The sequence below is a fragment of the Pagrus major genome, chromosome 5 (genome assembly GCF_040436345.1).
Source record: "Pagrus major chromosome 5, Pma_NU_1.0".
NCBI lineage: Eukaryota > Metazoa > Chordata > Actinopteri > Spariformes > Sparidae > Pagrus > Pagrus major.
In genome coordinates, this window is record NC_133219.1 from 29,411,922 (window position 1) to 29,484,010 (window position 72,089).

A 72,089-nucleotide genomic window follows, 5' to 3' on the forward strand; every position below is an offset into this window, starting at 1 on the left:
ACACACATAAAGAAAACACGGCTGTGGCTTATTAATAATGTTGTGCAGCAAGTAATGAGAAGGGAAAGAGAGATTCTTCAGCCCTCTTAACTGACTCCATACTGTCTGTATTTCAGAGTGAACGGGGCCAACGGGGATGGCAGAGGACGTCGTGGACAGGCTCTCCGTGTATTAATAAACCAGGTGGCTGAGGCTATGAGGAGCGATGCAGCTCAGGCTCTGATAAACCAGGTGGCTGAGGCTATGAGGAGCGATGCAGCTCAGGCTCTGGGGAGCGATGCAGCTGGTGTTCTGGTATTCTGGGCGACCAAGGCTCTGGGAGGGTGGATGACCGAGCAACTGAGTCTCTGGCTCTATAGCCTGGTATGTACCTGGCCAGGCAAATATTTTCAAAAGGTGACTGTCAGGGTGGGTTCTCAAGCAGTGCATTGAGGGATCAAGGATTTGAGGGAGACGGGTGTCATGGTAGCTCGCTCAGGACAGGCAGATGGTTAAAAGTTCATGATGATGTTGTAGAATATTAAATACGGTGCCTATAAAAAGTATTCACCCCCTTGGATGCTTTCCCCTTTTATTGCTTTGATAAATTGAATCATGATCAATATAATTTGACTTTTACACCAAAAAAAAAAATCCAAAGTAATGTCAATTAATTGAAAATACATAATGTAAGATAAGTGACTGCATAAGAATTCACCCCCTTCAAGTCAGTATTTAGTAGATGCACCATTGTTCTCAATGAACCCGGGCAACAGTTGTTGTATGCAGGCAGAGAGGCTTTGTCCTCTCTCCCTGTCCTCTCTCCCTGTCCTCTCTCCCTGTCCTGTTAGCCTGGTGCTCTCTCCCTGTCCTCTCTCCCTGTCCTGTTAGCCTGGTGCTCTCTCCCTGTCCTCTCTCCCTGTCCTGTTAGCCTCTTGCTCTCTCCCTGTCCTGTTAGCCTTGTCCTCTCTCCCTGTCCTCTCTCCCTGTCCTGTTAGCCTCGTCCTCTCTCCCTGTCCTCTCTCCCTGTCCTGTTAGCCTTGTCCTCTCTCCCTGTCCTCTCTCCCTGTCCTCTCTTCCTGTCCTGTTAGCCTTGTCCTCTCTCCCTGTCCTCTCTCCCTGTCCTGTTAGCCTTGTCCTCTCTCCCTGTCCTCTCTCCCTGTCCTCTCTTCCTGTCCTGTTAGCCTTGTCCTCTCTCCCTGTCCTCTCTCCATGTCCTGTTAGCCTCGTCCTCTCTCCCTGTCCTCTCTCCCTGTCCTGTTAGCCTCGTCCTCTCTCCCTGTCCTCTCTCCCTGTCCTGTTAGCCTTGTCCTCTCTCCCTGTCCTCTCTCCCTGTCCTCTCTTCCTGTCCTGTTAGCCTCGTCCTCTCTCCCTGTCCTCTCTCCCTGTCCTGTTAGCCTTGTGCTCTATCCCTGTCCCCTCTCCCTGTCCTGTTAGCCTTGTCCTCTCTCCCTGTCCTCTCTCCCTGTCCTCTCTTCCTGTCCTGTTAGCCTCGTCCTCTCTCCCTGTCCTCTCTCCCTGTCCTGTTAGCCTTGTGCTCTATCCCTGTCCCCTCTCCCTGGCCTCTCTCCCTGTCCTCTCTTCCTGTCCTGTTAGCCTCGTCCTCTCTCCCTGTCCTCTCTCCCTGTCCTGTTAGCCTTGTGCTCTATCCCTGTCCCCTCTCCCTGTCCTGGTAGCCTCATGCTCTCTTCCTGTCCTCTCTGCCTGTCCTGTTAGCCTCGTGCTGCCTTCTTCTGTGTCTTTACTCTGAATATACCAGAGAACATTCAGTAATATTATCAGTAAATTAGTGACTATAAAGATGTTCATATAGTCTATATTAAGATTAGACTGTTGTGATGTCATTATTCAGTCTGATTCTGTCATTTTTCCCAATTATTTTTACAACTTAAAAACAGTTTCCGGCAGTTTTATATATTGTTCATAATGGACCAGCAGAAGTGAGAATCATTGTGAAATCAGATAAAACAAGAACAATTCAGACAAAGTCTCACTGCCCAGAATGAAAGCAGGTCTTTCTGCTCCTTCCTTCAGATCTTTGAAACAGGAAAAAAGTTGTTGTATAGTGACACTACAGTTTCAGTTTCAAACACACACACAGTCTAAAGATCTTTGACATTACAAATCTAATATTGAACCATGAAATATTGGTTATTATTTCAATGTCATTAGAATAAAATAAAAGTATTCATCTGCTCTCTGCTTATTGTCATCCCCTTCCTACATCCAGACTGAGAATAATCCCACTGGTTCAGATGGACTTTATGATGATGCAACCAGTACTTACACACTGAGATGAGCATTCACTGTACCTAAAGATGTCCCCTGTTATTTATTTTACAGTTACTCAGAGCAGAGCAGTGTAGCCCAGCCTTTTCAGTTAGTGACGGCTGATAACTGAGAAAAGTCCATTAAAGTGTGTTAAAGCCTTGTAACTGGATGTTTACAGTTCAGTCTAAACTTTGTTAGTTTGTTTCATGTCTGAGTCCTGAAGGAAATGATCAGTAATTCCTCAGAAAAAGAGGGAATAATTAAAGGATTATGTAATTAATATCTAATAACCCCTCTGATTTGTCTTGCTGTCCTCTGTTGTGCTCCTGACCCCAGGATGGGAACCAGCAGCCTGGAGATGAGGCCCCACCTGTCCCCAGGTAATATCAGTGTTAGAGTTGATACTTCACAGTGTAGACATGAGCTCCACAGTACTCAACCCACAGTACCACAGTGTACCCACAGTACAATTTAGTGCACTTTGGTATTTTAGTCCGTTTTATCCCATTAAATGTGAAACTCAGAGTTATATAATTTATACCAGGGGTCAGTCTGACAAAGAGTTCAGACTGGTCTGTGGTGTAGGGCCAGTCTCAGGAGCCACCTGCTGACCAGTGGCACCAAACTACACACATAAAGAAAACACGGCTGTGGCTTATTAATAATGTTGTGCAGCAAGTAATGAGAAGGGAAAGAGAGATTCTTCAGCCCTCTTAACTGACTCCCTACTGTCTGTATTTCAGAGTGAACGGGGCCAACGGGGATGGCAGAGGACGTCGTGGACAGGCTCTCCGTGTATTAATAAACCAGGTGGCTGAGGCTATGAGGAGCGATGCAGCTCAGGCTCTGATAAACCAGGTGGCTGAGGCTATGAGGAGCGATGCAGCTCAGGCTCTGGGGAGCGATGCAGCTGGTGTTCTGGTATTCTGGGCGACCAAGGCTCTGGGAGGGTGGATGACCGAGCAACTGAGTCTCTGGCTCTATAGCCTGGTATGTACCTGGCCAGGCAAATATTTTCAAAAGGTGACTGTCAGGGTGGGTTCTCAAGCAGTGCATTGAGGGATCAAGGATTTGAGGGAGACGGGTGTCATGGTAGCTCGCTCAGGACAGGCAGATGGTTAAAAGTTCATGATGATGTTGTAGAATATTAAATACGGTGCCTATAAAAAGTATTCACCCCCTTGGATGCTTTCCCCTTTTATTGCTTTGATAAATTGAATCATGATCAATATAATTTGACTTTTACACCAAAAAAAAAAATCCAAAGTAATGTCAATTAATTGAAAATACATAATGTAAGATAAGTGACTGCATAAGAATTCACCCCCTTCAAGTCAGTATTTAGTAGATGCACCATTGTTCTCAATGAACCCGGGCAACAGTTGTTGTATGCAGGCAGAGAGGCTTTGTCCTCTCTCCCTGTCCTCTCTCCCTGTCCTCTCTCCCTGTCCTGTTAGCCTGGTGCTCTCTCCCTGTCCTCTCTCCCTGTCCTGTTAGCCTGGTGCTCTCTTCCTGTCCTCTCTCCCTGTCCTGTTAGCCTGGTGCTCTCTCCCTGTCCTCTCTCCCTGTCCTGTTAGCCTGGTGCTCTCTTCCTGTCCTCTCTCCCTGTCCTGTTAGCCTCGTGCTGTCTTCTTCTGCATCTTTACTCTGAATATACCAGAGAACATTCAGTAATATTATCAGTAAATTAGTGACTATAAAGACGTCTATATTAAGATTAGACTGTTGTGTCATTATTCAGGGAGCCAACTTAAAAACCGTTTCCTGCAGTTTTACATATTAAAAGTACATATCTGTGCTTATTGTCATTCCCTTCCTCAGTCCAGAGTGAGAATAATCCCACTGGTTCAGATGGAATGGAAAAGTCCATTAAAGTGTGTTAAAGCCTTGTAACTGGATGTTTACAGTTCAGTCTAAACTTTGTTAGTTTGTTTCATGTCTGAGTCCTGAAGGAAATGATCAGTAATTCCTCAGAAAAAGGGGGAATAATTAAAGGATTATGTAATTAATATCTAATAACCCCTCTGATTTGTCTCGCTGTCCTCTGTTGTGCTCCTGACCCCAGGATGGGAACCAGCAGCCTGGAGATGAGGCCCCACCTGTCCCCAGGTAATATCAGTGTTAGAGTTGATACTTCACAGTGTAGACATGAGCTCCACAGTACTAACAGATAACCCAAAGCAACACATTATCAGCACAGTTCAGTGTATTACGGTCATACGCAGTTTATTAATAAAGTACAATTTAGCGTACTTTGGTATTTTAGTCTGTTTTATCCCATTAAATATGAAACTCAGAGTTATATAATTTATACCAGGGGTCGGTCTGACAAAGAGTTCAGACTGGTCTGTGGTGTAGGGCCAGTCTCAGGAGCCACCTGCTGACCAGTGGCACCAAACTACACACATAAAGAAAACACGGCTGTGGCTTATTAATAATGTTGTGCAGCAAGTAATGAGAAGGGAAAGAGAGATTCTTCAGCCCTCTTAACTGACTCCATACTGTCTGTATTTCAGAGTGAACGGGGCCAACGGGGATGGCAGAGGACGTCGTGGACAGGCTCTCCATGTATTAGTGTCACCAATATGCTGGGTGGTTGAGGATCTGGTGAGCTATGCAGCTCAGGCTCTGATAAACCAGGTGGCTGAGGCTATGAGGAGCGATGCAGCTGGTGTTCTGGTATTCTGGGCGACCAAGGCTCTGGGAGGGTGGATGGCCAAGGCTCTGAGGCTCTGGATCGGCAGACGGCTGAGGCTCTGGCTCTGTAGACTGGTATGTACCTGGCCAGGCAAGTACTTTCAAAAGGTGACTGTCAGGGTGGGTTCTCAAGCAGTGCATTGAGGGATCAAGGATTTGAGGGAGACGGGTGTCATGGTAGCTCGCTCAGGACAGGCAGATGGTTAAAAGTTCATGATGATGTTGTAGAATATTAAATACGGTGCCTATAAAAAGTATTCACCCCCTTCAAGTCAGTATTTAGTAGATGCACCTTTGGCCTCAAAGAACCTGGGAGCAACAGTTGTTGTCTGCAGGCAGAGTCTCTCCCAGCTCAGCTGCTGAAGCTTTTAACTCCTGCAGAGTAGTAGTAATAGTAGTCATGGTTAGGTTTTAAAGGCACTGTGACTGTGTGCAGCCATGCCAGAGTATCTAAGGTGTGCTCAGATACTTAAACAACTAGCACTGCACCTGCCCGCCGAGAGGACGGAGTTAAGCTAGGCTTATCAGCATACCAGTTAGGAATCAAAACATCATAAAAATGCTTCTAAACCACTCAAAATTTGGTCAGCATGTTCATAAAATACACACAAAACAGTTTGGCAAACATATCCCAAAAAATCATGAGCATAAATAATCATTTCTTACCTGAAAAGGGGAAATATCAATAGAGATGCTCGGACACAATGCTTCCTCTCTGGCAGCTTCATTGAGAATCTAGCATTGTGAACTAATCAATCACAAGCGTCATCTCTCACAAGGCACAACAGGTAGATCACAGATTAGCTCATCTGGCAGGTAGATCACAGATTAGCTCATCTGACAGGTAGGTATATTTATAACCTTTTACAGTTTAACAGTTTTTACCTCTTTCACCTCTTTCACAAGACTTAAATGTTTTAATGAATGAATTTGAAATGATGAATTATGAAAGTACTTTTTTACATTTGTAGCTGACCTATTTATGAATGACTTCTCTCATCACTGTATCTGTTTTGAAACTGATTTTAATGACCTTTTACGGTCTTATGAGTTTATATAAAATCAGTCTATCTACTATGGAGCTAAACCAGGGTCAAATGTTTTGTACTTGTAAAAGTAAAATTTGAAACTGAAATTTCAAGCTTTGATCTTTAATTTTGAAAAATACATCAACGTATTCAAAATAAAATTAAATGTAGAAAAAGTTTTTTCAAGTTAAAAATAATTATGATCAACTCTGGTAATTCTTTTGAATAAATCATTTATTTTCATTTTTCACTTTCATATGTTTTGATATTTGGGATCCTATTTCTTTCAGTTGCATGTTTTATCTTTTCAGATTCAGATCTTAGTTTTTTTTCAGTTTCAAATCTTTTTTTCAGTTTCAAATCTTTTTTTTCAGTTTCAGACTTTTGACCCTGATCTAGCGTGGGGGGCGTGGCATCAAGTGAGAGAGGTGTGGCATCATGACAGACAGCTTAACCAAAAGGCTACAGACCTTCGCCTATCATGTTGCCTTCAGGGAACGTAGGATCTAAAACGATTCGGCTACGCCACATGATTGGCAGTGATAAAACTGCTGTCAGTGACAAACTTCCATTTGCACACCATGCACGAATATCCTGCACGGCTAAAACTGTTTTAATTTCCAAGGCTGTTTAGATGTGAGATGTGGAAGCTGTTTTAGACAGTACTGAGGACCAATTGTAGTACAGGAGCGACAAAATCACGCCAGATTGTGCACAGACACCCACACTTTATGTATTGAAATGTCCAATTTCCACGTAGTACTGTGAATGCCTCGCAGTGTCCGCTGGCTAGAGATGGGATTTATGGCTCTTTGAGGGGAGCCGGATCTTGGTGAGCCGTTCCTTTCAAAGAGGCGTTCAAAAAACTGGCTCATTTGACTGATTTTTATATTTATTAAGTTTTAAGAAGCCAGCCTGGTGGTAACTCATTTTATCTTGGAAATAATCACTGGGAGGTTGATGGGGTGAGATTTGGAACAAAATAATACAAAATTAGATATCCCACCAATATCTGAGTTTGAATTATTCTGAAATATTGATTATAACCTCATTTGACATGTGTGGACTAGATTTTAAAGTCTGATCTGGATTCATTGTAAATATTCCACAAGGTTGCACCATATCACTGTCTTCCACAAGAGAAAAGTGCATCCAAATGCTGCTCCGCTTCCTTTGGCTCATTTTGTCCAAACAACGACGTCAGACACAGGACAGACTGACTGTCCTCCTCCTAATTAAGACCGCTGCAGCTGCTCTGCTCTCTGAGGCAGGGGCAGTCACGTGTTTCTGTTTTTGCAAAGGCAGCGTGCACAACTCAGGTGGACTCCTGCTACATTTGCATATCTAATAAGCACCGTGCAGCTGAGCTGCGCTCCTCCACATGTAACTTTTTTCCCTCCTGTTCTCTGTCCCACTCAGGGTGGAGCAAAGGAGGAGCTTGTGTGTGCATCTGCGTGAAACACACAGTGATATATATATATATGTATATATATATATATATATATATATATATATATATATATATATATATATATATATATATATATATATATTAAAAAAAAAGAACGGTTCCCAGCTGCGACTCGGTTCCCATCGTTCATGTTAATGAGCCGTTCAAAAAAAACGGTTCGTCTGGAACGTCACAACACTACCCATGGCGTCCGGTTCTGCTGGCTCACCTGCTGGACCCAGCACACAGGTGAGAAAAGTAAGGTTGGGAAATCGTGATAAATATCAAAATGAGAGGTCGTTTTGTAACAACATTCAATGTTTCTGACATCTTTTAAGTGGTGAATTGTCAAAGCTAGAGGTTAAGCATAGGGCTAACGTTAGCATTGAGTGGCTGCTAACGCAGTTGTAGGCAGTAACGTTAGCCTATGTACTGCGTGAAAAACACAGATAATGCTGTTAATTTGAATAAAGGTAGTGCTGTTTTGTGGTTGCAGGAATGCATGGGGTGCTGAAAAAAACACAAAACGACCTCTCATTTTGATATTTATCACGATTTCCCAACCTTACTTTTCTCACCTGTGTGCTGGGTCCAGTGCTACGTGTCGGACATTTCAGTACTTAAAGTGTGGGTGTCTGTGCACAATCTGGCGTGATTTTGTCGCTCCTGTACTACAATTGGTCCTCAGTACTGTCTAAAACAGCTTCCACATCTCACATCTAAACAGCCTTGGAAATTAAAACAGTTTTAGCCGTGCAGGATATTCGTGCATGGTGTGCAAATGGAAGTTTGTCACTGACAGCAGTTTTATCACTGCCAATCGTGGCGTAGCCGAATCGTTTTAGATCCTACGTTCCCTGAAGGCAACATGATAGGGGAAGGTCTGTAGCCTTTTGGTTAAGCTGTCTGTCATGATTCCACACCCCTCTCAGTTGATGCCACGCCCCCCACGCTAGATCAGGGTCAAAAGTCTGAAACTGAAAAAAAGATTTGAAACTGAAAAAAAAAAAGATCTGAAACTGAAAAAAAAGATTTGAAACTGAAAAAAAACTAAGATCTGAATCTGAAAAGATAAAACATGCAACTGAAAGAAATAGGATCCCAAATATCAAAACATATGAAAGTGAAAAATGAAAATAAATGATTTATTCAAAAGAATTACCAGAGTTGATCATAATTATTTTTAACCTGAAAAAACTTTTTGTACATTTATTTTTATTTTGAATATGTTGATGTATTTTTCAAAATTCAAGATCAAATCTTGAAATTTCAGTTTCAAATTTTACTTTTTCAAGTACAAAACATTTGACCCTGATTTAGCTCCATAATCACACACAGACTCTAACATGTCCCCACAAAATCTCTCATGGGTGTTGAAATGGGTTGAGATTAGGTCAATGCAAAGGCCACAGCATATGATTCACAGAAGTGTCACGCTCATCAAACATGGAAGCATCTGTATGGTTTCTCTAATCATTTATTTAGCCTTTGTCTTTATTTCTTACCTGTCTCTATTAGGGATCGACCGATATGGTTTTTTTAGGACCGATGCCGATTTTTTTCCATCACCCTTAGCCGATGACTGATTATGGACTGCCGATTTTCTTGGGCCGATTTTTGGGGCCGATACTGCTTTTGCTCCCTCAATTTACATTAAAAAAATGACACAATGATAACAGGTCTCAAGTTTAAACAAACATTTATTGAAGAGTAAAATTTAAGCTTAAGCTGTAACATAAATAAAACAACAACTACTGTACACAGTAGGATTCAACAGCTTTGTTCAACTTTACACCACACATACTTTCAAATGAAAAAAAGTGCTTTGGTGGCTCATGTCTTAGGCTACTATGCTGTCAGGTTTGGCAACAACAGAACATAAATCAGCAGGAAAATAAGTGTGATGTCAGAAGCACATTAAGCAACAAATTGTTCAAGTTTAAGTATTAAACGGCATTATCAACTTTAAAAGGAATAAATATTCAACCATGTACAAAACATTTCTCTCATAGTTTCAGTTAAATCTCTCATCGATGAAAAACTCCACCACCGCTGGATTAATAACGGCAGCAAACGGCTCTAAACACGTTTTCACGAAACACTGACACAAATTAGTATTACATATAAAACATTTCTCTCATCATTAAAGTTCTTCTAGTACACGCTAAAGACCTCTGATAGCCCCGCAATGGCTGCTCCACTCTGCTCTGCTGAGGGAGAGAGCGCGCGCGCACACACACACGACACGCATCTCAGCCCGGCGTTCGCTGATTTAAACTCCTACAAGCACCATGGAACTGAATTGACAACTTTGACATTACTACTAATATTACTTCATTACTAATATTTCAACTAAGTTTAACAGTTAGAGGCTAATTGAAAGTTTAAAACTTACCGTTGTTCTGAAGCTCCTCCTGGGCAATGCTGCTTTCACCACTCTTCCAGTGGGGGAGGGGTAACCATGGATGTAGATCCATGGGTGTAACGGTCTGCATCATGGATCTATAATAAGACCATGGTCTGCATGTGCTGCAGGGTCTTCCGGCAACACAGAGCTGCCCGTGGATGCCTGTCTGTAAATCATGCCGCGGAAAAAAACATTGGCGAACCCACGCGCGAATCGGCCGACGCCGATACGCGGAAAAAACGCAAATATCGGCCCGATATATCGGCCGGACGATGTATCAGTCGATCCTTAGTCTCTATATTATAGCACGACAGCTTTAGGTCAGTTACATCACAGCCTCAGTACAGTCTCTCTTATGAGTGCAGGTGTACAGAGAATAGAGGAGCTCACATCTCAAACATCCCATTTCTACACAAAAGTATTATAAGCTCACCTGATACATTTCCTTCTGTTGAAACTGTTGTCACAACCTAACTCATCCCCTTGTTCCTCTCTCTCTTTTGAATACAGGTACATCTGGATTAAACTGAAGAGATGGCTACCCACTGACAGACGTCCACCGTCCATCACTGACACCAGCTGCCACATCTGGCATTAACAAATGGATATGCCAATGAATTTGGACATTTTAAAATGTATATGTAGGTTACCTTAACTTTTAAATAAAAATGACAGTGCGGCTGGTACCTGTGTCTTTTCATTTAAAATGTTTCTTTAATATAAATTACACAAAAGGCAATGAAAAAGTGATCATTTTACCCTTTTCAGCCACACGCAGTCACATTGACCCCACAGTTACATTTCTGTTCTTACAGGTGTACTTCATGTCCACCTGGTTAAATCTAATGCAGTCTAACACAACAGTCACACAAAAGAGTTTATAAAAAAGGTTCTATTAAGTTTTGTTGAAGCTGTTTCAGAGGGGTGCTGTCTCAACAGCCTTTTGGAGGATGTTTGTTGTACTGCTGAACTCACACTGTAACCCACAGCATGTAGGTGTGTGTGTATATTGACTGCCACAGCCTCTCTACACCTCCCCCTGGACTCTGTGTTGTGTTTCTGTAGGTGTTGTGGGGTTGATGTGGACAGAAGGCAGCAGACACTGGGCTCTGGGTTGTGGTTGAGACCTTGGCTGCACTTTAACGCTTCATTGAAACAATCCTTTCAGTAGCTCACAGTCAGCTTCTTGCCCTTACAGGGCATTGATAGGTAAACTGCAAAAAAAACAAGCACAGCAAGAAAACAAAAACAACAAGAACTGCTGAATTATTAAGAGACTGTGCAACATTGCCACCTAGTGACTTATACAGGCCACTGTCTGTCTACATCTATTTTAGACAAGGAAGTGTTGAGGATGAGTTCAGGAGTCTCACAGTCTGAGGAGTGAAGCTGCTCTGTAGTCTGGTGGTACAGCAGCAGATACTTCTGTATCTGTTGTCAGATGGCAGCAGGGTGAACACACTGTGGCTGTTTAGGTCAGATGGTGGAAGGGAGAGAGAGAGAGCCCGTGCCTACCCCCTTTTATTGGTTAGCATCAATCAGTCTGGACTAGTTTCACCTGAGAGGAAAGAAAGACAAGGCATCAGTCAACAGTTGTACACCACAACCAACAAGGGGGGGCATGTAATATTTAACAAACATTCAATATTGTATCTGCCATAAAGGTAGAATGTATTACAAGACTGTCGCATTAGACTTAACTACTACCTGCTAGGTGGGTCAATAAATTGCACATCTAAGACTGGAGACAGTATAATCGCAAGCTATGCAATATATTCATGTGTTACTGTAACACTACTCGCACATTTTCTTTTACTGAAAAACAGTCTCAAAATCATTTCTATTCAATAACCACACTATCAGTGGTGAAGATATCCTCTTCATCACCTGCAGCAAAAACAGTCGTGTGTCTTTTGGTGACAACTCACTGTCTCCAGCTCCTCAGTCTCTGTTCCCACCCATCCATGGTGTCTGTTGTTCTGTGCTTTCAACTCTCCCCTCAGCCGCCCATTGGTCCACGGCAGCCATGCTCTCATCTCTTGCTGGCTGGCCACAATGTCTATCAAAAGTAGGGCGCACCAGGTGCAGGTGATCTGGGATTAATCTGTCACAGTCTCGAGTTGGGGAGTAAAATAACACTCAGATTGAACAATCTAAAAGCATGCATAAAACCATGATCAATAATGAAAACTAAATCATAAATCATGCACATAAATGAAACCCAAAATATAAAAGCATGTAAACATAACAGAACCGCAAAAGTGCATCTGAGGTCTGATGAGTAGCATATCAGTCCAAACAAAGAGAGCACAATGTTCCTAATTCCAGTCATAAAAAAGAAGGATGGCTCTTTATGTCATCAAGTTTGTCTTTGGTGTCAGCTGTATTGAAGTCTATGGGAGGTGCATGGGAAACACTTAAACATTGCATGACTTCTGATGAAGAAATGCCTCTCCAAAATGAAAGAACACATTTCAGAGAGGAGGTCAACGACTGATTTGTTTTCAAATGATTGACGGGGCAGGTAGGTGGGCCCTAGAGTGCTTCAAGGCTGGAAGTTGGTAATTTCAACAAGAAAAAAGACAAAATCTCTCATGATGTTGGAATGTAGCATGAACGTGCCCATTATCTTCAGCATGTTATCAATAACAGGATGTACTGTGAACAACTATTTGCAGTTGTTGATGTTAGTTCCCTGCACAGGTGGAAGAGGTCAACAAAAAGTTGTTTTTATCTTCACATACAGTTCATACTTCTCATATCTCTGTTGTGGTTTGGCCACTGCCAAACATTCACTGCAAACAAAGGCTGCAGTCATTCACGGGAATTTCCATGCTTACTGTAGAACAGACCTGTGACATTAATTACTCAGAACAAGAGAACATACTTGTTGTTGCTGTTGACAGTGTTACAGGTTTTACATAAATGTCCTTACAACAAGAATCAAGAGCCAGAAAGATGTGGAGGAAAGAAATAACAAATGTTTGATGCCACTTTTTGTCCAGTCATCTAGACCTGCTCTGAAGGTGTTCAGACAAGTCGAACCAGTTTGTCAGCATGTTTTTTTTGCAGCCCGGAGAAACCTTTCCAAAGACTCGATCAGACACCTGAAGCAAACACAACATGCTGAAAAATCCTGTCAGAGCCTGAGTTTGTCACACACTTAGTTGGTAAAGCAATAAAGTTTAGCTACCTGCAGAAAACTGTAAGAGGACAACGTTTCTGGACATCTAATCATTATGTCACATATGTAACTACAGGAAAACAGGAGTTATTGTGGTGGTATAACTGTCTCCACTCTTCTGTCAGTGTTCACATGTTACATTGCTAAACATGTCACATTTTAAAAATACAGTAAACAGTAACCAATATAGGATACTTCTTTCACCACAGGGACAAAGTAGTAGTCTACATTGGTTACTGTTTGGTGTATTTGTAAAATTTGACATGTTTAGCGTCAATAAAATGTTTCTTCTTTCATAAATTGAGTGTAAATGGTGAAATCAGTGTAAACAGTGTGTTCAAACAGCTGCTAAATGTTGGCAGGTAAGACTTTAGCACTTTAGACACAGAAGCAGACAGGCTGGTACAAACTGACACTTTTTACAAGGAAACAAACAACTTCATGTTTTCATTTAATGCTGAATTTACAAGAAGGTAGTTTTTGAATTGCTGTAGCAAAGTTTCTTGTCTTTAAATTTCTCCTCACTGAACAACTCTTAAAATCACATGATTTGTTGGGGGAGTCTGGTGATAGTGTTGTTATTTGTTCACATGTTGGATCAGTTGAAACAGACAGTGTGTCCACAAACATCTGCTGCTAACGTTGGAAGCGTTTTTGAGTTAAGAGAGTCCAAACTCCTTTTCTTCTTCTTCGTCTGTCAGAGAGGACATCAGCTGACTAGGTGTTGGTCCAGGACACATGAGCTTACACACTGCTGAAAGCATGCGGCCCAGACCAGCTCCAAATGTGGTTTGAGTGATCAGATTAAAATTGTTTCCTTGAAGCGTCTTGGGAGTGTTCACACCTGTACTCAGAGCTGTTCACTTGTGATGGGATCACTCAGCACGCACGTTGGTACCAAGTGTGAACAGCCTCTTTGCTTCAGGGTCATATTTTATTGGAAATCTGTTTTTTGAGGTCCCCTGGTAATACTAGTCCCTTGCAAGTAGGGCCAGGACACACCAGTTTGCTTTTTGGTTTTGTTGTGCAGAAATGCTCGATGTATTTTGCTTTTCTCTCAAAATTGGATGTTGGGTTACATTTGGTTTCATGTTACAACAACTAATAGGAACTGCATGATAGAATGAGGATATGAGCTGATTTACATTAACTTCCAGTATTTATTGAGATGTGACGTTCTACATGCTCTGCTCACACTTTAAAAACAGACTGCACTTCCTTGTGCTTAAAATTCCAATCTGGTAGATAGAGGGGGACCGCCCATGTAGAGGTAACAAAGGACAAGTGCCAGGAAGAAGATTCATAGCATGACAAGACACACAACAGCAGGATCCTTTTGCTTCTGGCTGGTTTTTCAGCACAAACATGGCATACTATAAAGGTAAGAGTTCAATGTTATTATTCATTTTCACTTTGTTACAGTGTGATTTATATACTCACATATTTTACATAGTGAATTATCAAGATGAAAAACAACTATTCATTTTTGTTCAAGTGATAAAAACGAGAAATTTAAGAGAGACAAAGGACAAAATACGACATGACCTTTAAACTTTTTTATCTATTAGTGTATAATCTATAGTCAGGTGACAAAGAGTTATGAATAGTGTCAATTATTACAATTTGAAATCATGTAGTTACACAGTACAAGGTACATTTATTGTAACTTTTAACAAAATAATATTCTAATATTCTATTCTGCCACATCTTTTTTGGCAATGGAGTGTTCAGGAGTCTCACAGCCTTGGCAATGACTCTGTAGTCTGCTGGTACAGCAGCAGATACTTCTGTGTCTTTTGCCAGATGGCAGGATTACTAATTATTAATTATTAATTATTTTTATTATTATTAATTACATGACAGTGAGGCCTACTTATCCCAGTAACACTTGTGTGAATCAGTTTATTAACTGTCTGTCTGTCTGACTGATCTACAGCAACAGTCTCTGTTCTTTGTGTCTTTCACACATCTTCTGAACATTTCTTTACAAATAATTGAGCCATCAACTGTAGACATGAATCTGTTCATAAGTGACTAGAGTAGCCACTAATGAACTGTTAACACCACATTTAAACAAGTAATATTAACTGTATGAGCTCACTTAGTCTCACATACTCAGTTAGGTTATTAGGAGATATTAAGGGACCTGCTGCTGCTCCACTCTCTGTGGATGTCTCTGAGGCCGAGGCCACGTGGTTCATGATGTGAAGATTTGCTGGGTGAAGGTGATAGATATAATGTTATATAACTTCATAGCTATAATAGTTGTCATTTTCACTGGGGACTATCAGGACATGTCCCTCCAACTTTTTTTTTTTAAAAACATAATTTGTTAAAAAAAAAACAACAACCTTGCACCAAGAAATGTTGCCTAACAAGTGAGACTGAGCTCCACCAGCAGCTGCAGTTGAAAGTGGCTGTAGCAATCTTTGGATGTAGTGACTAGCTGATTTTAGCAGGTTAGTACAGTTAGCCATGCAGCTAAATGGCCCTAGTAGTTGAATGGCTGTGCGCCTGGTCCGCAACGGATCATTGAGGCGTAACTGCTGGCAGAGGAGCTAAGTTCGAAGTGCTCAGCAGCCTCCCAGTGATCACAGCTGGACACCAGACTGGGACCGTACACAGTATCTGAGAGCAACAGATTCTAGTCTGAAGACGGGATACAGTATGGAGGTGGTTTATAGCAGCTCTGACCAGGACTATGGCTATGAGGTGTGCAGAGGGAGAACAGTGTGTAGAGATGGAATATTTTCACATTCTACTCAGTAAATGAGGATTTATTTCAACCAAACCGGTGGTGATTGTGGAAAGACAAACCAAGACTGTTTAGGTGAGTTTTGTTTCTGTCGAGTTTGAATAAAGTGTGTTTTATGATGAGGAGTGTGTTAACAGGTCTTGGGCTACTGCATATGTAAAACAATATTATATTGCAGGAAGCTGCATGTAATCTGATGAATTGCCTCCAGTGGTGTCACTGAGTGGTTCAGTTGCATTGTGGTTAATGTAGTCACCAGATCCTGAAAAAACAGTCCGGTGGTCCTGAAACACTGGACTCATAATGGACAGATCCCAAACAAATGGTCAAAATCAACACAGCACAACCTGAGTTATCACCTTTATATTCCACAGATTCCTTTTTAAAACCTGGTGCCAACATTACCCACAATGCCACTTGGCCACTGAGTTCATTTTATTTATTAGACTAAGAGCTTGTGAAACCGCTGTTTGCATACACCCAGCTGAAGCTACGAGGGCTAAGCTATCAGACTATCACCTCTTGAGTAGGGCTAGCCTTGGAAAGCTAAAGCATTGCTAATTGATCAGCCACAACATTAAAGCCACTGACAGGTGATGTGAATAACATTCATCATCTCTTTACAATGCAATGTTCTGCTGGGAAACCTTGGGTCCTGCATCTACGTGGACGCCACTTGACACACACCACCCATCCAAACACTGTTGTGGACCAAGTACACTTGCTCATGGCAATGGTACTCCTCGACGACAGTGACCCCCTCAGCAGGACAATGCACCCTGACACACCACAAAAACTGCTCAGGAACAGCCTGAGGAAGAGCCTTTCCAAACCTGTTGGATAACATAAAAAACGCCTTGTCATCAAGCTGAACAAAGGCTGTTACATCAGCCTTGAAGCCTGGCTGTTGGCTGGAAGTACATGCTGATATTGTCTCATGAGAGCTGACTCTTATCTTTCATTTTCAAAAATGTAGTTAGCTGAGATATTCCATCTGGAGTGCACACAGTTTGACAGCGTAGCACTGTATGACTGAATGTGTATTTCTCTCCTACACAGATTCAAATGAAAGGAGAATTGTTCTAGTCGGGAAGACCGGAGTGGGGAAGAGCGCAGCAGGAAACACCATCCTGGGCAGAGAAGCATTCGAGTCTGAACTGTCTCCATCTTCCCAGACGTCTGAGTGCCAGAAAGCCAAGGGGGAGGTGGGAGGCCGAAATGTCGCTGTCATTGACACCCCAGGCCTGTTTGACACTAATTTCACCCAAGAAGAAGTCCTGAAGAGAATCAAGATGTGCATCTCTTTCTCTGCTCCTGGTCCTCATGCCTTCCTGGTGGTTCTTCAACTGGGCAGATTTACCCAGGAAGAGAAGGAAACCATCAAGATGATTCAGACCACTTTTGGTGAAGATGCAGGAAAATACACAATGGTGCTGTTCACACATGGAGATCAGCTAAGGAAGCAAACCATTGAAGGCTATATTGCTGAGAGTCCTGATCTGAAAGCCCTCATTCGGACGTGTTATGGTCGATATCATGTCTTTAACAATGAAATCAAAGACCATCAACAAACCGGTCAGCTCCTGGACAAAATTGATAAGATGACAATGGCTAACGGTGGAAGCTACTACACCAACGAAATGTTCCTGAAAGCAGAGGCATTCATAGAGAAGGAGAAGCAGCGACTCCTGAAGGAGTTGGAAGCACAGAGGCAGAAAGAGCTGGATCAGATGAGAGCCAAATATCCAGACAGGGTCTACCACAAGAAGGAGAAGCAGGTGTATATGAGATACGACTATGAGGCTAGAACACGTGCTGAAAGATCAAATGAGTTTGTCTCTGCTCCAGCAATAGCTATAGCTACAGCCTGTGGTGCTGCTGTTGGAGGTGTGCTTGGAGTTGCAGGAGGTCCAATCGGTTTGGTAATTGGAGTAGCAGCTGGAGCAGCTGTTGGAGCTACCATTGGTGCCTTATCAGTGAGAGTCTCAGAGCGCTGCAATGTTCAGTGAGGACAGAACATACAGTTAAAGCTGCTGTACGCGTCGTTTTAACTTCTTGCCTGTTTTACAGTTAGCAGTCCCCTGCCTCCTCTCTACGTCACCACACCTTTTTCGAGGCAGCTCTCTTTGCCTTTTTCTGCAGTATAAAATGTCAGTGCTGGAATTGATAGCTTTCCCTGTACGTAGTGTAGGATCCTGGACTCTGCCTGTTCACTGTGCAGACAGGACCGCCTCTTCATGGCGTTCTCTGTCCTGATTGGATAAAGTGGGCAGGGATACTAAGGAATTAATTTCCTCTTTTACTACATGAGCAGTTGGAGGAGAGACATTGGATACTGACCAAACACTCTGTAACAGTGATTACTGCTGTAATACAGAGCTATTTAACACTTATTTTAATAAGGAAATACAGTTAGAGCAGTTTTAAATGATGATGTTTATATTTGATTGTTTTCAGGAAAAATAAAGTCATTAACTAGTACAGTCTGCTTATTTGCTTCTTTTGTAATTTTTTTGCACAAATCATTTAAATGGAAGATCAGTGTATATTAATATTTAAGATATGGGTTCAAATGTGTACCTGAACTGGAGCTAATCAGCTTGTATTATTCTGCATCTTCAACAATGTTATGACCACATTATATTTGTACAATTTAACCAAAATCATCAGTGTACTTACTATGATAGATTATGATAAATGTGTAGCATCTAAATAAATCATGTTAAACTGATGTAGATTCTGTGGATTCATTTCTTGAGTTGATTTACATATAAAGTATATGAAAGAGAGGAGAAACAATTACTTTTCTCTCTTTTGTTACAGCAGGTGAATTTGTTTTAAAGGAGTATTTGGCTGTGTTACTTGAGATTTTTCTCCAAAAAGACTCCACATGTGAGTCTCTTTCTCCGTACTCTCTGCCTTCCCTTAACTTTCTGTGGCGTTTAGCTCCAGAGCTTTGGTTGCTGCTTCAGACCTCTTGTATTCAATCTACACATCTTTAAGAATGCTGTTAGAGTTCAGCAAAAAGGACCCAGACAGGTTGAAAAAATAAAAACCTACTGACAAACCAACCAACAAATGGACACAGGTGAAGACGTACCTGCTTTTTTTTTTCCATTTCATGCATTTCATCCTTTCACTCAACTACAATTCAGAGGGAATTATTGTACTTTTTAGTTCAATACATTCATCTGTCAGCTGTGGTTGATGGTTAGTTTCAATCATCAGATTGATTAGTAATGACAATAATCATATAACATACTTAAAATGAGCTCTGCCTCAACGATAACAGTACAACAGTAATATGCTGCTTACGCGTCAGGCATCTGGCATTTTGGAGTCTCCTTTCCAACTCGTCAAGTGGTGATGCCTTAAGGATTGTAGGCTGGTCTGTTGCTACTCAATCCGACAAAGTAGGGAAAACCAAAGAGTCAGTATTTGATATTTTGGGAATGACACATAAAAATAAACTTACAAATAGTAACCTTTAATCTCTGCTGCTTGACATTCTTGGACAGACAAAAACTGTCTAATGTTAGAAGACAAGTTTAAACACATGTAAAGTACAAATCTGCATTTAAGTTCAATACTTTGTACAGTGCTAGCAGCAAAAGAACATAGAGCTAACAATAAAGATGTTGTTATGTTTTATCTCAACAGGATCTCGGAAGCAGAAAACGAGTGATGAACTCCGAATTATTTTGTTGGGGAAAACCGGAGCAGGGAAGAGCGCAGCGGGGAACACCATCTTGGGGAGAGAAGCGTTTCAGTCTGAACTGTCTTCCTCCTCCTGGACTTTTCAATGCAAGAGAGCTGAGGGAGAAGTGAGAGGTCGAAAGGTCGCCATCATTGACACTCCAGGACTGTTTGACACAAATTTCACTCAAGAGGAAGTGGTGAAGAGGATCAAAATGTGTATTTCTCTGTCTGCTCCTGGTCCTCATGCCTTCTTGGTGGTTCTGAAGCTGGACAGGTTCACCAAGGAGGAGAAAGACACAGTGAGGATTATCCAGAGTACTTTTGGTGAAGAGGCAGCTAAATACTCAATGGTGTTGTTCACACATGGAGACAAGCTAAAGAAACAAACTATCGAAAGCTTTGTTTCAAAGAGTGAAGAACTCGAAGACTTCATTCAGGTATTTTACGGGAGATATCACGTCTTCAACAACCGAGTGAAGGACCGGGAACAGATCGATCAGCTCCTGGAGAAAATTGACAGAATGACTATGGAGAATGACGGAGGGCACTACAATGCACAAATGTTCACGAGAGCAAAAAAGGCCTCAAAGAAAGAGAAACAAAGGCTTTCAAAGGAGCAGAAGGCCATAGAGAAGCAGCGGAGGAGCGACCTGAAGGCGGAGGTCAAGAAAGAAATGAATGAAGGAGGGCCAGTTAAACAGGATAAATGTCTTCTGCAGTAGAGGATGGAGGTTGTTCAGAAGCTAGAAGAAGAAGCTACCTGTTGTTGGGGATTTTTATGGTCAATATATAATTAATATAAAAAGTACTGCATTAGTTTTGTGGTCAAAGAGTTGATTCTGGGATGTGTATGACGTGAACTAGTAGAAAAATGTGACTAAGCAATTGTAAAAATCTGCATCAAATGATATGATGCCTAGTTTGATAGATAGATGTTTGTCCACATTTAAAGATGCAAAAAATGACGTAGCCGGTAGCTCCTTCAAATTTCCCTACATTTTTGTTTTTTAACTCTTTTTTTTATTAATGAAGCATATGACCTATAATAGAAATGCATTCATCAGCATTGGAAACGTAAAGCACACTTAGAGATGATCACTGCCCACTGCATCTTTACCTTTTAGCTGGACCACCCCGGGGAAAAGAGCCAAGAGAGCGAAGATGGCAGCCATGTTAATTCAGCGTGGATTGGAGGCTGCTCCTGGATAATGTCCAGTTGCAGGAAATTGAAATGGACAAACGGGTCTCAAAGACTGTTGTGCCCACATCTTTACAGAGACCTGTCTCCACAGGTCTTGTGGGGCAGGAAGGAGTTTACAATCTTTCATTTCATTATGCAGCCCCGTCTCTATAATGACAGATGAATCACCTTGAACCTTAGTGGGTCAGGCCTGGAGCAAGACTCTGGATCAGGGCTCTGTGCAGACCAGTCAAGTTCCTCCACACAATAGTGGGCCAAAGCTGGAAGTGGGCCAGTACTCACTATCTTTGGAGTATCATGACTTTTTCTTGGGCTTCAGCACTTCTTATAAGCTGCCGACACTCTTCTGCCCTCTCCATATCAGGTTGAGTGGTAGATTCATAATGGCCCTTACTGCTGTTCCACCTTACCTTTCCTCTCATCTGCAAGCTTTTCTCTGTGGGTGCTTCTTTTGTGTGACACACTTTAACTAGAGAGAAGAGTCAGTATGCAGGGATACACACCAACAGTTAGCCACTCAACTCTGTAGGCCCACATCGATTCATGCCAGTATTTTGCTGGAACATGGTTGAAGTTGGAACATGGTTGAAGTTAACATTCAGGATTGTGTCTCGAGCTCGTCTATGTTAGTGTCATATTACAGCAGTTGTGTTGACTGGGACGTTGATGCATTGTTTATGTAAGTGTTTGTGTGTTGGCTCATTTGGATAAAGATTGTCTTTGTGTTTAAATTCATTAAATGTATGTTGATGTGTTGAGCAGTTTGTTTATTCTCTGATGTTTCTTATGAACTGGCTCATTATGTATTCATTGTTATATCAAGATGGTTGGGGAATATTGTATATAGACAGTCTAGTCACACACACAAGCATGTAATGTTTTGCCTCACTTAGGTATGGAAAGAACACATGTAGTACGCTGCAGTGACAGCAGGGGGCGGTACTGAGCAGCACAGAGAACCAATGTAGTCAGCAAGAAAGTCCTGAGAGGGTGGAGGGTTGGGTCCATGAGTCCAACATACCGGACCAGGGTTCTAGTCCCGTGTCAAGCCAATAGTCACTGTTGAGTGTTTTAAGGAATTATTTTAGACCAAACCCTGATCGTTTCCTGAAGTAGTATGAATACAAGTTGCCTATTGTGCATATTATGTCTAATCCAAAAGGCAGGCACCGACCTTATAATCAGAACTTATGTTAGACATTCCCTCGTGAGCTACAGGAGTTATTTAGACACTGACAGAAAATGTTGTTTAATGTAGATTTGATTTCTGGTATTATACACACACACACACACACACACAAAACTACACAACTAATGAATAAATAATAATCAAGTCACAAAAATAAAACTATTTACGAGTTGATGATGAAGTCAGTCTCTGAGGAGTGATGCTGCTCTGTAGTCTGAGGAGTGAAGCTGCTCTGTAGTCTGGTGGTACAGCAGCAGATACTTCTGTATCTGTTGTCAGATGGCAGCAGGGTGAACAGACTGTGGCTGGGTGGGTGTTGTCTTTTAGTATCTTTGGGCTCTGTGCAGACATCTCACTTCTCTGATGTCACTGATGCTCTGTAGATGGTACCAGTGATATTCTGGTGGTTTGGATCAGCTGCTGTAGAGCCGTCCTGTCCTGGGCTGTGATGAACCAGACAGTTTATGATGTTTCCAGTCAGGATGATTTCTGTTGCTCCTCTGTGGAAGTTGACCAGAATCTGGCACCTGTGTGAATTAATCACTTATATTCTTCCCAAACCCTGTTTCTCCTGATCATGTGGAGCCATGTATGTATTTTATAATGAAAAATAATATTTTGTGTTATATCAGAAAAGTGTAAACGGGTCAGTGACATATACACCAGAAAAAAGTGTTTTTTCAAAAACTTCAAATAACAGGCATAAAAATGATTGACTTATGTTCTACTAACTCTCATCTTTATAGAAACATGTTGTTTTTAGATTTTCAATTGGAATCAGAATTTATCTGACAATTTGTTGTATTAGTGCCTAAAATCGTCATATGGTGTGACATGAAAATAATTGTATATAAAATGAAAATGGATTATACCTTTCTTAAGTTACTCACTTTATCAAAGTCCTTTATCATAACTAAACTGTGATCCATTATAGTTTTGTGAAAATTAATAAAATTTGTGTATTATTTTCTAAAGCATTGCTCAATGTGAGACCTGTCGTCAGTCTTTCAACGTATTTTCTATTTATTGTGACAAACCTTGCTATAAAATTATAAAAATATTTGTGACTCTTGCTCAAACTATTTTCTATGTATTCCATGAACATATTCACGTTTTATCATTAATAAAGGTATGTTATTTTCACAATTTGGAATGTCACACCAAATGATATAGTGTCACACCGTATGATCATGTCGCCATGTGTCAATGCAAAACATGTATTAACCTACCTATCACTGATATGGCAGGAAATATTCAACCACTCATAACTGCTGGAAGGTAATATTCAAATTTTATTAACTGATTTGATACAAGTAAACAAGTAAAACAAACATTTTTTATAACGTATGAATTTTAACAGTTGTGGGCCAACTGGGCCAGCAAAGCTTGTTTGCTGGCCTGGACATCATCAGAAAATACATTTCATTTCAATAAATATGTTTATTATTAATCAATACATCAAATTATTCCCCATAGTCTATTCTCTGCATTTCATAACTGCGTTCCTCTTAGTTGCACTGCCTACAGTGTTCTAGTCCAATGATATTTTAGATATCATGTATTGCCAGAAATCTGCCCCAAGGCCTTTTGAATCAACAATGAAGGCACCCTCTAAAACCCTCCCTCAGACCTTCCTATTGGTCAGCGAATGGAAACAGACAGTTGTCGTTTACTTTTCTTTTCTTTGCCTCAGCAACTCCTCTCTCCTCGCAGGGTGTCATTATTTGCCTCAAGCTGACAAAAGAAAAGGGAATGTATGTTTTAAGACGAAGACAAAACATTGTTTAGACTTAAACAGCATTCTAAGGTTTCTGTGAAGGGGTCTGCTGTGTCTGTCTGATAAACTAGAAATCTGTATCACCGAATAAAACTAAACTAAACTAAACACAATCTGTTGTGGATAATTACAGCTTTTATGTGATGATGGACCCAAACAAATGTTTGAAAGGACAAAACATACATTGGACTTTGTTATTTATTGTTATATCTGCAGGAAATTACAATTCGTATCGTATGGTGTGACAATCAAAATCATGGCGTGACAGGCAGACATAGATCCATGGTCTGGTATCGATAGTACTGAACAACCTTGCTGAAGAAGGACCTCTCATTCCCAAGGATGTCAAAACAGTTGCCCGTTGCAATATCCCAAAATAGTGTCACACCATGTGATTGTGATTTGTGTGACGAAATCTTTTTGATCAGAACTGACTCAAAACATTATGCTTGGACTTTGAAAAGAGTAGGCTCACAAATAGACATCTGTATTATTTTTCTGTACTGTTTTGAGAATTTTTGCATTTATTTTTCTTTTCTATTTATTTGTTCTTACTTTGAGAAACAAGTGCCGGACAGTCACACCATATGAGTTTTGTTATGTTTGGTTGAACATTCTGAAAAAATGAGTGATGAACTGTTTTAATGTTGAGTATGTTTACATAAAGCATACTTTTCTGCACAATACTGAGGTTTTTAACAAATATATTTTTTATTTATAACCTACATGTTTGACTCTGAAGACAACAAAACCGCCATGTCACGTCACACACCGAAACTAGTAAAAACACGTGATTATTGTTATCTGAAACAAAGTGCGCTTACTTCACTGGAGTGTGGGTATTTCATGTTTGAAAATAAAATACAAATAAAATCACCCGGAAAAATAAAGGGCTCTGTGAGCACGTGAGGCTGTCATGTGACGTGTAGAGGGCGTGAGCGCGCCCACAGCAGCGGCGCGCAGCGTGCAGAGAGCCCGTAGAATAGAGTCAGGATGGACCTCAGGGGACTGCTGGTGAATCTGTTATTTCTCTGTTCGTCTCTGAGTTTCTGCTCTTCTCAGACTTATTTCCTGAGCGACACAGACGGTCTGGGGAGAGTGTTTGACGGGATCGGAGGTTTAAGCGGTGGAGGGGTGAGTCCGTTTGAAACTACTTCCTGGTCCGATACTGGTCCTCTGTCTGTCTCCTGTTGGTCTTCAGCTCATGTCAGATTGTTTCTGCTCCTTCCTGTAGGCGACGTCTCGTTTACTGGTGAATTACGCAGAGCCATACCGCAGCCAGATATTAGACTTCCTATTTAAGGTATGACACACGAGTCAATCAGTCAGTCAGTCAGTCAGTCAGTCAGTCCACTGAACAGCAGAACCGAGCTCACTGTTGTGCCTTTTCTGCCGTCTGCAGCCGAACTTTGGAGCCTCTCTGCACATACTGAAGGTGGAGATCGGAGGAGACGCTCAGACTACAGGTGAGTCTGCCTGTGAACTTTACTATTTGACTGCACTGATGTAATTGAGATGATACAGTTTATAGTCACTAATATAACCTGCCTCCTGTACAACGTGTCTGGTAAGGAAATCTATATTAGCAATATGAATATCAGATGATTCATCATTTCTGTGTATGTTTTTTACTGCCTGATGTTGTTACTGTACCTGCAATGAGCAGCATCAGTCAGGCTCTAATGTGTTTGTATGTGGGATTTGAAGTTGCATATATTTAGGAGATTCTTCTGAAAGTGGAAGCACTCACCATGTGGTTTTTGAGAATTGGATATGTTTGAATTGATGCTGAATCATCAACATTCATGATGCAGCTAAGAACTGTTTTTTTCTGGCATGGATAGAAACAGTGAATACACTTTGGATTGATAGTTAATTTAATGAAAGAACAACTTATATAAGACTGTTCTCTTCTTGTAGATGGAACGGAGCCGTCACACATGCACTACGAGAACGATGAGAACTACTTCAGAGGCTACGAGTGGTGGCTGATGAAAGAGGCCAAGAAGAGAAACCCAAACATCACACTGATAGGTGAGAGCGTGTAGTAAAACTTCTATTGCACTTCAAAATGATAATAAAAGAGTTGAGAGGAAATAAAGATCACATGAGACTGTATGACTAAAAAACTGAAATCAGATGAGACAAAAATGTGACTTTATTACTACTGTAAATTGATATCCTGAACCCCTGATTGGACGTACCTTCTACACTATGCTACAACAAAGACTGCAGAAATGGTGTTTATTCTGTAACCTTTAGCAGGGCTGATGGGAAATGTGGTCTTACTGGGCATTCATACTGAAAACAGCACTGCGAGAGGTGATTGTTCGACGCTGATGGTACACTAATGGTGCATATTGCATCTTCTGCCTTACGTGTGTGTGTTGGTATGTGTGTGTTCATGTAGGTTTACCCTGGGCGTTCCCGGGTTGGGTGGGACATGGTAAGAGCTGGCCCTATGTCTTCCCAGACATCACTGCAGCATACGTGGTGAACTGGATCCTTGGTGCCAAGCAGTACCATGACCTGGACATTCAGTATGTTGGGGTGTGTACTCGTTTACTTTGAATCTTATTCCTGTTTAAGCTACGTGCCGTGCACAGTGGGGTTTCTCTTTATACCAGAGCTGCAGAAACCTTCAGCCGTGCACACACTGTCTGTACAAATATATGCACAAATATCTACTCATCTTTGGTTGTGTGACACAGTTTACGTGCAGTCCAAAGGGCTTTTTATTTATTACGTGCTACTTTCTAAACCTGTTGATCTGTTTATGTTTAACATCAGGAGTCTACTTTGCTTATTATAATGCTGTTATATGTTGAGATCAAAGTTAGACCCATATTCTTACAATATCTGTGATAGCGTTGTCCTCACCGGGTTAACAGCTGACACCTCCTCAGCCAGGCTGAAAACAAACTCTGATTATTAGAAGGACTCATTTTGAAGTGAAAACAAAGGTGACCGGTGATTTATTATTTATGTGAATGTGATATCACAAAAATGCTCTGAGGGATTTTCTTCCAATTTGGCACAAATATCCACTGATTAGATTTTGGTGGTCAAAGGTCAAAGGTCAACTTCACTTTGACGTCATAATATTCTGATTAAAATGTTCTGCTCATGGAGGCATGCATTCTGCATGACTTTGCTGTTGCGGTATTCCCAGGTTTCATCACTTAACTAAATGTGATCATAACCAATAGGAATAAAGGCCAGAACTGTGAAAATATAATGAGAATACATTTTATTGCAACTAACCTGGTGACAACCCTTCAGGTGAGTGTGAGGCCTGTTACACAGAGCAACACCGCCAAGGTTCAGTTGCATGTAACTCTTCTGCTTGATAAAGTTGAACATGTAACGCTGGCATCACGAATGAACCTGGACACGTCTAACTAAACTCTCTTCCATCTATTTAGATTTGGAATGAGCGAAACTTTGACAGCAAGTACATCAAGGTAATCCTCACCTCTTCACTCTCACTGTCCTCTCATTTGATTGACTGACTCGTGTGCATTGTGTTTTAGCCTAAACTGTGACTTAAAGGAGAAAAACAGCCACCAACATTGAGTTGTGTCCACATGAGAGAGATGCAGGTTGAAATGATTTGAACTTCTAGCTGGGTTCCTCTGAGAGCATGTTTTGTTGCCAAGGTGCTCCGGGACACGCTGGATAAAGTTGGTCTAACTGACGTTGGCGTCATCGCGGCAGACGGCGATTGGAGCATCGCTAGTTCTATGATCGTTGACCCGTACCTTAATGATTCTGTTGAGGTGGTTGGGTAAGTACAGCTGGCTTTAAATCAAACTCATCTGCGGCACAGAATGAAAAATCTGAACTCATAATCACTCATTTGACCCAATGGCACTGCAATTAAAATGTAAAGGCGTGTGCTGTGGGTTCACTGAAGGGCAATTTGATCCGTGACAACTGATTGACTAAACATGTGATGCACCTGTGGTGAGACGTCCACAGCATTCAGGTGTGTTCACCTAAAACACTTGTTGAGTTGGCCTCTTTTCTATAAATCTACCTGCCTGGTTGGATCAGAGCTGAATGTTTGCGGCTGTTTTTCTGTACTGCCTGTGTGCATGCTCTTACAGAATATAGTATATTCCTATAAAGCATGACACTTATATCACTAAAATTAGGTCACTCATTGGATTTATGTACAGTATATTGCTGCCACCATCTAAAACAACGCTGAAGTTTTTCTTCAGTGGTTTTAAAGCTACACCAATCAATTTTTATTATCATTATTATTATTATTATTGTTATTTTAACAATTCATATTCCTGTGTGTAATGTGAAAGGTGTTGCCTATAGAGACAAACCCACCGAGAATAATCACTGTGTGCAAAACATTGATAATGTGATTGATCTTTTTTCATTTGAATTATTCAGTATTGATTGTTAAAATCACAATATCTAACTAAGCAGCTCGGCTTTCTGTCAGTGAAATGCTTACACGTGTTTCATGGTACATGAAGCTGTGATTACATGTTGTAGGATTGTGGAAATCAAGTTATTTCAATGTGCTGTGATAGGTAGGTCAATAGGTACTGCATTGATCCCAAGAGGAATTTAGCAATAAGTTTTAAAAATGGGACGTAAATATTTACAGTATATGAGCACAATCTAGGTGCTGTATTGTAGGCAACTGGACTTGTTTCAGTTTCTTGAAGACGTTTCACCTCTCATCCAAGAGGCTTCTTCAGTTCTAACTAACTGGAGGAGCTGCAGGCTTTTAAACTCTGTGTGGGAGTGTCCTTACAGAGTTGTTAAGGACACGTGTGAGCTCTGAGTTTCAGAGTTGTTAGGGCCACTTGTGGGTCGTTGACCCAACCGGCCTTCATGTGGGTTGCTAGGGCTAGGTGAGCCCAGGTGTGAGTGGTTGTTAAGCTGTCTGGGGAGAGAACTCAGTACAGCATTGTAGGTGATAAATAATGTCTTAGGCCACCTCCTCTGTTCAAAGACGGTCCAGTTTGACATAGATGGATTCTTTTACTCCTGTTTCAAACCATCTGTCTTCTCTGGACAAGATGTTTACATTGTTGTCCTCAAAGGAATGATGTTTCTCCTTCAGATGTTAGTGGACAGCAGAGTCTTGACCTGAGGAGTTGGCCCTCCTGTGTTGTGCCATTCGTTTATGGAGAGCTTGTTTTGTCTCCCCAATGTACAGATCTGTGCAGTCCTGGCTGCATTGAACAGCATAAACTCCATTACTCTGTTTATGCCTCCTGGGTGTTTTGTCCTTAGGATGGACAAGTTTCTGCCTCAGTGTGTTGGTAGGTCTAAAGCGAACCAGGATATGATGTTTATTAAAGATCCTCCTGAGTTTCTCAGATGTTCCTGCGACATAGGGAACGACGATGTTGTTACGTTCTCTCGTCTCCTCCTCTCTGTCTGCTCTGGATCTTTTAGAGGTTTTGACAAAGGTCCAGTTTTGGTAGCCACAGGTTTTAAGTTCTCCCCTGATGGGCTTCTGTTCCTTCTCTTTCCCCTCTGACTTAGTGGATACAGTGTCAGCCTGATGGTTTAGGGTTCTGATGACACCAGCTTGTGCTCCAGTGGGTGATGAGAGTCAAACAGCAAGTATTGATCTGTGTGTAGTTTTTTCTGTACACCTTAATGTTGAGGCTTCTGTCTTCTTCAATGTGTACTGCACAGTCCAAGAAGGGCAGACTGTGTCCTCTGACATCTTCTCGTGTGAACTTGATGTTATTGTCCACAGCATTTATATGTTCTGTGAAGGCTTCCACTTCCCCTCTGATTTTGACCCCGGTGTCGTCCACATACCTGAACCAGTGGCTCAGAGCAGTTCCTGTGAAGGTAATCAAGGCTCTGCTATCAACCTCTTTCATGTAGAGGTTGAACACTATGAGGGTCCAGTCCAGTTGCCTACGATACAGCACTTAGGATTACCATGACCTGGACGACTGAGAACCTTTATCAACATATATGAGCACATGCAAATGTTAACAGGACTGTCCTACCTCAGGATGGGTGAGCTCTGGCTGTCAGGTGGCAAATGTAGCGATCACATCTTTGACAAAGACCGATCAAGCTTGCACACTGATCTGTGCTCTTGTGTTTGGTGATGAGAGTTTCCCAGTTGTGATCGTTTTTTGTAGTGTTCTGTCTATGTTCTGCATGTGTAAATATCATATCTTGGTTTCAGAGACCTGGATAATGTACTCTGTATTGAGTACAACAGTAGACTAACTGTTCGGTGTAATGGAGCTTCTGATGGTTTAATTCCTTTGCCGGAACAACTTTGTTGCTGCAGAGTCTTTTTTTTCCTCCACGCCGTCAGCTGGTTTTACAACATGATATCAGGTGGATAGAGAGTTGCTGCTGGACAAAGTATTTGTGAATAAAAGCGAGTATTTGCGACAATAAATACAAAGTTGTATTTAAGTTGTATTTGTATCTGGTTGAGACGAGGGTTTGGGAGGTTTCCAGTTATCTGATCTGATGTATTGAGTTTACACCAGTGTGATTTTCTGCAAACACAATGGCCATTTGTCAGGTGTAGGTGGAGAGTGTGATGACAACATGATGCTGAGAGAACACTCATCCATAACAAGTTGGTGCAGGTTATGCTGTCTATGTTTAAGGTATACTATCCAGGGTTTTCATTAAATGGACAGCAGAGGAGTCGCGGTGCTTCGTTTACCTTTCACATGTGTGTTACCAAGGTGTGCATTAGTGAGGAAAGCGGTAGTTACTGGATGTAACTCCTGTTCTATGAGTACGTAGACTATGTTCAGCCCTCTACGTGCATGTTATTGCTGCCACAGTAAAGCGCATTATTTTCAAGACGGTAACACATGTGCAGTAATGACGGTGTCGCAATATTCATGTCGTGGTCAAATGAAACCAGTACACTGCCCACCCAAATTTCAGATCGATCCGCTGTCAACAAATGCAGAAAATGAGCATTGTTTTGCTCTGTAGATGCATTTTTTATGAACGATAGTGGTAAGTGCTAACTCGCTCAACATGCTGCTCATTTCATGTTTATGATTTTATTTCTTTATTCAAGGATCCCCATTAGAAACATGGATGTGTCTTTCTGCATGTCCTGTGACTAGCCTACTTCAAAATAAAAGTCAGCTCTTGTTTTGCCAGTCAATCACTTTAAATGTGTGGGCAAGTGACCAAAACATCAGCTAGTTAGCATCTTTTATAGTGTACGAGTTTTACATGGTCGCAGCAATACTGTAAAGCAACACAAAGTCAAACTGATCAGGGCTGTGAATCCACTTCTTCCTCTGCTCTCTGTCTCTGTGTGTGACTGTGATGTCTGCACCAGCTGCTGCGCTACACTCTGGATAAGAGTGGTCTGGAGCGGGTCAGGATCATAGCCAGTGACAACCTGTGGCAGCCCATTACCCTGTCTCTGCTGCTCGACCCTGAGCTCAGCAGAGCTGTAGACGTGATAGGGTAGGATCCCTCTCTGTGCGGGACATTTGCATGCATGCACCCAGTGGTTGATGTCGTCTTTATCTGCATATGATATGTCCATTACTAAAACAGTAACATGACTTTATGACAGTGTTTCTTTTTGTGTGTGTGCATGAGCATCTGCTTGTGTTCTTACAAGTGTTTGTGGTTTTTAAGTAACAAGAGGAGCAAAACTATTTCCTGATGCTGACAAAGTGTATTAGTGGAACTGTTTCTGTCTGTTTTCTGTGTGTGGAAAAGACTTGACCCCAATTTGTGAAAGTTGATACAGAAACTATATTCAGACAGAAGGATAAAACAAAGACATTCACACATATGCAAGTGTCTAAAAATGTTTCATATAGAACCATTTAAAGGTTCAGTGTGTACGATTTATTGCCATTTAGCAGTGTGGTTACAGACCGCTAGATATCTATAGCTATATAGATTTCTTACAAATAGTGTTAAAATATTGTCTCGTCTCGTGAGCTGAGTGTATTGTCACACCCCTAATATAAAATATACATATATATACATATAAACAACTTATTTGACCTTGTTTGTGGTATGTGTGATATTCAGGGCTCACTACCCAGGCACCGTCACAGTGAAGCAGGCCGTGAAGACGCAGAAGAAGCTGTGGTCATCAGAGGACTACAGCACTTTCAACGATGAGGTGGGAGGAGGCTGCTGGGCCCGCATCCTCAACCAGAACTACGTCAATGGACTCATGACTGCGTAAGTAAATATGCATCAAACAACTTCAAAATAATTAGCATTTCTGAATAAATGTGGTGATGTTGAGTAGCGTAAGCGCAGAAAAGATGCTCGTTGCGCTGTCATGCTGCTGGCATTTGTAGCATAGTGTAAATATGCAGCATATGCAATCAGAGTCACTGACGGCAACAAACAAGTTCCAGACATGAACTGCCTCATTTTGGCCTCCTGTGGATTAAAACCCTGGACCTTTGACTCCGTAGAGAAGGTGAGTTAGAGGGTGACTGACTGACTGCACCACTGGGGAGACATGGAGTCTGCACACCTTCTCACAGGTTGAAGCAATGACAACATGTGCAAAACTGTGGTACTTTTGTCTGTTTAAACTTTAAACAACTACAACAGTTAAAATGTTGTAAAATTCTGGAAAAAAGTCACCCATCACTCTGCTGGTTTCAGGTGTATTGTCAGATATTTTGGTGACATTTGAGGCCAAAGGAATACTAAAAGACAACACCTGTCCCAGACACGGTCTGTTAACCCTGCTGCCATCTGGCAGAAGATACAGAAGCATCTGACTCGGGGCTACAGCTTACATTTTGTTGTACAACCCTGAGTTGTAGAATGAAACTAAATGAACTTGTAAACCTTTAACAACAAAAGAGCATTTAACATCCAGACAGTACAGACTAACTGACTCACTCTGTATAACACACAGACCGAACTTTTACACATTGGCCGTTCAGTCAGCCATATGCGAGGTGTTGACATAGTCTTGTTAACTCAGGTGGGGAAAAGTTCAAACTTTAAATCTGCTTACACACACCATATATTATGGTGAGGTGTAAAAGCGTGGTGAGGTTAGGAGTGACTGTGACTACGCAGGGAAGGCTTGGGATGAGCCCCTGTCTGGTTTCTATCCTTCTTCCAGCACCATCTCCTGGAACCTTGTGGCCAGCTACTATGAAGAGCTGCCATTCGGCAGAGATGGTCTGATGACAGCTGAGGAACCCTGGAGCGGCAACTACGTGGTGGACTCCCCCATCTGGATCACAGGTCTGCATCCTGCACTTACAGCATGTCAGGAGGAAATGTGTGCTCAGTATGAAAGTGAACAGCTTGGCAGCAACTCAACAAGAACATGAAGCGCTCTCATTTTCAATTGTTACACTGAACCGGATCACAGTTTGAACAGAAGCTTGAAGCAGCTCAGTTTTCCTCCCTCCCAGTGTTTCCCTGTGGTGTTACTGTTGGTGCCGCTGCCACAGATCTATCTAGTGTAGATGGCATATCTTTTCTATTTTATCTTATTTATTTGAGTATATTCTTGTTTTATTCTGTTTTATTTCTCTCTCAGTCGACTCTTACCTCGCGCTGCTAATTCTTGTTATTGTGTGCACACTGTTTTTTCCCTTGTGCTGCTGTGTCAACCTGAATTTCTCCTGCGGGGGATCAATAAAGGGACATCTTATCTAATCAAGACCACATTAACAACATGGCTACGGCTAACAGCCTGGCTACTGTACTAAGCAGTAGATAACTGTAAGAATCTCAAAGTCACCTGGAAACCCTGATCCCAAAGTCAGAGTAAAACAGCCGGTTGTATTAATAAGTACGCAGGTTGTGTTACTTAATGAAATTATGCCTTGACTGTGAAACAATATCTGTTTAAGTGCTGTTTTTCAACTCTTTGCTCTCAGCAGATGTGTAACAGATAAATGGTTTTATATAGTTTTGCACTGTGTTGTTTTCATAAAGCCCACACCACACAGTTCACCCAGCCTGGATGGAGCTACCTGCAGACTGTTGGACATCTGGAACAAGGTGGAAGTTACGTAGCCCTGACTGACGGGAGAGGAAACCTCACTGTTGTCATAGAAACCATGGCAAGTTAGGCTTTCCTATTTTGATCTTTACTTTTTGTTGTTTTCATCTTCTGGGTCTGTGATTTGAACTATCTGCAATCTGGTTGAGATGGAGATGGATCACGTCCGACCGTTGACCCTGTTGTCTGCTTGTAAAAAGGATGTTAACCACTAAACAGGAAGTGACCCTGGCTGGAGTGAAGGCTTTGATGGTGTAGCTGTACAGAAGATGAAAACTACACAATGACATTTTTAGGCTTCAGTGTTTTGCACAAAAACACTAAAAGTGCTTTTGATTTAACAATTTTTTTCCACATTACCTTCACAGACTCACGATCATTCAGTGTGCATACGACCTCCACTCCTTCCCTTCAATGTGACATCCCAGAATGCAACTTTCCAGCTGAAGGGATCCTTTGTACGTTGCTTTGAGGTCTTTATTATGCTGCTGAAAGTTACCGAGTGATATTTCTCATATTCACAGTCATTTATTTTTCTCAGGCCTCCATCAAGGAACTCCAAGTATGGCGGTCGCAGTTCAACTTCAAAACCCAAAAACCCTCCTTCTTTGAGAAACTGACCCCGCTGAAGGTAAAACACAACACAACACAACACAACACAACACAACACAACACAACACAACACAACACAACACAACACAGCACAGCAATATCTTCCTACATGTCGGCACCATGCAACAATTTTAACACTGTTGTATTGTTTTACATGTTTCTGATGGTTGCAGCTTTTAGATGGATCGTTCACATTAGATCTAGCTGAAGACGAGGTTTACACACTGACCACAGTTACAACAGGACTGAAAGGAAGTTACCCAGACCCTCCTCGCTCTGCTCGCTTCCCTAAAGTCTACAAGGACGACTTTAATGTTCGTAAGTACAACATGCACAGAACCCAGTTTGGTTTTGATTCTTAAAATATCATACAGTTCTGATAGGTGGACCCAAAACAAGCTCCAACCAAACGTATGTTACACACTGAGTGCAGTCTGTGATGTTTTCATTGCAGAATGAAAAGAAACCAGCTCATTAAATATAAAAATGGTATCAACAAAGGTAGATGATAAGTAATATTAGATTTTTGGGGCTTATAGCGGTTTTAGGGAGCAGAAAATACTGATATTGATATATTGGCCATTTTACACAACACAAATATTGTTTATCACACACTCTTATTATATTTTACATATTTATTATTTTACAGTTTAACAATAAACTTTTCTTTGCCAAAATTACATCAGTGCACTGAAAAGTAAACTTCACTTGAAATTTAATAATCATAAATTTCACCAAACGTATTTTTCTGCGTTATAATCTCTAAACAAAAGTTTCAAATCGGCCGACCGATATATTTCCAGGCTCTGATGCTGAGGAAAGGATTTATTTGTGACAAGTAATTAAATATTAACATACAGGGACATAATGAAACCATGTGATTATGTGTTATATCAAGAAAAATTTGTTTTGCTCCCAAACTAAGAGTTTTCTCAAAGTGCTGGATCCCCTCGTGGATTTCTTGTATTTCCTCTTGAACTCTGACCTGTAATCTCTGTATCCTCCTGTAGGAAACCCTCCCTTCTCTGAGGCTCCAGACTTTGCTGACCAGACTGGGGTGTTTGAATACTACATCAACATGACTGACCCCGGACCTCACGTCTTTACCTTACGACAGGTTCTGACCGAGAGGCCCATCACATGGGCCACTGACGCTGACCAGACCATCAGTGTCATAGGAGACTATCAGTGGTGAGTGGACTTCCATAAGTGTTAGCAGCACTGCCCTCCCAGTAAGAATATAACTTGACCTTAACAACACACTGTTTGTTCCAGGCAGAACCTCACAGTCACTTGTGACGTCTTCATGGAGAGTGTTAAGACCGGCGGTGTGTTCATAGCAGCCAGGGTGGATAAAGGAGGCCAGTCGGTCCGCAGCGCTAACGGAGTGTTTTTCTGGGTGTTTGCAGATGGCACATACAAAGTTACCAATGATCTGGGTCAGTACTGTCACCCTCTGCTTCATTACTCATTTTACAATGAAGAAATATCTCAAAGGAGAAGTGTTCCCACATGTTTGTGCACATTTTAAAGAATAAGGCGGGAAACATTCTGCTTTACTTTCTGTCAACAAAATGAAAGTCTGTCAGTGGTGCCTTAAAAAGGAGGGTCTCCTGGTTCACGAAAGATTTTCTCAAAAAAAAAAAAATCCTGTTTAAATTAATGCGTTCTTGCAGTAGTTATGAATGTTGCATCAGTACTCGCCTTGAAATATACTGTACATCAGTCATTGTTTGAGTGAGAACAGATTTGAAGTCCAGCATTTTTAATTGTTTTTGGTCTTTTCATGGAGTTTGTCCAGTATGACCAGCTTATTTAAAAAAAAACATTGTACCAACCAGCTGAAGTGCAAGGTGGAGTAGCTGTCACAGCTGTGCCTCTTATCGATGTGTGTTTTTCTTCTTCTCTTTGGCCGACAGCTGGAGAGACGGTACTCGCGGAGGGACAGTCTGGTACCAGAGCGTATGTGTGGCACACCTTAACGCTCACTGTGGAGGTTAGTGGAAAACTTCTTAATGTTTAGAAAGGTTTATTCTTTAAAGCCTGGACTAAACCAACTGATGCAAACATTCTGCAGGCCTGTTCCCAGCCTGTTCACAGGTCTTCTGTTCTGGGTCACTGCAGACAGTGGGGAGAAGCTTTAATGGCATTATGGTTGTGTTGTGATGAGACAAATCAAACTCTGCATCTCTGTATTCTTTCTGCTGTGGTTTCATATACATATGTGCTTCTGGTCAAAGTAAAGTCGCAATACATAAAAAACCTTACCAACATAAAGCAGGATCAGTTCCTGACATTGTCTTAAGAATAGAGCTGAAACAATTAATCTATGAATTGATGAGGTGATCGAAACTTTTCAATCATCGATTGAAACAGATTTTTTTTGTATTTTTTGATGATAAAGTCACTGTACATGACTTCACTGCCTGTAGTGAGAGTATTTGTTGGTTTGTTAGTCTGCTATGATTGTCAATGAATATATTTGGGCTTTGGACTGTAGGTTAGACAAAATAAGACATTTGAATGTCATCTTGGGCTCATTTCCTTAACCAAACACTGACAAGAGAAGAGCATCATAAAATGATCAGCTCACAGGTCACACTGCTGAAGGTCCTGATGATAAAGAGTGAGCAGGATTGTAGAGTTAAGTGGACCTGCAGCGCCTGACTGTTAAATGTCGTTCCAGTGTGATCACATGGTCATTGAACCTCATGTGTGCTTGTTCTGCCACAGTCATGTGACTTACTGTCAGCATGAGAGAGCAGAGAGGTACTGTATCTAATAAAGTGGATAAATGTATTTCATAAACTCATTTTCCTGCTCCTTGTCACTGTGATCCGTCTCTCCTGCAGGGCCAGTATGCGTCCGGGCTGCTGAATGGATACCCGCTGTGGAAGAATGCTGTGGCGCTGACACCAAAGAACGGCTGGGCTGCCGTCGGGACACATTCATTTGAACTGGCCCAGTTTGATAACTTTGCTGTGGCGGCAAAATAATGATTGTTTAACTGCGAGTTAATAATTTACACTATGCTGTGAATATTGTGATTAATTTATTGACTTGATCGATGCATTGATTTCACACTTCAGTGTGCAAAGAATAGATCTAATTGTATTTTCTCTTTATGAAGATTTAAAGTGTCTAAGACGACACTGAAGGGATTCAGAGGACACATAATGTAACGTGATGCACTGCAGCCTTGATAATTCCTGTCTGTATTTTGTAAATGAGTTTTGAAATACTTGATTTTTATGGAATAAATGATTTGTTAATCTTTTTGAATGTTTTTGAAAGAACTGCCTGGCTTTAATCTACATTGATGTGTTTAAAATAAATAAAATAAAAATGACTTAAAGTGTCCATTTCTTGTAATTACAGACTTTTAACATCTCTGTTATCCTTATTCAAGACTGTGCTCTTTTAATTTGAGCGTACGACTCACTGATTTCACTTTTACATTTTGTAATGGACTTGTATTTGTACAGCGCTGGTCCAGTCTACAAGTCCAAGTCTTACAACACTTCACATTGACACTCTGATGGAAGAGGCTACCATGGACAGAGTTATCTTCTTATTATCATACCTTGTAATTGCTGTTAAAAAATGAAATATTCCCAGTTTATCATTTTTGTTGTCAGAGAAAGAGGCAGCAACACTTACACATGGTCAATATTCTGTTAACAGCAGAGCATCTTTAGCTGGGTCTGCTGCAGGTTAACATGTTGGCTTGACCAACAGTGATAAAATCTAAATTAAATAAACTTACAGCTGATTAAACATAAACTGTACCTATGACCACTGTGTCATCCAGCAGGAAGGATGTGTCATTTCATGTCTCTGCTGCGACCCTCAGTCCTGCAGCTGTGACAGCAGCAGGTGGACGTGTAGTCAACAGGTGCTCCCACACGAGGACAAACACACGATGACGTCAGATCGTGACAACTTCATTGTAATAAGGTGAAATAATAATAACGTTCACGTCATCTGTAATGAGGAACATAACATCAGCTGCAGTGGACTCCAGCAGCTCAAGCGTTAGTGCGTCTCCAAGATGCCGCGCGAAGACGCCTGCGTCGCTGTGTCTCCATGGCAACGGGACAACATCAGCTGTAGACAACATGGCGGAGCCGAGGATGGCGAGAGGTGCACACACACCTAAAAGAGTTTTCATCAACAACATGGACTCATACGCTTCTCAACACATCGCCAAGGTAAATATGTGTCAGTCTTCATGTGGGTCAGGACCGAGTGTTGGATGTGTTGTTGCCAGAACATTAGATCAGGTCCTTCAGACAGGACTGTGAGACACACTGCTGACAGGACTGAGACACACTGCTGACAGGACTGTGAGACACAGCTGACAGGACTGTGAGACACACAGCTGACAGGACTGTGAGACACACAGCTGACAGGACTGTGAGACACACTGCTGACAGGACTGAGACACACAGCTGACAGGACTGTGAGACACACAGCTGACAGGACTGTGAGACACACAGCTGACAGGACTGTGAGACACACAGCTGACAGGACTGTGAGACACACAGCTGACAGGACTGTGAGACACACTGCAGACAGGACTGAGACACACAGCTGACAGGACTGTGAGACACACTGCAGACAGGACTGTGAGACACACTGGACATTGGTTAGTTAACGTGTTGTTTGCAGTTTCTGTCTGAATGTGAGCTCAGAGCTGGTCCTGCTGGTCCAGAGGGAGAGATGAAGGCTGAGGATGAGGAGGACAGACTGGTTCCAGACCAGAGAGGAGAGAGAGCTTTTCACCTGGTTGGAACAGCCTCTGATAAACCTGAGGAGGACAGACAGTATGTGCTGGAGGAGTACGTTGTGAGTACACACTGACAGTAGTTGTGTCCAGACTGCTGTAAGTGTTATCTGGAGGTCACTGACGTCACTGCTGACGTCACTGCTGACATGTCTGGTTTGTATTGTAGCAACTGAACAAGGATGAGCTGCTCTCAAGACTGATGGACTGTGATGTTGTGATCTACAACGTGACCCAGCATGGTGATCAGGTAGAAGAGGCCTCCTGGGCTGTTTCAGGTAAACACGTGTCTCACTGTCTCTGCTGGCTGTCTGACGGGTTGTTTGGCTGTTCATTGTTGTGTTTTCTTGAAGTTTAAGGTGATGTATTTGTGCTGCCTGACAAACTGAGAATGTCCATACGTTGTAGTTTGAGTTTATTATCCACTTATCAGGAACGAGGAACGGCCTCCTCTCAGAACCAAACATCTGTTGTCAGAACTAATACCAAATCATCAGTCCCATCTGAGTCTAATATTGTACTTGCTGGGCTCTAACTGTGAGTCTGAGAAACCTAAACTGCTGTCACCTTCAGTGTTGGTGCTTTCTGTGGAGGACTTTATGTAGTATAATATCTGATGCCTTCTACTATGATCTGTCGTCAGTCTCTCTGTGTTTGAAAATGATATGTAACTTTTCAACTGTCACTGCGTCTCAGTTCAGGGCTGCAACCTTTAAAGGCTGCACTTGAAGACTGAATGTGTCACAACAAGGCTGCCTCGTTCTGAAGGCTCCTTCAAACACAGCCGACAAATGTGACCTTCTTTTCCCGTGCTGTGAAGGAACAATAACCCAAAACAAAGGAAAGTGTCCCATTAAGTGAGCACATCTAGGTGTCATATTCTGCAGCCACACATGAGAAACCTGTGAGGCACTGAACTGGAAGAAAAATTATTAAAATCCATCCATCCATCGTCTGTAACAGCTTCTCCTGGAGACGATCCCAGCTGACACTGGCCGAGCAGCGGAGACATGATGATGATAATAATATTGTAATGAATGAATCACTCATTAGGATCCTTCTGTGTTGTGTTTTTAGCTCTCCATGATAAAATAAGACATTTTTCTGGACCGAAGATGTTCATCCTCATCTCCACTGTGATGACCTGGGCCTGCAGCAAGTCAGTCGATCCTGTGAGTGGACACGTGGACAGCCTGACATGTCATCTGTTTGTGTAACACAGGTCCCTGTTGTTCCTCATCACACATTATAATATGCACTGGGCTTCACAAGTCTGAGACCACCTGTCAACATACCTGTATTTCTGCATTTTTTTTCAATACAAATGAAAATATCATCTTAACAGTTTGAGTGACAAGTTGAATCCTTGGAAACTGTTGATGAATGTCAGAATATCTTTGTATTTGGTTTGTCCTCATTTTGCTCTAATGACAGCATGCACTCCAGCTGCATGGACTCCACACGTTTGTGCAGTGTCCACAAAGCTTCTTGTGATGTCACAGACTGATAGTCTTTCTCAGTCTTCAAGTAAAACCATAAATGTTGACTGTGGTTGCGGTCAGGTGACTGTGCTGTTGCTGTTTATGAGCACATCAGCACCAAGTATTACAGCCTCAGTGTGTTTATGGGTGAATGTGGCCTTGGTGGGTGAAGCACTTTGAGCAGTCAGTTCATGAGAAAAGTGTTTAAATATAGTCCGTTTGCATGTATAATTTTCTGTCAGTAATATTGGTCATGATTCTTTATTTCAAGTTAAAAACATTTTTTTAACTTCATACATTTTAGTAATATGTAAAAGTAGTTCAATCTCATCAATAATCCAACAATACATGTCATTTTGTTATGACTGTAATCCCAGTTAGTTACTTTACGTGTTAATTCACCAGCTCTGCCCATGTCAGATGAATGTCTTCGGTCTTTTGTCTCTTTGTTGTGTAACAGGAGGATCTGGATCTTCCTTTCACTGATGAGATGTTCAGGAGAAGACGAGCACATCGCAACTTTAAGCAGCACATCGAGCTGGAGAAGAGGGTGGTCAAAATGGGCAAAACTGTCAGTTTCTAATTCCCCAGTAACATCTTGTATTTAACACACGTGTGACTGACACGTCTCGCCCTGACACATGGTTGTTGCTTTCAGAACGAGATGTTCTCGACGTACGTGGTCGCGTCCGGACTTCAGTACGGGATGGGAGAGCAGGTCCTGCACTTCTTTTTCAAGGTAGGATTTTAAGACTAGATTGTCGCTTTGGCTGTCAACAAGATCCATTATTTTATCTGCAGCTCTCACTCTTCACTGGCAGAGTGTCTGGTAGCAGAGTTACAGCACTACTGTTGGTCTCCTCAGAAATCCTTCCTGAGAACATTTCATGTCGCTGTCCCCTCCAAAGTTGATATTAGACTTTAGCCCCTGGCTGCAGGTACAAAGAAGCATCCTGAGCCTGAACAGAAGGACCAACACCACCATCATTAGGCCCAGTCATAAACAGCACCAAGTGTGAATTTGTTTCACAGGAGTAACTAAATAATCTGTGTTGTTAGACATCGTGGCTGGGAGGAGAACAAGAAATACCTGTCTTTGGAGATGGCAAAAACATTGTTCCCATGATTCACATCAAAGACCTGGCAAGGTTGGACACACACACACACACACACACACACACACACACACACACACACACACACACACACACACACCAACAATACATATATTTTTCTCAGTAGCTTCCTTGAACAATTGGTGTCATAGAAATGACTTACTTAATATGAACATGCTGTAAACAATGACAGCTGTGTGTGTTAAAGTGTGATTCAGAACGTGATCGAACTTCAGCCCAAACCATATTACCTGCTAGCTGTGGATGATTCCAACAGTACCATGGAGGACATTGTGAAGGTGTGTTAACCTTCAGGCCTGTTAAAATCATACAGTCACATCTTCAGACTAATACTGTTACAGAAGAACCTGTTTGAACCTGTTGGATGTTGGAGTTACTGATCTAATCAGAACTGTGTTGTGTCAGGTTTTATTACATGTCAGTACACAGTGATACAGTGTACTGACACATGTTTATATTTCTGCTGTTCTGATATACAGAGATGATGATAAAATGATATGAGTTGTTTCTTCACCAGACGATTGCCTCTGTGCTCGGACCAGGGAAGATCCAGAAGAAGCCAATTGAGGAAGCGTTCCACGTGCAGGACTTGAGTGTCAGTACGGTTACTTTACTGCTCTGATACGTCATCATGGATAACACAGAGTTATTCACTATCTGACTTTGTTATTGCAATCTAGGAATTAAAGCTTCTTCTTCCCAGCCCAATTTTTGACAATGCCTTAAAAAGAAGAACATTTTCTTGAGAAGTGCCCTCGTTTGCTTTCTTTCCCAGAGTGAGATGAGAACATGGAGATGTTTGCATGTTAATGAAGCTGGAATAAAAACCCTGGTGTGCTCAGCTCAGCGTGAAGACGAGAAGCAGTTACTTCACACGAGGAGATGAATGCTACCCAAGGGAGAAATCTGTTGGGTTAACTAGAGCTGCTTAGAAAAAGGAGTTTAAACTAGTTTGTAAAGACAGCGGGTCATTGACGATGACAAACCCACCTAACATATAATATAAAAAAGTCACGTGTCCTCTGACATGTTTTTGTCTCTTGGCAGGTGATGGAAATTGATTCCCTGCTGGTCAACCTTCGTATGGAGGCCGTCCATCTCAAGACTCTGTTCTCTATGAACTGGTCGTGTGAGTCTGGGCTGGTGGAGAACATGGCGCTGGTCGTAGAGGAATACCGGCAGACCAGAGGACTGCTGGTAGGTACTCAAACAGAGAGCAGAAATATGTCCCTGTCCAAAGAGTACAACAGTGAAATATGGATGGACAGATGGATTAATGAAATGGCGTACTAACTATATTTTCTGTTCATTTCATTGCAACTTGGTGATGAATTAAAATGGTAGTGTGGTAGACATAGTGTGGCTGCTTTCACATATATCTGAAAGTTGTAGATCAAGTTGTTCTAGATAATCCATGTTCCCTCCAGCCCGTCCGTCTGTGTGTGCTGGGTCCTCCAGCAGTGGGGAAGAGAACAGTGTCCAAACAGATCTGTGAACACTACAAACTCCATCACATCACACTGAAAGAGACCATCTCTGAAACCATCTCTCAGCTGGTGGGTTTCTCCTCAGGCACACCCCCACATATGCAGTAGTGTAAAAAAAACATACATTTCCTGTACATGTCTTTAAAAGCCCTTACAGTTGCATTTTAATCCCCACTTTTAGGAAAAAGCTGTGCAGAATGCTGATCCAGATGCAGGGACTGAGGACTCTGCAGCAGAGGCCCAGGAGCTGCTCAACAGCCTGAAGGACAGTATGGAGAAGAATGGAGGTACACAGGGTTCACCTGCCAGGCCCTCTCACATACACCTCCACAAACACACACTCTGCTGCACTAGCTTAACATTACAGAGCTGCTAATCCTAAAGCCTCTCATCCACAAGCTGTGAAGATTTCCCATGACCGAGAAGGTAAAGCTGGCCACGTTTCCACCGAGCAGTCCAGTTCAGCTCAGTCTGGTTTGTAACACTTTGCATTTCCACTGTAGAAAGTTGAGGATAGTTTGGTACCAAGAGGTCTGTTGGAACAGCCAGAGTCGTCCCGTCCTCTGTGCTCTGATGTAGGATTTTACTTCCTGCTTTTTTGCCACCTGCAGCTGTCTCAAGTAAAACTTTCCTTGTTGTAATAAGTAACCACACGTGGTCGAGTGAGAGAGAGAGAGGTTGTGTGAACATCGCCAATTCTCATTCATATTTCATGTTGCCAAAGGATATGTTCAGTTCACCATGTACGACCATGGCCGTTCTGTAATGTCAACGTTTGTGTCCATTAGGTCTTTTGGACGAGCAGCTGTTGGTGAAGGTGGTGAAGGACAAGCTGATGTCCAACCCGTGCAGGAACCAGGGTTTTGTCCTGGACAGCTTTCCCAAAACATGTGAACAAGCTAAAGAGCTGTTCTATGGTGAGACACTGCCACAGAGCTCCTCCTGCAGCGGGTCAGAATTACATACATGTACATACGCTCAATATAAGATGGACATATACATACACAGCTGTGTGTTTGCTTTGTTTTTTAGCTGAGGAACATGATTCAGAAGATGGAACAAGCCTGACTTCTTCATACAGCAAGAGAATTACTCCAGGTCTTTGTCCTGCACCGTCACTGTTATGATCCATGGTTACACCACAGCAGAGCAAAGACATTTTAATGCCACGCAGGGATTTCTTCATGGAAACAAACTCCAAATATGTCATTTTGAGGAATAGAGAGTTTTCAGGGGATTAATTAATGCCAGGACAGGGACTTAAAAAATGCCTGTAGCTGTCAGAACTACAGTCTGCACTTACATCTTCATGAGCATCGTTGCTGGACAAAATCTGATCGACACAGCTTTAAATCTGAATGTGTTTTGGACCCTGCAGGACGGAGCTCAGTGTCACTTCCTGTGTCCTTTATGTTGCACTTGAGAACACACACTTATTATCCAACAGTGCTTCTTCATCAAGTATAGACAACACCATGTAAATGTAATGTGAATCAAATCACCATGTGAAGTTTAGAACTGTATATTTTAGTTCAAAAACGTCCTGTTTCCTGGTGAATCGTCAGACTTCTCTGCTCCACAGACACGATGTTCAATGAAAACTTAAAATCTCCACAATTTATGAAGATCCTAAGATTGAACTTATTCAATTTAAAGTCGGTTCCTGAGAAAGACTTTATTGAAGTACAATGACTGTTATTGGAGAAAAAAACCCACTTAAATTCAACTTTCCTTTGGGTTTAGCTCATGACACCAAGACGCTAAAATATGCAGACAAACCTTTTACATCTGGGCCAAATGTTCTGTGAGGACTACCTTGGTAGAGGTTTGTCAGGGTGCTATCAAGCCATTTTGCCACACCTATTCCTGATACCCATAAGTATCAGTTGTTTGCTACTTCTAAAGCTTGTTATAGACTTTGTGCACCCAGTACTACAAAAAACTACTTCTCAATAACCACAAATAACCATCTAGAAAATATCGATGCAAAGGCCCGAGCCTGTCACTGTGCTGTGTTGAGGTATCTGATGGTTTTTACTTGTGTGCCACAGAGTTCGTGTTGTGTCTGGACGCGTCAGATTCCTTCCTGAAGGATCGGGTGATGAACCTGCCTGAGAAGCAGGTACAGGAGCACAACTACGAGCAGGAGCACTTCCTACGACAGCTGGCCACATACAGAGAGAGCAACGCGGAGGATGACACTGTTGTCAACTACTTTGAAGAGCTGGACATCAGCCCTCTGTATCTGGGTAACCCATGAAGCATGACTACATCCTGTGTGTGGGCAGGGTTCATTAGTTGACCTATATGTTCAGCATTCAGCACAGATGATGTTTTTATTCACGTTACTTTTGATGCACAAAGATAAAATGTCTTAAAGCCACAAAAAAAAGAGTTGAATATTTTAAATTTGATAATTTCAGCATCAAACCTGACTGTGCTCCGTGTCATCCTCTCATCCCGTCAGAGATCACCAGTAGCAATGAACCTGACGGCCTGCTGCTGATGCAGAAGATCTTCCACACAGTGGGCCAGCCCAGGAACTACGGACCCAACAGCCAGGAGGTGCAGAAAGAGGAGAGGAGGAGGGCTGAGGTGAGGATGAGGAGAGAGGCCATGGAGCAGGCTGAGGAGGAGAAGAGGGAGGCAGAGGAGGCCAGACACAGGGCTGCACACTGGGAGGAGTGGGTAGGTACTGGGAGGAAAGCTGGGATTTGGATGTTGTTTGGAGAAGGATATTTGATGCTTCCACTTCAAATAACTATCAAACACATCTGCTGTGATCACAGAGGTCTATCAGAGATAAAACTCTCTGCCGGTAATGGCCGTCCCCCTGTGCAGTGTAGACAGTAAACTAAAAGAGAAGTGTGAGCTGGATGTAACATTTCATACCACACAGAGCTCGACTACAGCCGGGGGGCATCAGCACGAAATCAAGTTTTACCACTGCTTTTCGCCTTGTGTTGTTCCATTATGTCCCTTATAAATCTCCCAGTACACCAACCATGACTGACCCATGCTAAACTTACAGTACAACACAAGATGCAAGCATTACATGCACGTCAGACTGTAGGAAAAAAGGGCCACTTCTTAGCATTTAACAGTGTTCAGCTGCCTCTGTATTCTCATTTGCTGGAGTTTGCTTACCGAAGGGCGCTGCTTTATTGTCGAACCGTGTTGGTGAGTGTGTGCTATGTTTTGTTTGATTGTTTGACCGAGTGTTGGATTCATGTAAGTTAGAAACAGCACAACATCTACAGAGCACCTCTCGTCCCGCTGTAGTCCTGCGTCGGCTCAGAAGTCCCATTTCTTCCACTTCATTTCTCTGACGACCAGGCGTCAGCCAGAAACAGCCTGCTGTGGGCAGCGAACGTCTCAAAGTCCAATTCTCTTAATCCAGAACCTGAGCTCTCTTCTCCAGTGGATGTATTTCGACCAACTCAGCTGAACTATAATATAATAACATAATAATAAAGTTTGCGGACCAACTTCCTGCTTCAGCTTCGACCGTCTGTACTCACTGTAGAATGGGGGCTTATCATTGACACTTGAAGTGAACTCACTCCAGATAAAGTGGTGACAGTCTGATAACCTGTTGACCTGCTGACCTGTGTGATCATCTGTCTGCATGTTGGTCTCGACCCGTCTGACCTTGTTTTAATGATGTCACTGTGTTTGCAGGTCGTAGCTGTTACTGTGGTGATTACAGTGTTTTTACCAATAGAAATAAAAGCCACCTCATGTTGTACTAAACCAGAATGATCCTGTAGGTGTAAAAGATTGATAGATGATGTAGGTAAGTTTGATCTGTTGTGTGTGTTTCAGACGAAGGGTTTGGAGGAGGAGAGGCAGCAGGAGGAGGAGCTGCTGGAGGTGCAGTCAGTCCCGATGAGGAACTACCTGATGGAGCACGTCATGCCCACGCTGACCCAGGGTCTGATCGAATGCTGCACAGCCAAACCACAGGACCCCGTGGACTTCCTGGTATTTCACTCAGCGACCGTTATTACATAATTCTTCTCATCAGACTTCACTGGGTTTTGATCATGATCATGTCTTTTGGTTTGTCTCCTTCCAGGCAGAGTACTTGATAAAGAACAACTCCAACTTCAACTACTGAAAAGACAGAGAGGTCATTTTTGTGGTTGTACCTGCACAAACTGAAATAAAAGACGTTTTCTCCTCATTTCCCTGAGCTCCTTAGTATGTTAGAGATGTAAGTCAATTACAGGCAGCATTTCTATTAGTAGAAAACCTCCCTGAGTCGTTTAGACTCACAGTATTAGTAGTCACAGTATTTCAGCCAACACAGTTCATGCTGGGATTTTGATTAGGTCTGATGTGTGAGTGGCCCATTCTCCTGTGCCTGTTGTATTTACACACTGCTTTGTTTGGGCTCTTGTGTGCCGGCCATTACTTAAAAGCACCCTAGAAAAGCGGATGAGAGTGCATATGAAGCCAAAAGCTAATTAAGTTGTTAATTTGCGTAATGAACTTGGTAAACTCCAAAGTGGGCATTCTCGGGTCATAATTGCTTTGTTGTGGCTTCTGATATCCAGGAAGGATAAATGTTACAAATGGAAGGTAATTTGTGTCTCTCTCATGTCGCCACTCACATCTCCAAACTCTACATAATTGGTTGCGACTGAATACCAAATTATTTCATTGTACATACTTAATTACCACATGGGGAAATTAGTTGAGTTTATTTGGGAAACATGTTCACACAGAAGACTTCTCAGCCAAGAAGTTCTGCAGCAGCACGTCACAACAAAGGCTGCTGCTTACAACAGCAGCTGTGTTCACTTCATTTGGATCAGAACAAGGAGAAATAAAAGAACATGCATTATTTTCTTTGCGTTCTGCTTCCTGTTGTAGACAGAAGGCATATTACTGATGTTCCAGCTGCTACTGTACGTCTGTGAAAGATATACTGTACAAACCACGACACAAGACTGTACTGCGTACTGTGTGCTGTCACCATCAGCCCTGGTGACACAGTGATGAGTGCATGGCCCCCTGTTACAACATATATGATGGTGAGTCACTGACATGATGTTGTTACTGCTGCAAACAGTTTCTGTGCTGACGACAGAGAGCACTGTGTCACAGTCATGACCCTCGGCTTACAGAACAAACCAAAGTTACTGTTGCACTGCTGTTAATGGTCTTGTGTTGCTCTGTATGTCCAGCAGGGGGCAGTCAAACCACTCATTGGTAATGGATCAAAGTGGTGGAAATCAAGTAAATTTACTCAAGTACTGTACTCGAGTAAATATTTATAGAATGATAAATGGCTGCAAATGGACACACAATACTTACAATGAATTGTAATTACTCGGCCTGTTTGTTAGTGAAATATGTCTCCATGTATACAGTATGTTATTTTAAGCACCAGGCAAAAAAAATAAAAAATAAAAATACATTCTGCAAATAATTTGAAATATGTCATATTTTATATAAATTGTGCTGCATTTTGGATAAGTTTATTAATTTATTACATTTGACACAACAGTATTTTTATATATGTTTTCAGGTATGAGAGACTTAAAGGTGCTGTTTGTAAGAAGAACCGATTTTTGATTTTTCTCTCCCAGCTCATCAAACATTTTGGGATGGCGGCCGAGCTGTCCAACGATACCAAAGCGTCAGTCTTTGGATCGTTGGGAATGAGACTCAACAATCACCGTCTCTTACATATGGCACCTTTATGCTTTGTGAGCATCATACTCAAAGTCAGTGATGACATTTGACCTTTCTGCTAGACTTCAGCACAGCCTCATCTAGGTTACTTGTTTGGATACATCTGGTCTGAAGGCATCTATAAGAGGGAGACAGGCCTCAGTGTCCCAGGTTTTACTACCTGTGTTGTACCACTAGGTGGCAGTGTTAGATCATCTATAGCTGTCAGGAGTGAGTCCGACCATTGAAAAGGTGATGATTATGGGATTTCTGTGTGTTCTTCCATCTGTGATGAAGTGTTTTTATTGCTTTTTATTAACAGCAGCCGTCCACACTGAACGCTGACCGCTGTGAAAGAACTAAAGTCAAATGAAACTTTTGGTATTGTGAATGTTTTTTACAAATTATAAGGTTTCTGTAGGTTCTGCTCTTTGTCTCTTTAGTCGTGAGGACAATCCAGACAACTTATTTCATACATCGTTCCATAGAAACATAAAGTGAAGGGCCTCCAGCAGCTGAGGACAGACCACACGTGTCACATTATGTAGCAACACATATTAGCAACATTTCTTATTCCTTTATCAAAGCTTGAAGTGCTCTGAAATCTGTGCATGGCCCAAAAGATAAACTCTCTCAGGGGCTTCCCCCAGTTTTCCACATATAGTTGTATAGAAGGTCTTCTGTGTCTCTGGAGGAGCTTCGTTAAGTCTCAGAAAATAACCCTGATGATGCCACTAAAAGCCGTCACCTCAGCTTGGACCTTGAGAAAAGACATATAAGAGAAAGCCAGTGTTTGAAAGAGGTGAGTATTTACAGTCTCCAAGATGAAATGTTGGCAGCTAACATTTATGCAAACCACACATAGGTTTACGTTTGTACGTGCCATCAGTTTATTAACCACATCCACATTTCTACCATACCTGTCGTATCACATTCATATTACATGTTTATGACCTGACCTTCACATCGGGAGGAGGAGGGGACGGCGGTGGACTTACAGGTGACACAGCTGCAAGAACATTGCCAACATGTATTCTGGCGTTTGGGTTGCAGCATTTGTGATTTCCTCTAAAAATTAAATTCAGCAGCTTTACTCCTGAACTCAGTTATTACTACAGAACAACTTTGGTTGAATATGGGATTGTGTGGTGGTGTTATGTTTTAATGAACTGACTTGTTGCCTGTATAGTGCGACTGCACTAAATCCCATGGCAGTGACAACCTTTAACATTTGTCATCAGATGATATATGTTCCTCCATCGTCCCTAATACAAGCCATCATCTGCAGTAAGCCATGTATGTCTAGTGTGTGGCAGCATCTGGACTGAATCCACTCTCACTGATGCTGGTCACTGTTTCCTAAAACCCCTTAATCCATGGAGGGATGACACACACACACACACACACACACACACACTTTTCCAGACACACACACACACAGACACAGACACACACACACACACACATAGAGAATCAAGTAGACGCATGCAGTCTCACACATACAGAACTGATAACTGACAGCACATACCGACACAGACTTAAAACTACAATTCGTACCTAAATAGATAAGTACTCACTTAGTGTATAGGAGATGGACAGAATGGCTCACACACTGAACTACTAGTGTAAGTCATCGGGGGACACAAGCACACACACACACACACACACACACACACACACACACACACACACTTCCCCGAAAACCCCACCACCATCCTTGTTCTGAGCACTCGGAGAGGGAAAATGTGTTTTGTTGCTTAGGAACAGTTTGCCTTGCATCTCGGCAGGGGGTCTCCTTTTGAATATCATTATGTCCCCCTCGATCGGAGAGGACGACACATTTTTCTTTTCTGCCAATATTTATCTTGGGCTCCACTCAATCTCCGGAGGCCCACGAAAACGTTTTCATTGATTAAAGGCAGTGGAAGGCAGATTCCGCCGCCAGACACCTCACCTCTTTTAATGTAAATTTATCAAAATGGCTGCACGATGCCATGGCAGGTGTCAAGGTTAGGAGCAGCAGCGCTTTGCTTTTCTTTTGGTAGCAGCCTGAGGACAGGACAAAGATAGTAATTAGGTTAAAATGAGTGTATGGTTATTTGAGAGCCTTCATCTGAAAATACACTGCTGCTACAGTACAGAGCTGGACAGAGACAACATGCCAAAACCTATACATACGTACTCCTTCAGGCCAGGACCAGATCTCCCAACTCTGAGGCCCCAGCTCACGTATGAGCTGTGGATCCCTATGGCAACCCCCAGTCACACACCACACTCTCATTACATTTATCAAATTGGTTCCATTTTAAAGTACAGTTGTGTTCAAAAGTTTCCATCCACTTGTAAAGAACATGTATATCATGGCAGTCTTCACGTCACATGATTTCTACAGCTCTCATGTTTCTGTGATGGAATGAGAGTTACTGTATGTATATTTATGATCCAGCAGATTTGGTCACATTTTCAGAAGACCAATAATAAATTCATTACTGACAAAATTCATGAATGTTTTTGTGACAAAGTAGTTTGTGTTCAATTCACTGAGAAATGAGAGCAGTAGAAATCATTGGGACTGAAGACTGACGTGATGAACGGTCTTTACGATGGAAACTTTTGACCGTGACTGTATGTTGAATTAGCAGTTCCTGTTTGCAGTGTACTCATAAATGTGCAGGCAGCGATCACAGAATTAATTTGATACTAAAGAAAACTTAAACATTATGCTGTATTTAAAATTAGCACCTTTCCCACTCACATGTAGTGCATACAGACACTCTTTGCTTTTGTTCCTTTCACAATAAAAGCCCTAGACATACAGGTATACACTGCAGAACTGCTAACAGGGGACTTAAATACACTTAACCTGACCATTTAATAGGCCACCCAATAAAATTGCTTACAATATCAACATTTATGTATAACTAAAAAATAATAATAATTAGCAGTTTACACAAAATATAGTTTATTCTCATATTTCTTCTTAATAGTTGCTAAAAATACCTATATTTATATTGTTTTTTCAAACTATTTTATTTTTGTAAGTCACCATTTGTGTTTGCTCTAATTGTTTGATTAAACCATATTATTTGCAGTCAAAGTCACATATTTTTGTGGCTCAAATGCACGGACTAGATTATCGGTTATTCTTAAAATTACTACCTTTAATAACATTTTCATTTTTCTTTATTTCATCCTCTGCGCTCTGTTGTCTTCTTCAGCTACCGTAGACAACGTTGTTTTTTTCATTCATCCCTCACCTGTGTTTCTCTGCCTCACTCCACCTGCACCTCATCCCCTCGTTAGTTTGGTTTGTATTTAAGTCCAGTATTTGTCGAGTCATCTGTTGAGTTTTCCTGAGCCTGTCTTTATGTTTCCCAGATGTTTGCCTGTTCCTTGTGTTGCCACGATTGAGAATAAAATTTCATCCATTGCACTCCCTGCCTGCCGTTTACTGCATTTGGCTTCACCTTCCCTGCTTCATCGGTACAGAATGACTCAACCAGCCATGGATCCAGCAGAGACTGGGACCGTGTTCCAGCCTCTCATCTATCCTCAAGACTCTGAAGTCGAATCAATTATCAAGTTTTTCCAGCATGTTCAAGGAGAGGATCCAGCTCTGGCCACAATGCTGATGGCAGTTCGCTGGGAGTCTGAAGTTTCCAGCTACCAGTCCAATCCCAGCTTCCAGACTGCACCTCAACCCCTTTCGATTAGGCTTACGTTTGTGAGCCGCCAGCCTCCCTCTCCTGTGTCAGCTAGCCATCAGCTGGCTATCCCTCGGCCAGGGACTGTTCCTGAGCTAGCTGGCTTTGAGACCAACACCTTTGAGGAGTCGCCTTTCTGGGGGACCTGCCTAGCATAGAAAATAGCCTCCACAAGAAAGCCAGGCTCCAAACAACGTCCAGACTCCCTGTCATCCAGCGCCCCAGTCTCGCTCTAGAGCCACCCACCCTCCAGCCAGTTGAACATTTGGTTAACTCGGAGCCACCCTGTCCTTGTTTTGAGGACAGGCTGCACATTTGACTTGTATACCAGTCCTGTTATTAGTTTAACACTTGTGGAGATTCTGGCTGAGGTTGTTTGAGCGGCTCTTCAAGCTTATCTTTCCAAAAAGGCAATACCAAGGGTCAATCTCACAGAGCATGTAAAAATCTCCCCACTACCTTGTTACATTTCCAACATTTATAAGCCCATTTTAAACAGGTATAGTTGTATAAATGAATATCTATGTACAAACATACTTGTTGTATCCCTTGTAGCCCAGCCTACAGTTGACATGTCGTCCTGTCAAAGGTCTTCCATCTTAACGTTTTTTTTAAACATTTCTTTTTTGTTCAAACCTTTTTCCAAAATGTCTTCACATCCTCCCAGTATATTAGCTCTTGCAGTTATTCATCAGTGTCATATTTCCAGTTATGTCATGTCCTCCAGCTCCGTCACTTCCTGTCAAGACTCTTGAGCTCCTTCATCATTAAACAAACAGACCTGGAGTCTCTCTGTGTGCTCTGACATTTGCTCACATCTCCACATTCAGCAGCAGTTCAACAGCCTTTGTGAATGAGCCAAATTTGGATTTCATTGGGAATATACATGGAGCCTTAACTCGCCTGCTCCCCGCTTCCACTCCTGTCATCTGTTTCTCAAAAGTTGGCACAACCACAAGAGCCCTGCAGAAACGATCCCCTCCTCCTCTTCACTCCCTATTTCCCCAGTAATGAATGGGCATGTGTCATTCCAACAAGCAGGCCAACTCGAGAGAGGAAGAGAAGCAGTCTGCTTCCTCCTCTCCACTAATCAGTACCAACAGCCTCTTGGCTTTTATCAAAGGAGAATGTCTTCAGCAACCAGTCAGTACAGGCTGGGATACATTCATCTTTGTCATTACAACATCATGTATATTCTAAGGCTGCCAGCTGATAGTTGACCAAAACATTTGTCAATTAGAAAAGTCTTCGTCGATCAAGTTTTCATTAGTCTTTGGTCAACAGTTGAAGTCTGTAGCATAGCCCAACTCAAGCTATCATGGCATTGCCACTGTCCAGCTAACAACCAAGACACTCAGTGTCAGATTTATAATTATGGATTTTCAAGGCTGGATTATAAAGCCTATGAAAGGGATATGATCACACCAGTAACATTATCATATGTGACATTGTCTACTCCACAGTTAACTTCTATAGTGTCCATATATTTCTAATCAGGCCTGTTCAACACTTGATGGTGCAGCTTGGTCATCCAGCGATACAATACGCAGTTTATCTTCACATAACTTTATATTGGACAACACATTTATTTTTCAATCGAACAACACGAAACATTTCACTGGCCAGGAAACAGAGTTATTTTTCCCTGGGCAAGCAAGCATGCTAACATACTTAACCAAGTTAGTAAACATGGTAAACAATCTGTAGGCTGTACGTCTTGTTTTTTTTTGGTGACTGATTGCATATTTGTGTCCCTAAGGGGATGAATGCCCCCCCTAAACATTTTTAGCTTTGCTGCTGATAAAGCTGTAACTCCTTGCGGCAGTTCCTGTGTGGTCGGGAAACTTTACTGAGCTATTAATGTGGTTGCATGTTGTTGGCTCCAGTTGAGTTTGCAACAACAACAACAGCAACAAAAAGATTTGTCAGAAACAGAGGAAATGGTAGAACTGATGGTGAAAACATAAAGCTGTAGTATATTTGAATTATCCAGGAGGACTTCCCAGTGCAGCTGAAATACTCCTGAAACCAAGTCTATAGCAAACTCATCACAGTGTTGTTCCATCCAACACTATTGAGGGTATAAATAAGCATTGCGCTCTCTGGGGACTGTTGATGGGGCTTAACAGTTTCAGTCTGGTTGTATTTGACATGGTTAAGCTACCAATGACAACACGTTTACAACATGTAAACCAAACCTAACAAACAAAGCCAAATACACGTACAGGTGTTGTCTCTCTGCAGAATATTAGTAGAAAAGCTTTGATTATGACCAAATGGACCAGTTTCAAAGACCATGTGACACAAACTGAGAATGACGGACTTGGACTGATATTGTTGTCACTTTGACAAACAAAAGATTTAGATTTAGGTTTAAATGTAATTAGTTGTATGTTAATATGTTAAAATTGAGAATGGTCTGTGTAATGTTGATACATAATACACAACTACAGAACAGGGTGTTAGTTTAGTGAACTGTTGTAATAAATCAAAGGCCCTCACTGGTGTCCAAAGACAAATGCATGTGTGTGCAGTGGGAGGGAGACCAGAAGAGAAGCAGAGAGCACCCAGAGGACGCTGCGAGCGGTGGAACGGCCCCCGCCGGGCCCGGGCCTCAGGACGGATGGATGGAGGGATTGTGTTGACAAGGGGGAAAGACGAAGGGGAGGAGGAGGAGGAGAGGCAGCCACACATTCAGCAGGGAGGCTGAGAGCATCGTCCAGAAACTCATCAAACCGAAACACCTCCAACAGCCCAGCAACAGCAGGATGTGCCCGTGTGTGTGTGTCTGTGTGAGGTGGATGCTCATGTTGTAGCGAGCCAGGAGTGCATGTGTGCGGGAGCTTGGAGAAGTGGGGAATGTTTCTGGGTGATGGATGGGAGCACTGAGGGAGGCTTCGTTCAACCATTGTTCATTAGTAAAGTACACAACTGTCCTGCCTAATTGCTCAGCCATAATGTCAGACTGCGATGAATGATTACAACCAGCACTGACCTATTCCCTCCATCAGTGCTGAAGAAAACTTCACCTTATTATCCTCCCAAGGGACAAAGGAGGAGACAACACACTGTGTATGTACTTCAACAGCCTAGTCTGTCATTTTATGCAAAGTTGTAGAAACACTTTCTTATCAGCAAAATATGAATGATTACGTCTTCAATTTGATTCTTATATCATTTTGACAACTCGAGGGGTCATCCATCATGTCATGTCATATGGTGTAAAAGTGAAATAAACAAGTGAATGTGTTGCTGCTGCAGTTTAGTTTGTCTGTCCGTCCAACACCTTGGTTTGCAGTCTCTGTCCATATAGACACAATTCGTATTTTAGACATTCCTGGTTATCACATAGAGATTCCTAATGGTTTTGAGCACAATCAGGCCAAACTTTCTCCGTCACCATGATCAAATAATTGCCTGACTTCCACTAAATTTGTTGTGTACTGATATACTTATGGTCCCTCAGTAAAAATAAAAGCTAACATTTACGGTTAGCCATCAAGTCAAAACTCCCACCAGTACAAATGGAATACACGACTTTATGGGTTGCCATGAAATGTGTATGAGTATATTCATGCTCCCGAGACAATTAATCCTTTTCATTTTGGATCTAAATGGAATTAACTTTGTTGCTGCACTCAGGAGAAACTTTGCACTTGGCACACATTCATAAAAGCACATCAAACAGTCTTGATACTTCTGTATCTGTTGTCAGATGGCAGCAGGGTGAACAGACTGTGGCTGGGTGGGTGTTGTCTTTTAGTATCTTTGGGCTCTGTGCAGACATCTCACTTCACTGATGTCACTGATGCTTTGTAGATGGTACCAGAGATGGCCGATAATGATGATACTTCACTATAGAGTTGTCCTGATGTCTGGGAGTGCAGTCATGGTGTACAGTGTGAACAGCAGGGGGCTGAGCACACAGCCCTGGGGGGCTCCGGTGTTGAGCACTAACGTAGAGGAGGTGTGACTGCCAATCAGAACTCTCTGGGGTCTGCTTGTGAGGAATTCCAATATCCAGTTGCAGAGTGTTGTACTGAAGCCCAGAGTGTTCAGTTTCGGCAACTAAATGGAGGAACTCTAAACTGTCGACAAGTACAAGTACAATTCATCTTGCACATCTCGCAACCGAGCAGTGAACTGGGATGTCTGTTCTGCACAACGTGATTGGTTGACTACTTATGAAACGAAATATTGATGTGTGAATTAAACAAATGGAATAAAGGCCTTTAGAATAAGAAAACTGTCATCATTTTGTCCCCTCCATTGACACTCTAACACTCTGTGAGAAAGAAGCCTCTTGAATAAGTGGTGAAATGTCATTACGTCTACTGTTTCAGTCCAGTCTGTTATTCATTTTGTCTTGACATATTGTGCCTGTGTAAAGGACAATGCAGCCACTGCTTGTGTATTCTTTTATTAAGCTTGCATCACTAATAATATGCAGCGTCAAAAAATAAATTTGAGTGAGCACACGGTCACAGACACTTATATATACATGAGGATACAGGATGCTTGATTCTGCATTGTGTGTGTGTATGTGTGTATGCTGATATTTATGCCTTTGCCCTCACTCCTTCCTAAGTATGATAAAGTAGTCCCAGTCCTGTCATGGACGCTGCCCTACTCCCACTGCCCAGGCATCTGCCTCCTCTGCCTCTGCCATCAGGACTGGATCAGGTTCAGATCACCCAGGCTACAGGGAGGGTTGGAGGGTGGGGTCCAATCAGTGGGCTTGGGTTTGGGCTTGAAATCAGTCCTGGGGCCACTTTGGCTGGAGGAGAGGGAGGTTGGGAGGCCGCCATACCCACATGGGTTATGATGGAGGAGGTCGAGGAGGAGGTGGATGAAGACAGCGAGCTGAAACATCAGGTGAAGTTTGGGGGTGGAGGGGCAGCTGCTGTCAGTCTGCTTTCTCTCTCTCTCTCTCTCTCTCTCTCTCTCTCTCTCTCTCTCTCTCTCTCTCTCTCTCACACACACACACACACACAGTAAAATCACACCCACCTCCCACTCTGGCTTGGTGCAGTGGAGTGTCATCTGGGAGGGTGTGTGAATTGTGTATTTGTGTGTGTGTGGGTGGGGAGGTTATGTCCGGGTGCACTGGGTGTGAATCTCAGATCACACGGAGGTAAGGCAGAGATCTCTCCTGCTAAATCCACCCGTCTGATCTCATCTGTCAATCACTGGGTCCTTCATGCAGGCTGCTGTGGATGTATTAGTCACGATGAGAGTGACCAAACTCATGTAGTTACATTCAGCACAGCAGATCACAGCACACAGGTCTACTTTATCTATGTACAACTTAGTGTGAAGCTCTGCAGCCTTCAGACCTCAGCAGAACGTACAGATCCACAGGGCTGCATGTGCAACTACCACATTTCACTGCCGGCTCTCTGCATGTCTGTCAGTGGTACATTTATTATCAATACAGTCTGTGAAGTTACAAAATCTGGTTAATCACTGGCTGTTTACATGTAATGAGCCTCATTTGACCTTAACTTGTGCATAGAAGTTTTTTCAAAACGTTTGTAGGTTATAAAACACAAGTGATGTCAGAGGAATAACAGTTACGACATACTGTAAAATACTTTTCATCACAAAAACCAGCTCAGATATTTACTAAACCTTTTGGCCAGGGACCCTGAAGATTCATTTCTTTTTACAGCACAGATACTATGTGAGGTTGCTGTGTGTCCTACACTTGCAGTTTGGTTAGGTTTAGGAAAACATTGTGGTTTGGTGAAATGTAACTGTTACTTATGTACTTCAGTTACAACTGTACCTATGCTACGTACGTAACTTGTGTTAGTAAGTTAAAGTAACTCACTGTTGACTGTTTGTGTTTTGTTGGTGTCCTTTGGTGAAAGTCCTGTTCTTTTTTTACCCAACCATCCATTCTCAACCTCCTCCCTGTGGACTTTATGCTACTTCACCTGACATCCTCCTTTGCAGCTATAATTACTACATCCACTAGAGGTCACTGCCTAATGAGAAATGAATATAGATCGTTATAAGCTGCTTTCACTGTCGACCTGTCCGACTGTTTTTAGGTGAGAAATGATCTGTCTGAATATATGGTTGATGTATCAAACTAAACCCAACATGGAACTAAATTTTGCTCTGACATGTTTTGGAGCTAGCCTGCTGGGTTGACATGTTCTTAGCGGGCCCTTCAGTAGTTCACCAGTGACGCTGAGGTCTCTGTAGCATTTGAAACAGATATAAGTCCTTTTGGAGGACAGAAAGAGGTTTCAGACATCACACGAGGAGTCAGATTGTCATGTTTAGGTTCATGTTATTTTTATTGGGTCATTAACATACAATTGTACTGTACTTTTGGTTCTGTACAGATGTCGCAACACATTAAATCAGGCTTAGATAAATACAGGTAGGTAAATGAATATACACAGATAGTGTATATAAAGCAGGTGAACGGAGGCAGTGTAGTGTTTAATAAGAGGTTTAATATTATTGTAAATTACAGTGAAGAAAACATTCACAATATGATGCTCTACCTTCCCTCTAGTGTCAGTTCTGCATGTGGCCTCTTGGTCAAATAACAAGTTATAAGTTAATAAGTAATAATCAATAATATGTAATATACAACTTTCAAAATAAAGCTTGCTGACAAACAGTATATTTGTATTTGTATATTATGACTTTTGGACTGTTATTATGGTTGTAGAACAGTTGTGGTTTGGTGATGTTCAGGCACCACAGCTACTTGTTTAGGTTTGGGAAAAGATCATACTTATGGTTCATGTTCAGTCTTGTAACTTACATAACGTTGGCTATGTAAGTGATGTAACTCACGTCATGTGACATAGGTGATGTTGGTGTGTCACTAAGGTAATGTAAGCTATGTCAGTTACATACGTTAACTTAATTATTTAACATAACTTTAAAACAAATAATTTCATTTCAACATTTTTGTCTGAACCCGGCCCGGCCTGTCAGGTCCTGTTGGGTGTGGAGGGGTTTGAGTCGGGTCGTTGAACTCCAGAGTTCAATTTGCAAAGCTGAAGAACTGGCCAAAAGAGTTCAGACTTCAGTCCTACAGTAGTTCATGAGGTGGACAACCTTTAGCAGACCTGCAACACAGGCTGTTCTTCTGCTTCTGCAGCAGTTTGTACAGACTGTTTACTGTAGCTGTACGCACTGTGCTCTATTGTTTCACACTGTATTGCTGTTGAACGCCTGCCTGCCTCTGCTTCTCAGCTGATTAATGTAGATGGAACTTAGCTGCTACCAATGTCAGCGTACTGACGCATACACAGCCCTGGTGTAAGTGCTGCAGGGAGGGGGAGGGGTTGGTGGTGGGGGAGTTCAGAGGGGTGGGGGGTGGGGAGGGCAGTTCTGTTCATTTCTAGGTGATTCACGTTTGAAGTGGGCTTGCAAAATTGCTTTATGGAAAGTGGCGAGCGGCTCGGCGGGAACATTAGGCAAGAAGCAGCGGGGAGGCAGGCGTTTCATTAGGGAGCTCAAGTCTGCCTTTATTACCCGGATTTGGAGTTTTATGGTTATCATTATTTGCGATAGAATTATTATTCGCATATATCTGTTAGTCAGCTGTTTGGGTTTGGGACACTGGGACATGGCGTCTGTGCGAATGAATCCATGAGTGGTTTCTGAGGTGATCTCTACAAGGTTAGCCATTTTCTCTCCTCTGTGTGCTGTGTGTGTGTGTGTGAGCGCGCGCGCGCGCGCGTGTGTGTGTGTGTGTGTGTGTGTGTGTGTGTGTGAGCTCAGGCTGTAGTCGTGCTGTCGGCTTGTCCGTCGGCCTCGCTGGGGAACGTCTCAGAGGTTTCTGTGGCATGGTGGGAGTGGCTGGCGTTGGCGAGGCAGCGCTGGATGATCTCTGACTGAAATCGCGTCTGAGTCTCCATCAGAAACTCATCCTGTTGATCACACACACAAACACTGCCATTAAGATCTTGAAAAAGAAATCAGGAATAAAACCATTCATATACAACCATTCAGATGATACACATATCCAGATCTCACAGATGCTGTATTTATAATCAGGACTTCCTTTTGTTAGTTTTGATGATGAATAATGAAAAAAAACATTGATCTCCTAAAGTCTTTTCACAAAGACTTTTTATTGACCAGGCAAAACTTTCTGTAAAGTGCAACTCATGTCCAGTGAACAACAACTTTAACCATCTCTGTTATTCAGACTGCAGCAGACAGTCACTGTGTCACAACAGGCAGTGATAGAGTGACACATTCTTGATGTGACTTGGCTGAGAGACATAACCCACTGAGCAGGCAACGTCTGTGGTCGTCCAAAACATGTTGATATCACGTCCGTCGGGCCAGGCCAGGATCTGGAACATCCATTGACAGCCAGAATTAGTCGATAAATGGCGTTGAGAAAAGACGTCCAGTCAGGCCATAATCTAGACACCCACTGACATCCAGAATTAGTTGAGAATAGACGATCATACTGGCTATGATCTGGACGTCCACGGACAGCCAGAATTAGTCGATAAACGACATTGACAGACTGGCCAGCCCATAATCAGTTGATAAAAAACACTGAAAAAAGACCAAAGAAAAAAGATGCCAGTTGGGGTGGAGAGTCTATACAACGTCCAGAAAAGACGTATAAAAAACTTTCATTCTGGCTCCCCAGAGGACGTCTTTTAGATGTTTTTAGATGTCCATAAATGATGTCTAAAAGACATGATCTAAACCACTTTTTGCTCACTGGGAACAGGCTACACACTGGCCCCATCCCCATCTTTTATGATATGCATGCTGTACATTGGTAGATGAACAGATGAGATATAATGAGCTGTCAGGTTGGGCCACTACCAGCCGCTTGTGTCATCTGTCACCCCAGCATTGATACCATCTTGTAGAACTTATTTGAACTGTGCCCGAAGGTAACACTTGTGAAAAATGGGAAAAGTTTTTTGCAACTTTTTTTTCCATGTTAAGTGCCCCTTCAAATAAGAGTGACTAACCTGGGTGCTTGTTTAATACTGTGGATTATTTGATCCAATCACATTGTACATCATGTTGTCATCAAAGCTGACATTGTGTCCTGAAGGTAAATCTCAGATATCTAAAATTCAAGAGGCTCATCCTGTGGGGAGAATGTTTGTTCCATGGCAGCTTGTCCATTAGACTTTTACATTTCCTGTGTTATCGTGGACATTTTCACCTAATGATGGAACTGATGGTCAGACTAGTTGTTAAGATGCCTTGCATGTTGGGTAGGCAGACAGACTGACATCGCCATTGTAAGGCATAAGTGCTTTCAGGGCAAAACTTTCTTTGTGGTAAAATGTTGTAATATACGTTGATTATAACCATCAACCTGTTTTATTTGCTCCTCTTTGGTTAGTGATCTCCTTTATTTTCCAGAATATCTTTGGACAACTTGACAGAAAGTGTCTTGGCTGTAAATTAATCTCAGACAAGAAAAGAACCTCTGAACAGATTAGAAGTGGATGAGAGGAAGACAAGAAGAGAAAAGTGGAAAAGACAAAAGAATCAAATGAAAGGGGTGATGGGCTGAATCCGGGCTGGGTCACCAGAATCACCAGCACATTCCTTCCTCAGACATGATGACTGCGATGCTGTCGACCAACAGCGACAGTAGACGGCAGCTCAAGCCAACTTCTCTCTGTCACTCTTGGCTTTGTCAGATTATGACCGACCTGTTTAGGCCCTTTAGCCCTTTAACAACCTCACTGTGGCCCTTCGATCATGTCATTAGCAGGGTTGGGCAGCTTTAATTTTGACATTCATCTGCAATGAAAAAGGTGGAATCATCCAAAGTAGATGAAAGTAAACAGAAACTGAGAGTATGTCACCTGACAGGTAGCTGATCATGATCAGACAGCGATCTTAACTGAGACATACAGTTAAAGCAGCGGCCTCTATGAAAACACGGCTCCTATAACTTATAGTACATCATGTTTGAACATGAGACTGATGAACCAGAGGCTGCCCTCTCTGCTCGGTCCATCCTGCTAGCTGAGTTACACCAACACACCGACACTCACACATCCACAGGTGGCTGCGTACTGCCTGCCAACAGTGCAAACGCATCAGGATTTTCTTTTACGTGGCAACAAAAGGAGAGAAATACAGTGAAACTGTTACAGGAACAGATTTGAACTTATTTGAAAATGTAACTGATAAGCACATTACTTGAATTGCAAAACTAGCGTGTTACATTACTCAGTCCTTCCAGAAAAATGCGGAGTTTTTTTGTGATTGTTGTGGGCAAAAATCCTTGATTATGCAGCACGTTTTCTTAAAAAATGCGATGGAATATGCGGGATATTTATGCAATTTTATGCGATGAAATTGTGTGAATTTGCAAAAATTGCGATCGCGTTTTTCTGGAGGGACTGAAATTACTCCTTACCCCTAACACCTGCTATTAGTCGGCTGGTCATTGATTCATTAGTTCTATGTGTTGCTGAGAACAAAAATGCTCAAATTTTATATAAAAGTCTTTTAGGGGAGTCAAAGTGACAACCTCGACCTAAACAGTGCATTATTTTAAACTCATTTTACAGCTCAGACACTGGTCAGACAGAGGGAATGTAAAAGACATGGTTAAACAAGTTGTTGAATAGAAATGGATTACGACACCAAGACCGACAATGTTGTGTGTCAGTGTGGGTCAAAACCGGTCAGTGCTTTCTTTTAAGCTCAGCTGATTCCCCCTATGCATCCAACTGGTGATCTCAAACAGGGCACATATCTCAGCTGCTCCAGCCTGCCTACTCTTCAGCCTTCCCTCTGCAAGCTGCTTTGTTTTATTAAGTAAAAAAGTAAATCCTGCTGCCTTTAGATTGAGCCTTTTCCTTAAAAAAAAAATAAACTCAACTTTCTGAGTTGCAGCATGCTCTTCCCTCTTCTCTCCTCCCTCCCTCCCTCCTTTCTGTTCACCTCCTCCTCCTCCTCCTCCTCCCACCCTCCTCCCCTCAGTGGCGGCGGTCTGCAACAGAGCAGTTAATAAAGAGATTGATTATCGGCCTGTCAGGAAGTGACAGTTGGACAGGGCTGCTCTGCGTGAATGACAGAGGGCATGCTCACCACGCAGCAGCCCGCCTGACACACACAGACACACACACACCCAGATGCCTTTGCCAACACCGGGGGTAGGTGAGGTGGTAGGGGAGGAGGATGTGTGGGGGGCTGGATGGGTGAGAGGCGGGCATGTGGAGAACAGCAATGCAACCTTCTGCTCATGAAAGAGGTTTGCCTGTGTGTGTGTGTGTGTGTGTGTGTGTGTGTGTGTGTGTGTGTGTCTGTGTGTGTGTGGGGGATCAGGAACACATGCACACACACGCACACACACACTGCTGTGTGTCTGTGAGCATACTGTACACTGTACTGTAACACGCACAGAATACAAGACAAAAAAGGGTACGGCTGATTTATTCTCTCACTCACACACACACACACGCACACACACAAACACACGCACACACACGCACGCACGCACGCACGCACACACACACACACACACACACACACACACAGGTTAATGGTTAATGACCACAACACCTCGGGGACAATCTGCCGACAGCTGAAAAGAATGTTTTCTGATACACAATCATTCTAAATGTTGTGTTTGTAAATGACTCGAGTGTCACATGTACTCTGAAATCAATCTCTGTAGTCTGAGAGATTAGGGCCAATAAAAGTGTAAACTTCCAGTGAGCTGCTTCAGGAGAACATCATCACGTCTTCATGAGTGTGGAGAGTCCACAGGAGGACTCTGATGCTCTATGGGTCAAAAAATGTGGAAGGCTGAAGAACTTTTTCAGCACAGATCAGAGATCAGTGGGCGATTGTCACTGGATTATACAGAGCGACCATACTGGAGCCCTTGGTGGAGCTGTTTTATTACATCTATAGTCAGTAGGGTGATATGAGGGGCGACGCCATCCCAGCTGCAAGCCTGCAATCTCCTGACATCACCCCTGAGGTCACCAATAGGTGGAGACACCATCCTATCCAGACCTGCACATACAACTGATAAATGATTGAGAATCATTACATGTTACGGAGTGTTTCTGTTTTAACTGATGCAGCTTTTCTATACGGCCCCAGAAACTCACAGACCAACTGTGTAGATTACTCACATGACTTTACTCAGCCACGAGTTTCTGTACTGCATTAAGCGCGGTGATTTGAGGCAGACAGACATAAAATAGAAAAAATAGAAAGTGAAAACAGACAAAACCTCATTAATACTGTAAATATTAAAATTCTGAATTTGAATGTCTTCTCCAAAACTCTATAGTGCCCCTTTAATGAGGTAATAATACAAACTCAGAAATATGTATTTGTTCCATCAGTGAATAAACCAGCTGTTCTCGGAGGAAAATAAGGTTCCAGAATACTGTTTGAAGCTAGAAAGGTGGCAGGGTCCGCCACATATAAACAAAGTAAAACAGTATAAACTGTGTTGTCCTTTAAGGTCAGTTTATTCAGTTTATTCAGTCATGAAAACAAAGAGAGTTTGATTATTTAATTTGTTTAGGCAGAAAAAAATCAGCCAATGAGGATCTTTCTCTGCTCATTAACATTTCTTCAACAAAACTACAGACTGCTCCTTTAACCCAAACCTTACATGCCTGACCCTGACTGAATGCTTAACCTGCAGGGACCAGTTGTTTGTCCACAAAATGGTGGTTAGTCCCATTAATGTGTGTGAGCACAGAGATTGAATTATAGCAGCCTCCTACTGTATCAGTGTGAACTGATTAAGCGCTGATCTGCCACCACTCCCATAATCCTTGAATACTTCCAGAGGGGAGGTAACGGGGGCAGAGGTGGGAGTGTGTAGTTGTCACCCGCCCCTCTCTGAGCCTCAGTCATTGTTCAAAGGGAACGTGTGCAAGCGAGGAAGGAAAGGAGGAAGAGGGTGGGGTGGCTTCCTCTGTCTAGGCGACAAGAGGAGCTCGGCTGCTCTCCTGGAGGGTTTGTGGACTTGTGTTTTTGCACTTCGATGCACGAGCACAGATGCAGCGTTGAGAGGCCCCTTAGCCCATTTTTTCCATACATCACAGCGCTGTTTTAAATGTCCCCAGCCTGTCTCCACAGTCACATGGGATCATTTTGGCAGTGCACACAGTCAACATATAGCGAGCGGCTGTTGTAGCGGTGAGGAGCATATGCCATGTAATGAGGCTGACAAGGTGAACACAAAGGAACAAGCTGCCCTCCCCCCTGTGGAAGGAGCCCCGGGGTGCTTTAGCTAAAGGATCATAGCTGAGTAAAGAATGAGAGGTCAGAGGTTATGTTGGTTTTTAAAATGATCATCTATGTGTCATATTTTATGGCCTGTTTTAAATGTATCTGTAATATAGCTCTTAAAATAACTCTGGTGATGGTTTATATTTTCTTGTCACTAAATCCCAGCGGCAGAGCCAAACCAATAATAGCTGTAACTTTAAAGCCTGATAGATCTTCTTCCTCTGTGCCATAGAGCCTCATTGTTGTCCAAAAACTATTAAGAATGAGCCACATTGTTGCATCGGTGACATCTTCCTTCATTACTGTGAGAAAATACACAGTAGCTTTCCTCCTGTTCGAGTAACGTTTGTTAAAAACTAAAGTGGTCAGCTGTTTTGGGCCTGGAGCTCAGAGCCAAACACAGGAGAGTCAGAGAGCCTCGCAGTGGTCCACACTCAACCTGTGAGAGAGGTCATGAGAGTGAGCACTTCAACCTGAATTGATTATTCCGTCTGAGACTGTTTCATTTTTTAAATCCTGTATTTCACATGAAAAACAAACAAACAAAAAAATAAAAAAAACATACAAATTATACAAAAACAACAACTTTGTAATATTGTAATTTGATGTGATTTTTCTTTCCTATCTTGTCATATTGATCTAGAAATCTCCTGATACCCTGTTGGGAACTTGTAGTCTCACACATTATTGGTTGGAGTGAAAACATAAAGTGATAAAGAGCTATCAAGTTTGATATCGGACGAGACTAAATTAAAGGGGACTGTTGGGCCTTGGCAGAGGTATGCACTCTACTGAGTGCCATTCTAGTTTTTTTTTTTTTTTTCTGGGGTTTGTTGACAATAATAAAAAATTAAGAATATCACCAACTTATGCTTTAAATCCTAAACATATACACCAACAAGCCTGTTGATGGCTTATTTGAGATTTGTGGGTTGACTATAAATTAAAATGTTTATAATTTGAATATTCATTTAGTCAAATCTGCCCGTTCCTCCACAGTAACAATGTTGACTGTTAAATGTAGGTATGACAAGCAGATGAAAAAGAAAATACAAAAATACAATCTGTGTTTGAATATCTACACTGACATGACAACTATCTGCTGCACTGAACTGAAAGAACCTGAACACAAGATTAAATTCTCTTTTTAAATGTTCTAATAATCATTTTATGTTTATTATTTTTAATCATATTTGTTTTTACAAAGAAACTCTTTCATCAGAATTACATGTGTATCAATCAGTCTGAGATCCAGACAGTTCTGGTTCTGACTTCCTCTGAACTCACCTGGTTTTTCAGTGTCACACCTTTATTTTGTTAAATGATACAATTCACACTTTTTTTCCAACTCGTACTTTTTGCAATTTAAACATAATTTTAAAAATAATCAGCGTCTTTGACACCGTCCACTCATTGTTTAATTATTAATAAAATTAATTAATAATATTTTAGTATCAGATTCCTTCTTGTGCATTTTGATTGTGAATCAGCAGCGTACTTCTCAGAGGACTGCCGTGCCATAATAAATGATTTTACTACATGGAATACAGGTGCCAGACTTTGAGCCAAGAAAAACTAATTTACTGATCTCACAAACACACACACTCCTTCCCCCAATCCACTACGTACAATCAATACGTCTAGATTGAGTAAGCGGACTGCTGAGGCAGGAATCAAGATGTTTTTTTTTTCCCTTCACCGACCGAGAGGAGGAGAGCGTTTCACACCCAGAGAGGAGGAATAAGAGTGTGGGAGGAGGAGGAGGTGGAGACGCAGATGGACAAGTGCTTTTATGGCTGAGTCTTCCTCTGGCTCAGTGCCACGGCCACAGATTCTCTTTGTTTGCCCTGCTACTAAACTAATAGAGATAAAGGCAGGTTCCTGCTGGCCCTGAATTAGAAAGTCATTAAGGAATATAAACACACATGGGACACACACACACACACACACACACACGTACATATGCACGTGTGCATAAGTGTAGAAATGCACAAGTACTCATGCATGCACAAAAACACTCTGTATGTGTGAACAATTTCATTGGGTGCTTCTGCAACATCAGTACAGAATACAACCTCAAAATGACACACACACACACACACACACACACACACACACACACACACACACACACACACACACACACACACACACATTTCCACACCTTCTGTCAGTGCTATAAATCCAAACAAAGTCTTGTTTCCCGACTTGGTGCCAGGGGGAACTCCTTTTTTGTCACCACACAATTACTTCTTTCTTCACATTCTCCTCCATTTTCTGCCGTGTCAAAATTTTAATGTGAGTGACAAGGGCTCAATTTGACTGGTTGGTGTGTGTGTGTGCGTGTGTGTGTGTGTGTTTTCTATTATTATATTTCAACCAGGGCTGACAGACATCTTTGATGGCTGATACAGAATGTGCTGGTTCCCAATGTACAAATAATGTGGCCGGCTCTAATCTGTACTTTTCTAACATAAACATTTGAGGTCAATTCACCTGCAATTTTTTTGTGTTGCTCGACCAATCAGAAGCAGAATAAATGCCTTTTTTACTGCATCACTGAGCAGCAGCAGCTTGAGGGCTGGGACCTTGTATGGTCCCAGCACAAGATGATTAGAAAATAAGAGAAACAAAGTGAAACTAAACTGCTCAAAAACCACAGACACAACTCGCTCGATGTTGCTGCCTCAGAGGAGTCTTGTGTTATTTGTCTTATTGTCGAGAAATTCAATGAGAAAGCTAAAACCAAGATTTTATTTTCTGTCTCTCGTGACTTTCTGACTTGCCAGTTCTGTCTGTGGCCCTCAGCTGCCAGCCCATCTGATCCTACTGAAGAGGGACATCTCTAAAAACATGATGATGACAATAATATATAGTTACATAAACAAAGGTCAATAATATTGTAAAGCAGCTGGTCACAGTAGTTTTTAGCAAACATTACACACACAAGAGAAAATAGTGCTTCTCTGTGGGACTATTTTCAGAGGGGGATTAATCCGCATTTGGTGCTCCAGTCTGTCTGGCAGCAGGGCAGTGCATCTCTGACTGAGTCTACATAAACTACACACACACACACACACACACACACACACACACACACACACACACACACACATATATATACATATGTATATATATATATATATATATATATATATATATACAGTTGGGTAAATAGATCTACAAATCTACAACAACCACCATCTTTTAGAAGTTGATCATATGTTTTACAGTGCACGTCTCTGCAGAGTAACAACTAACTAAAGCTGTCAAATAAATGTAGTGGAGTAACAACTACAATATGAAGTGAAAGTTTAAAATAGTGCAAAATGGAAGTACAAGCACCTTAAATTTGTATTTGAGTAAATGTACTTAGTTACTTTCAACCACGGCCAAAAAATATTTCCACAGCGTTACATATGGTATCCTCATCAGCTACAATCCCTGGTGAGTAAAGGACACATCGGAAAAGAAAAGAAAGAAAATGCAGGAAAAGAAAAGCAGAGGATTATTCCTTATCAAGACAGACAACAAGATGGCAGCAGAAGACAACTAGTTTCCCCACGTTCACATGTCTGGGTAGTTATCTTGAGCCACTTCTTTAATGAAAGAAACAAACCCAGGTCTGGAGTTTCTAATGTGCACTGCTAGTCAATTTTATGGTTTTAAAAAAGGCATTTTAAACCTGTTGCAGTAAAATTATTTGAGGTGTTTATGAGCTTATTAAAAAAATGTAATAATCAAAATATTCTGGCATATCAGGTACACTGGGCCACACTCTCTTCAGCTATGGTCAATTTAATTTCAACAACACGTTTGGGAGGTTCTGATTTGAAACTCAGCCCCTTTCCTCCTCGCCTGATGTTTCCACGTGGGGTAGCCTCAGCCCCTCTCCCTGTGCCGTCTCAACATTAGTTAAGATGGCTGCGCGGTGGCTGCCAGGAGCGAGCGTTTAAAGCTCTCCGAGGTGCAGGCAGCTTAAACTAGCTTATTTGTTACCAGCATTCCCAAAGACAACCTTACAAATGGAGCCACTATTCAATTATTATTAGCAGGGAGGAAAGAAGCAGCGGCTTCAGCCTGTCAGCCGGGCTCAGGACGGACAGTGAAACACACAGTGACGGGTCAACCGGGTCAGACTGGAGCTGGTTCATGTTAATGTCCTAAATGTTGAAAACAGTGCAGAGAAAAAGTGACAGAGAGGGAAGAAGATGGTCTGCCAAATGTGAACATGTGCAGGTTCAGAGGCGGATCAATTTTAACATTTACACACAGACACACACACACACTCACACACACACACAGACAAAGCATAACAATACCTGTACCTAAAGCAGGGCGCACAGAGCATTCATGTGTTCATAAAAAAAAGGAAATAGAGAAGAAAACAGCATATGGAAGCCCCAGCAGAGGCATTCTTATTTCTATCTGTGAAAATTCATTACGGATTCTCACAATGAGTGTGTTGGAGAATTCACCGTTTGTTCTCGTCTCGGGCTAAACAAAGGCACATGTGCTCGTTTTCAGAGCAGGATGCAGCGCGGCCTGATTTCAAAGGCACAACTTGAAAGACGACAGACAGCTATTTACAATATTTATACATTTAGGATGCTGATACTATGCATGTTACATGTCTGTCTTCCACTGTGTGCGAGTGTGTGTGTGTGTTCAAGGCAACAACAATGGGGAAGGGATTCGCTGATGAAAAAAGGTTACTTTGGAAATTCTCTGATAATTGGTGCCTTAAAAGGAGCTCATTTTTAACTATGTCACCACGACTGCTCGATGACAATTAATCTGTTTGCGGATGCTTCCTTGGCATCTGTGCCAATTACTTTATATGCTAATATATGTAAATGACATCTCAGATGCCAGTTTCAAGTGTTATGTGAGTGGCGTATTGTGTCCTTTTTTTAAGTCATATTGTTGAGGCTGATCAACAATGCGACTGCTTTAAATTTGGAGGTGTGTAAGTTATTAATTTATCCACTGGCTCAGTGTTCCCTCATAAAACACTGCAGCCAAAACCATTCACTGACTCACACATGATACATTTCAAATCAATCCCACGATTTTGTCTTTGTTTTTTTGGAAAACCTTTAAATAAAATATGGCTTTACGCAGATATTTGCAGTTTGTTCACATTCAAAAACAAAATGTGCAAAGCAAAGCAGAACCAAGACAAACAGTTGTCGGCTTGGACTGAGCAGGTTTTATGTGTTTAAGGGGGAAACTGATTATGATTGTGTTAAATAATGTTTAAAATCACCTCCCACATTTAAGTCTGGGTTAGTCCACGATTTCTTGTAAATACAGTGTTGAAAAAAAAAAAATATATTTACCCATATGTTAGTATGAATTACACTGCTTTATGATACTGGTCTGAATTGAAATGCCCTAAAATACTCCAAATATTAGAATAAGCCAAGTGTCAAGACTCTGAAGCTGGCAGGTCAGAGCTCAGCGGGCGACACTGACTGAACAGTATGTAAGAACAGTTTCTATCACCGCAGCGGAGCTGAAGGCAAATAACAGGACAGTTTTTGAAGAGTTTATTCACGTGTTCGTTAGTGATTATAACCCCTCCTGTGAAGCATCTATAATTAGCGTGTAAACAGTCAATGAATGTTTGATAACGCAGTATATATGAATGTATGTATTACAGAAAAGTATGATAAGACTTATGAACAAGGTGGATGTAAGAGAACACATAAACAGATTTATCAAGTCACGTGTTGAAATCTAAAGATTAAGTTCATCTGAAAACATTATTGGTCACGTGTAAAGACAGAAATAGATTATTACCTGAAAATCTTTAGAGGTTGTTTATATTAAGATCGAATGACGAGAAGGAAATTTAATTTCTGTCTGTCTGCATGTACGACACTAAAGCAGATATGTATTTGAGTTTACTGAGTGGAACTGTGGACAATGACTTAAAATGCTGCACGAATATATTTCTATTTAAAGAATGTATGAAGACAAAATAATGGGTCACAATGGACTCATTGAGTAACATTTATGTTAAGATGATTGTAATTGATTGTATGTCAGTATTTTGCTGAATTTGTATATCATTAATGGAAATAAAAAAGTAAATTAAGAAGTGTGAATCTACAGAATCTTATATTATTATTAAGTAATATACGTTTTTTCTTTTTCCAGCTCCTGTTTTGTTTATGGACTGTGTGAAGTATAGTGGATAAAAGTGTATTATGTGTTTTGTAAAAAACGAATATGATGACGATGTTATATTGTGTTATTTGTTGTACAGCAGCTAGAGATGCTTCATATAGAGACATACAGCTGCTGACAAATACACTCA

The 72,089-nt window shown here is 41.9% G+C and overlaps 3 protein-coding genes and 1 long non-coding RNA gene across 5 annotated transcripts; all 4 read left to right on the top strand.

Moving 5' to 3' along the window:
- Positions 1–2,517: 2,517 nt before the first annotated feature.
- LOC140996733 (uncharacterized) lies at positions 2,518–10,518 on the top strand. The gene is made up of 3 exons (XR_012178822.1): positions 2,518–2,630; positions 2,994–3,240; positions 10,343–10,518. It is a non-coding gene; the product is annotated as an uncharacterized lncRNA (long non-coding RNA).
- Positions 10,519–14,353: 3,835 nt separating this feature from the next.
- On the top strand, positions 14,354–18,400 carry LOC140996164 (GTPase IMAP family member 9-like). Its single transcript, XM_073466452.1, has 2 exons — positions 14,354–14,397; positions 16,831–18,400. Exons 1-2 carry the CDS (start codon positions 14,382–14,384, stop codon positions 17,778–17,780), a joined length of 966 nt encoding a protein of 321 aa, XP_073322553.1. The 5' UTR covers positions 14,354–14,381; the 3' UTR covers positions 17,781–18,400.
- A 6,153-nt stretch (positions 18,401–24,553) lies between these two features.
- galcb (galactosylceramidase b) lies at positions 24,554–37,595 on the top strand. Of its 2 annotated transcripts, none has more exons than XM_073466185.1 (17): positions 24,554–24,771; positions 24,872–24,940; positions 25,040–25,103; positions 25,558–25,671; positions 26,048–26,187; positions 27,063–27,101; positions 30,962–31,092; positions 31,675–31,830; positions 32,741–32,865; positions 33,568–33,695; positions 34,003–34,092; positions 34,176–34,265; positions 34,420–34,564; positions 35,257–35,437; positions 35,522–35,685; positions 36,166–36,242; positions 37,099–37,595. In XM_073466185.1, the coding sequence occupies exons 1-17, from the start codon at positions 24,631–24,633 to the stop codon at positions 37,240–37,242; spliced, it is 1,998 nt and encodes a 665-aa protein (XP_073322286.1). In that variant the 5' UTR covers positions 24,554–24,630; the 3' UTR covers positions 37,243–37,595. The 2 variants fall into 2 exon arrangements, with proteins under 2 accessions (XP_073322286.1, XP_073322287.1); XM_073466186.1 differs by lacking the exon at positions 30,962–31,092 and adding an exon at positions 27,297–27,424 and having other exon boundaries at positions 24,584–24,771.
- A 769-nt stretch (positions 37,596–38,364) lies between these two features.
- On the top strand, positions 38,365–47,256 carry ak7b (adenylate kinase 7b). The gene is made up of 18 exons (XM_073465762.1): positions 38,365–38,457; positions 38,918–39,094; positions 39,202–39,310; positions 40,110–40,204; positions 40,974–41,084; positions 41,172–41,252; positions 41,573–41,661; positions 41,837–41,927; positions 42,167–42,244; positions 42,697–42,846; positions 43,077–43,205; positions 43,318–43,423; positions 43,925–44,053; positions 44,169–44,234; positions 45,188–45,385; positions 45,604–45,824; positions 46,962–47,120; positions 47,215–47,256. Exons 1-18 carry the CDS (start codon positions 38,365–38,367, stop codon positions 47,254–47,256), a joined length of 2,124 nt encoding a protein of 707 aa, XP_073321863.1.
- The last annotated feature ends 24,833 nt before the right edge of the window (positions 47,257–72,089 follow it).

What these genes read in the sequence shown, in the direction of transcription:
- galcb (XM_073466185.1), top strand. Translation starts at nt 24,631, where the DNA reads ATGGACCTCAGGGGACTGCTGGTGAATCTGTTATTTCTCTGTTCGTCT. An exon ending in GAGGTTTAAGCGGTGGAGGG is followed by an intron (nt 24,772 to 24,871) that starts GTGAGTCCGTTT and finishes TCCTTCCTGTAG; the next exon opens with GCGACGTCTCGTTTACTGGT. An exon ending in CAAGGACGACTTTAATGTTC is followed by an intron (nt 34,565 to 35,256) that starts GTAAGTACAACA and finishes ATCCTCCTGTAG; the next exon opens with GAAACCCTCCCTTCTCTGAG.
- ak7b (XM_073465762.1), top strand. Translation starts at nt 38,365, where the DNA reads ATGGCGGAGCCGAGGATGGCGAGAGGTGCACACACACCTAAAAGAGTT. An exon ending in GGCAGACCAGAGGACTGCTG is followed by an intron (nt 42,847 to 43,076) that starts GTAGGTACTCAA and finishes TGTTCCCTCCAG; the next exon opens with CCCGTCCGTCTGTGTGTGCT. An exon ending in AGCTAAAGAGCTGTTCTATG is followed by an intron (nt 44,054 to 44,168) that starts GTGAGACACTGC and finishes TTTGTTTTTTAG; the next exon opens with CTGAGGAACATGATTCAGAA.